The following is a 66,789-nucleotide window of genomic DNA, read 5'->3' on the forward strand; positions in this document are numbered from 1 at the left end:
TGCGGCAAGCGGGGGCCACTCTTCATCGTGGTGCGCGGGCCTCTCACTATCGCGGCCTCTCTTGTTGCGGAGCACAGGCTCCAGACACGCAGGCTTAGTAGTTGTGGCTCATGGGCCTAGTTGCTCCGCGGCATGTGGGATCTTCCCAGACCAGGGCTCGAACCCGTGTCCCCTGCATTAGCAGGCAGATTCTCAACCACTGCGCCACCAGGGAAGCCCCCCTGCACGTCTTTTTAAAACACAACTTACTAGGCTCCATCCCCAGATTTTCTGACTTAGGAGATCTTGAGCAAGGGTGATGCTGCTGCTGGTCCAGAGTTACCTCTTTCAGAACCACTAGTCTAAGTTGACCTCTAATGTTTTTCCTATTCTGAGCATTAGTGCATTCATACTTTTGTACAGAATAGCTATAACTTATTGAGCTAGACCCTATGCTAGGTACTACATTAGCTCTAATCCTCACACCAGTTTTTTAGGGTGTATATATGAGTGTGCGTGTGGATAGTAACCGTGAGTATCTGAGTGTGAGTGTATCTCACTCACATTTATTGAGCCCTAATTTGCTATATACTATATACAGATTATCCTTGATATTGATGGTATTATCTCAGTCTTACAGGTGGAGAAACTGAGGTTTGGAGAGATGAAGCGACTTCCTAGGGTCACACAGTTATTAAGTGGCAGACCCTGTCCCCCACTACTTTTCTGGGATACCCCTGCATAGAGGTCTGTGGGAGCATAGAGCATTCTTAGCATTGTGTGTACTTTTCTGAAACTCATCAGTTTCAGTCCTGAAGTTATTTTGTTTTTTTCGACTTGGTTTCCAAAGGCAACAAGAGGAAACTCAGATTTCCTCTCAAGGTGTAACACTAAGGGAGGGCTGTCAAGATAGCAGGTGCCTTCAGTTAAAATGCTTTTCTGAATTCAAATTGAAGGCTCAGCAGGCCAGGACTTACAAGTGAACCCCATTGGGAGTGTGGGCAGAATTTGCCAGGTGAGGACTGATATTTTGGTTGCAGAATTGCTCATTGCTGAGTCTCCTTTAGGGAAGATGAAAGAGCAGCAGCTAATGGATGAGTATAAAGTTGGAGGATGTGTAGGGACTTGAAGATAAAAAGGTGAATAAACGCATGTATACACACAGACACAAGCTGCCTCCATATCATGTGGGCAATGGGCAATGTCATGTGGACCCCATTTAGGAGTCTGGAATACAGTGGTATTTTCCAGTTGCCCACCTTTCCTTGTTATTAATTTGTGAAAGCAAGATGTAAGGTTTCATAAATTGACAAGATATTAGAGCTAAGGGACCTTGGAACCCAGCCAGCCTAAAGCAAGTGCAGGTTAGGGGCCCAGGAAGGGCAGTGCTTTACTCAAGGTGACAGGGCACCTCATTGGCAGAGCTGGGAGCAGGATTCAGATCTCTTGATTCCCAGTGCATCCCTTTCCATTACATCACTGAGGGATGAGTCAGGCTTCTCTCTTAAACAGGAGGCTGTTGGGTTCTGTCACCTTGGAGCTCTTGTGTCACTGACCTAGTTGATTTATCCTCTCACCAGAGCCAAAGGGCTTTTGTTGCTCATGATTAGTCTGACCTGAAACAAATGGAAATTGCTCATAATGCCTTATCCTGGTAAGAGGGACAGATATTCTGATTGCTAGAACCTCAGAGTTACAAAACAATTATAAGCTTCATTTGATTTTCCAGAGGGAAATGAACTTCCCTAGGATCACATGGCAGTGAAATCAAATGGAATGCAAATCTCTGGGCTCTAGGTTGAAAATACCGTCCCCTCCCTTCCTGAGACAGCCTACAATATTAAAAAGAAAAGAGGCAGACAAACCTGAGCTATTCCTAATTTCTACATTTATTAGTTTTGAGGCCTCAGGTGAGTTGTTTTAACCTCATTAAGCCTCAGTTTTCTGATCTGTAAAGTGAGGATAATCCCTTGTAGGAGCTTGAGATGGAGATGATGTATAAAATGGGCAAGCATGTGCTCAGTAAATGTTAGATTACTTTCCCATCTAAACTTCACTATACATTTTTTTTTTAAAGTTTGTTTGTTTATATATTTATTTATTTAGGCTGCATCGGGTCTTAGTTGCAGCACACGGGATCTTCCTTGCAGCATGTGGGATCTTTGGTCGCGGCGTGCGGGCTTCTCTCTGGTTGTGGTGCACAGGCTCCAGGGCATGCAGACTCTAGAGCACGCAGGCTTAGTTGCTCTGTGGCATGTGGGATCTTAGCTCCCCGACCAGGGATTGAACCCGCCTCCCCTGCATTGGAAGGTGGATTCTTAATCACTAGACCACCAGCGAAGTCCCTCACTATACTTTTTTAAAAGATTATTTTTTCATTGAGGTATAATTTATCTATAGTGAAACACACAGATCTTAAGTGTATATTTGATCAGTTTTGAAAATGCAGTCACCTATGAAACCTACACTTAATATCAAGTTAAAGAACATTTCCATCTCCCCAGAAAGTTCCGCTACATTCTTTCATAGTCATTCTTCCCAGAAACAACCACTAATCTTATTCCTATTGCCATAGGTTAGTTTCGCCTATCTAGAACAATATATAAATATCATAGAGCTATAACCTTTTGTGTCTGACTTAATTCACTTACCCTGATGTTTTACCCACATTGTTGCATGTAACCATAGTTCATTCCTTCAGCATACTTTTAGTTTTGAACCCAGTTAGGGTTAAATTATGCCTAGTACCGCTGCAAAAACATGAGAGCTAGACAAGAGAGAAGAAAAGGAAGGTCAGTGGATTAGGAATCAGGGTAACTAGGTTCTAGTTTTGGCTCTATCAATGCATAACCTTTGAGATAATCTGTTTTGATCTTCATTTTACAGATGACTTAACTGGCCCAGGAGGGAAAGAAACTTGTCCAAGGTCACTCACAGGGATCGCTCCAGGTCACTCGATTCCTGGTTCAGTACACATTACTGAGATTTTTAGAAATGGATTTTTATGTGGATCAGTAACTTTCAAGAAGGACCAAATGTCCAGGTTAAATGGGCAGTTTTCCTAGTGAAGGCCAGTGGATTCCTCGGCTTGTTAGTCCCTTTCTTCTGGCTGGGGATGCCTTGTTCCTCCACCATCGAGCCTAAAAATTGCCAGCTGTGGATTCTGAAAGGGTATTTTTTAGTTGCAGAGAAAGAAATGGAATCTGGATATTCTGGCCATTCAGACAATGTAGCAACACTCAGAGACCCCAGTCCCCACTGTTCTAGGATGTAAAGTATATTTAGGGAAGGAAAGCTCTCTGAGCATGCATTGGGTATGTCTGGAACTAGATCTGCTGACAAGGCACTACAGACAGAAGCAGCCAATGTGTCTTGTGCTTGTTTAATCTGTACTTTAATCTTTGTGCCATTTTTGTCTTCAAATGTCTGATCTCCCTGGAGAATTTGAAATGATTCATTTAGTTCTTATACCCCCCCTGGAATAACTTTCATTCTCAGACATTTCAGGTTTAGAGAATCAGCTCCATGTTTAGACAGAATAGCCAGGCTCTGAAAGATGTCCAGGCTCTGAGGAATGAAAACTCTTCAGAAGATAACTGCTAGAGAAGGAAAGAATCCCTCCTGCTTCCTCTGCCTGTTTTAAGTCCCTGCTGGAGCAGAGCAGGGAGCCCTACCATTCCATACAGTGGAAAAGTATATAAGGTTTCAACCTGGACTTCCTCCAGTTCTCCTCGGATTTCTAAAGTCAGCAGCCCAGGATTTGGTCTGGCAACTTTACCTGAGGGAGGAAGAGTGGGAGGAGTATCTCATTACTCATCTAGTAAAACACTTTACAGTGCACCTTTGTACTGAGCACTGGCCATATCCCCAGCCAAGGAACTTGCAGGGAAGAGCCAAATCATGAGTCTGCCCTAGGCCTAGACAATGGTGGCACCCAGCCAATAGATCTCTCCACTCATCCCTGGCACCAAGCCTCTCTGCAGAGGTAGATGTAGAGTGTATAGGGATAGGCATGGACCACCCTAAACTCCAGGTCCATGGCTGTGGGCTACAGAGCTGAGAGACTAAAAACCCATACTAATCTAAAACACTGTGGGGAACTTGCACTAGTTAGTTTCCTTTTTTATAAAGCACTAAAAAAGTAAAGTAATATGTATTTACACAGTAAGTATGGTTACTTACTGTGTGTTAAGCACCATACTAGGCACTAGATGCTTGTGAGAGAGAACAGAGCAGAGAATAGCATAGGCTTTAGAACATACACTTGGGAGTCTGATCCCCAATCTGTCCTTTATTTCCTCCTCTATAAAGGGGAGTTAGTAGTGTTATGAGGATTAAATGAGATAATGTGACTCAGGACAGTGACTAGCACACAGTAATAATAATAGCTAACATTTAGTGAATGCTTACTATGTGCCAGATGCTATTTCTAAGCTCTTTACCAATATTGACTCATTCTTTCAACAACCCTATGAGGAAGATCTACATTTATTAGCTTTGATGCCTTTGAGGAAGGTATTTTTACAGAAGAAAAAACAGATCCTGTGATGTTAAGTAGTTTGCCCAAAACCACACTGCTAATAAGTGGCATAGTGGAATTTGAAAGCAGCATATCATAGGGATTGAGAGCACAGACCCTGGAACCAGATAGCCTGAGTTAAATGCTTCATACATATTAGTTATAGTAGTTTAATAAATACTAACAACTTTTATTACCAGGTATTTATATATTACCTCTCATTTAATTATCTTAGTGTGCCTATTAAATAGGAATTATCCCCATTTATTGATACTTGAGGAAACAGGCTTGGGTGGCAATAGAGCCCTCTTTGCCCAAACATTCTGTGACCGTCCCAGTGTTAGCTCCCTGTCGACTGGAGTCCTTCCAAACCTGCTCCCTCCACTTAGCTGGTTTGAAAGCCATTCCTCCTGCTGAGGTCCTTCCACCCTTTCCCTTTGCTAGAATACCCTGCCCCCCATGACCTATCATTTCTATTAATTATACAAATTAATATATAGGTACATTTCTGTTGTAACATATTTGAATATATAAGAATACAGTCCTTACTGATGGAACTTCACACTGTGACCACTTATTCACTATTATAAACAATGCTGCAATGAACATAATAGATGTTTAAGCGGATTCCTACAAGAGGAATTGCTGTTTAAATATTTAAAACATTTGTAGATCTCACCAAATTGCCCTGAAAAGCTTTACTAATTTATGATCCCTTCAATAGTGTGAATGTGTCTGTTTCTCTCCATCCCCACCAACACTGGTCATTATAAATATTTTTAATTTTTGTCGACAGGATCATCTAATAGTACTTTTATTTTTTATTTTTTTTAATTAATTAATTAATTTATGGCTGTGTTGGGTCTTCGTTTCTGTGCGAGGGCTTTCTCTAGTTGTGGCAAGCGGGGGCCACTCTTCATCGCGGTGTGCGGGCCTCTCACTATCGCGGCCTCTCTTGTTGCGGAGCACAGGCTCCAGACGCGCAGGCTCAGTAATTGTGGCTCACGGGCCCAGTTGCTCCGTGGCATGTGGGATCTTCCCAGACCAGGGCTCGAACCCGTGTCCCCTGCATTAGCAGGCAGATTCTCAACCACTGCGCCACCAGGGAAGCCCGTACTTTTGTTTTTTAAATCTGTATTTCTCTGATTATAAGTGATGTAGAATATATTTACATTTTCCTATGTTTGGGGGGCATATTTAACTTTGTTCACTTCTCAGTTGGGCTATTTGCTTTTTCTTACTGATTTCTAGGTTGGTTTGTTTTTTTTTTTGCCGCACCATGCGGCATGCAGGATCTTAGTTCCCCAACCAGGGATCGAACCCGTGCCCCCTGCAATGGAAGCAGTGTCTTAACCACTGGACCACCAGAGAAATCCCTGTAGGGACTTTTTATTTGTTGCAGATGGTAATCCTTTCTGCTATATATGTTAAAATATGTAGTGTCTACTTCATCTTTAATGGTGTCAACTCAACTACTTCCCTTCTCTTTGAAATTCTTGCTGACAGCTGCAGTCCACACTGCTACCTCTGATGACCCACAGCACTGGGTACACGTGGCCCAACAGAGATTCATTCATCCTTTTATATATATATATACACACATACACACAATCATCCCCTTCTGCCTGAAGGCTGAAATTGGATTTTATTGTTCTTTGAACTCGTATTCCTCATATCTTCTCCCCTTCTCTCTTTCTCTCCTTCCCGAATACCAACACAAAGGCTCAAAGTAGTTTTAGGGCCTACTATATTTCAGACTTGTGCTTCTAATATATATATATGCTTAAGAAATGTTACTGATGATGATGAGAGCACATGCCCCTTTGCATTCCAGTTCTATAGCAGGGGTCACCCTCCCAACTCCCTTCCCACTCCCAAATGTTAGACAGAAAGTAATAGAATGGGTAATGCAGTTCCATGGAAGAAAATGAAAAGTGGTGTCAACTGTTGTGAACTGGAAAACACATCCACCTAAAAGAGGAATTGTTAATTCAGCTCCAGCAAGTTGTTTAGTAGGAATATAAGCTCCATGTTGACAGCTTCTCCAATTTTCAAAAGCTTAAAATCTGTATGTTAAATGTACTTTTGAAATGTCAAGCCAACATTGTGTGTTTTTTTGTTTGGGAACATGTTGAGGTCAGACTCTTTATCTGTTAATGCAACAGAGTCTGGCATATGAAAGGCACTCAGTATTTGTTTTCCTATTTGCCTTCTTCCTTCCATTAGACTGACTGAAACATCCAGAACAACTGATGAAAGAGAAAGTCATTTACATCATTGTCAGGAATTAATTAGTTGTTCTAGTGTTGTTTTGTTTCTCTCTTAAACCAGACTAAAGCAACATAAAGGCAGAGATCATATTTTCATCATATCAATTTCGTACACAGTGCCTGGCACATGAGAAGGTCTCAGAAAAACTTGATGTTTCTGAACCAATGACTGAATAAATGAAGAACTGACTAGGTAACCAATTTACCTTTAGATTGTAAATTTACTTTAAAATTAAATGTCCATGTAATCAGCACAGTACTTGGCACACTGACCCAAGATGTAGCATAGGAGAGCATCCTTTAACCCATTTCTTTGTTTTACATGGCAAATACTGGTCAATATTTAATATCGGTGACATAAGATGGGTGAGGATGTGTAGGATCTCAACATGACAATATGACTGCTCTTTATGGCAGTCATGTCCAAACCCATGGCTGCCTGGCTCTCAACCCCAGGCCCAAATACTATCCCCAAGTCTTACACTTCTTGGCCCACACTTCCACTGTGGAAGGATTTCTTTCTCCCATGATCTCTCTGGGTGCTAGTTTCTGCAGGGCCATCCTCTGGGGATAGGGGATAGGTGGTGTGGGGTCTCAGCGGTGGGCACTGCTTTGCTCTTTCCTCCTCTGCAGCTCCTCCCGTCGCCTTGCCTGCTGTTCACTCATGCAGTCCCTAAAGGCCTGCACCTGTGGCTGGCACTGTCGCCAGTCCTGGTGCTGGGCCATGCACTCCTGCACTGCATAGTGGGAAGCAGCACAGCCAGAGCGGGAGATCATCTGGTCCAGTGGGTCCTCTTCTTCATCTTCTTTCTTCACCTGTCGGGACCAGGTATGGCCTTGAGCTGACATCTTTAGGAGTCTCTAGAACATCAACGGAGGCAAGGTTAGAGTAGGGACATGATTATATATGACACTGTTCCTCTGTTATAAATAACATTGACCACTGCATTGTTATAGCCTATTTAAGCATATGTCTCCCCTTGAAGGTTGTAAGCTATTTGAGGACAGATACTGGGCCTGATTCACCTTGGTACCCCTAGCACTAGGCCTGGCAGAGAGCAGGCCTGCAAAATGGTCTGAACTGAACATAATGAGATAAAGTATATGAGAATGCTTAGCACAGCACTAATAAGCTCAAATGGATTCTACTAATGGAATCTGAATTAAGTGAAATGTTTCCTTTCTGGAAAAGCTATGTTCTTTTCTCCAATTAGCCTTAATCTATGGCTGGAGAAGAACAAAGTTTAGCACTTGGGAGAGTATCCAGATATGTGTAGAGTTTGATGTATGAGAGAATGGAGAGAGTTGTGTGGCTGTAACACAGAGCATACAGGGTCCAGGGCAAGAAATGAGTCTGTGAGGTGTGAGAGTATTTAACGTGAGGTGTATCTGCACAGACTGTCTTCCTACAATCATCTGCTTCAGAACACCCAGCACAAGGTAGCATACAGAAGGAACTTAAGAAAGGTTTGTACAAATTTTACCATGACAGACTGTAAATGAGCTAAGACTACTTAATGTTTTTCCTGGGTCTCTGATTCATTCAACAATTGATCACTGAGTACCTATCATGTACCAAGCACTATGCTAGATTTGAAGATACAGGAGTGACCTAGACAAGACAGTTTCTGCCTTCACAGAGTTTACAATCTAGATAAGTAAATAGGCTGTTTACTTGTGTACAGTGTGTACAGACAGCTAAGATTGGGAACACAGTGGAGGAATACTTAATCCAGACAAGGGCAGGAACAGGCAGGGAAGGCTTCTTGGAGAAAGTGATTTCTAAACTGAGGCTTAAAGGATGAAAAGGAGTAAGCCAGAGATGTAAAGAATATTCCTGGTCAATGGAACAGCAAGGTGGGGGTTTGAGACAGAATTTGACATGAGAGGAACTGAAAGTTCTACATGACTGGAGAACAGAGTAGGAGTACAGGAAAATTAATGAAATTGGTGAGTTGAGAAAGTGTCTGATCATAGGAAGGCCTCATATTAAGGCGCCCAGAGGGCAATGGGGAAGTCACAAGAAGGATTTAAGAACTCTATAGCCCTACACGAAACTCATTTGCTTTAGATGCAGTATAACCTAAGGGAGGAGGGGGAAACTGGGCTTTGAAACAGACTTGGATTGGAAACTTAGCTTTGTCACTGACTCACTGGGTGACTTTAAGCAAATCACTTCATAATCTTTCTTGAAAAATAGAGATCAAATCTACCTCACAGGATTGTTGAAGACTAAATGAGATAATGCGTGTAAGGAGCCTGGCACGTCCAAAGAGTTGGATAAGTAATAGCTCCTATGTTTTCCTCTTCCTAAATACACTGTGAGCTCTTTAAAGACAAGGGCAGGGACTTCCGTGGCGTTCCAGTGGTTAAGACTTTGCCTACCAATGCAGGGGGTGTGGGTTCCATCCCTGGTCCGGGAGCTAAGATCCCACATGCCTAGTGGCCAAAAAACCAAAACAGAAAACAGAAACAATACTGTAACAAATTCAATAAAGACTTAAAAATGGTCCACATCAAAAAAAAAAATCTAATAAATAAAGACAAGGGCAAACCTCTTGGAACAGTGCGGTGGAAAGAACAGTGCCTTGGATCCTAAGCCAAGAAATCTGGGTTCAAATACTTTACTCACTTTACTATGCACACGCCTTAGCGTGCAATCTTTTTTAGTTTCCTTCTTAAGGTAATATTTAACTCTAGAATTGCTGTAAGGATTAATATCCTAATAAGTCACAAGTGAGTGCATGGGCTACAACAGGACTCAAGTAAATGCTGCCTGAAGTCTTCCCTAGAGTAAAAAAAGTAAAGTAAAGTAAAAAAAGGAAGACCCTCGCTCAAAGATCAAGACAGGCTAAATGGTCGGTAGCTGGTTCGCGGAAACCGGCTTGGCAGAGGAAGGCACGGAAAGGATGGGAAAGCAGAGAAACCCAGGTGGCTAAGTCACCTATGGTTCCTCTCCCACCTTCAGAAGAGGACGCATGCGCGTGCGCGGCCGCTGGGCACACCCCCAGTTGTGCCAGCTAGGCTTCACGGCGCAAGATCGCGGCACACAGTGCTCACCGAACACGCGGACAAGAGGACCCGAACCGCGCTCCTGCACAGCTGCGTCGGTTTTGCAGGCACTTGGAACTCTTCCGACACTCCTGTCAGGAACCAGCCTCCTGTAGGAAGCGCGGGCGCACAAAGGGGCGGGGAGGGGAAGAGGATCCACCGCGCATTTTCATTGGTGGCCTCTCGGTGTAGATCCCGCCCTTCGTTCTCGACGCAGCGCCTAAGCGGGGACCCACTTCCGTGAAAGAGCGGAAGACGCGGGCTGGTGGAGGCGGGATCAAGATGGCGGCGCCTTTGAGGATTCAGAGCGACTGGGCCCAGGCTCTCAGGTGAATCTAGGTGCAGAACCGGGACGGAGGAGGCGGGTAGCGGATGTTGCCTTTACGTTAAGGAGAGCCATGCCCGATCCAGGATATCCGTAGGGGTTACCTCATCAATTGTTGAGGGAACCCTGGGACTAGAAAAAGAAGTCTCAAACCCACATGGTCATTGTTTTTAGTTCTCGCAAGAGCTGGGCTGAGGCCAAGGAAACACATATGCACCGTGTGATTTCAGAGACAGAATAGGATCAATGAGTTGGAGAAAGACAGGAAAACTGGGAGGCAGGAAGACTCTTGGCCAAGTAGTCATGGTCATTTAGCAAATATTTATTGGTCCTCAGTTATTTGCAAAAGTCCCAGTACTCTCCACCACCACATTGTCTTTGAGTGTGTGATGGAGTCTTTGTATGCTCCTCGACCCCTAGTGGTATATTAGTCATATTGTACAGTTCTTTTCAGGAAACAGTGTAACGCCTACCATGTCCAGACTCTGACCTAGATAGATGCTCGGCGGAGTTCAGATGTGGACTCTAAAGTTAAGGGGTGGTTCCTGCCCTCCAAAAGGAAACAGCTTAATTGGAATGCACAGCAAACCATTCATTTATTTAACATATATTAATCATATACTGTGCAAGTTATTATGCTAGGCACTAGAATGAGTACAGCAGTGCCATGAATGGCAACTATTATACTAATAAGTTTTTCAAATTGAAACAATGGTGACGATGAATAAAACATAGTCTCCTGCATTTAAGAAACTTCCACTTTTCTAAGTGGGCTGAAATAAAATACACATTGCTTACTACAACACAGAATGTGTAAAAGGAAGAACAGTGACATTTATTGAGGGCCACCAAGTGCCTTTGAGAGAATGCAAGACCAGAATCAAGAAGTAACTTTGACCAAGATTGTGCAACTAATAAGTATTTCATGAAATGTTTGATGAAATACTTGAGCTTCATTTAACCAGCAGATCTAGGCGTTAAACACTTAGTCCACAAATATTTCTTCAACAAATAAACAAAATTTGTCTGTGCCTGGATGAGATGTTAGACTAGATCATGTCTAAGTGCTGTGGCCAAACTAGAAATTATATGATCTTTCTCCCTTGCATCAGTGCCATCCTTTTTTGACATTGAGTGAGCCTAATTAGGTTTTTGTCTCTCTTCATAGGAAGGACGAAGGAGAGGCCTGGCTGAGCTGTCACCCCCCAGGTAATGTCCTTAAATCTATATGCCTTCCCTTTAGAGAAAGAGGATTTACTACCCCTAGGAGAGAGCTTCCTTTCTCCTAGCCCAAAGTTCTTGCATAGTGCTAAGAGTCTTCAAATGTTCTTGACCACTCTGCTGTAATGATTCTGCAACTCCATTCTAGGGGAAGGCCTTCAGATTGGTTTTCCATTTGGAAGCCACAGACTTATTCATGGAGACATTACTGATGCTTCTTAATCAGTCTCTTAGCCATATATTATTGTATTCTAAGCAGTTCTATAGCTTCAGTTGTGACCTTCCTGATTATGATTCCTAGATCTATAGCTCTAGTTCTGACCTCTCTTCAATTTCAAGCAGACATTGAGTAGTTGTCTGCTATGCGTTTCTGCTTAAAGCTCTCACTGTCGTCTTGAGTTTATCAAATCCAAAACCTGAAGCTGAGCACTTCTGTTGTCAAACAGGTTCTCCTTGATTGTCTCAGTTCTTAAGTTACCACCATTCTAGGCATCAGAGTAAAACACCTGGTCACCTCACCCTGCCATTTATCGTTCCCAAGGTTTATAAATTTTCCTTTGTTTTACTGATAATTTGTCATTTCAGAGACCTTTGATATCTTTTTGTAATAAGATATTTTATTTCTATGAGAACTAGAGTTTTAAACAGAATTTTCTTTTGAGGAAATTGATGCTGCATCGAAGAAGACAGGGTAGCTAGAAGGTCTCCAAATCAAGGTTTTTTTTTTTTTATTTTTAAAGATGGGAACTAATTGGAGAGCAATTAAAATATAGGTTGTAGGTAGAGAAGAGAAGGACTAATGGAAAAACCATTGTCTTAGAGGAGAGAGAAGGAGATTGAATTAAGTCTAAAAGCCTAAGATGAAAGAAGGTGAGGGTAAGTGTAGATGTAGATAAATGGAAAGACATGAGTATGGAAATGTGAGAGTATCTTATAGCCTCAGTTTTCTTTGTGATGTTGGAGGTAGGGTCAGCTTTTTCTTTGAAATAAAATGTGCGCTATGTTCTAGATGCTTTACATACATTATTTCTATTCCTCACAACCGTATCAGGTAGGTACTATTAGCATTCTAATTTTTTTTAGATAATAGCTGTATTGAGATATAATTCACATATGATAAGGTTTATCTTTTTAAAGTGTACGATGCCGTGGATTTTAGTATATTCATAGAGTTGTATGTCTGTCACCACTAATTCCATACATTTTCATCACCCCTGAAAGAAACCCTGTGCTTTTTAGCAGTCACTCCACATTTTGCCCTCCTAGCTCCTAGCAACCACTAATTGACTTTCTGTCTCTATGGATTTGCCTGTTCTGGACATTTCATATAAATAGAATCATAATATGTGGCCTTTTGTGTCTTTCATTTAACATAACATTTTCAAGGTTCATCCATTTTGTAGCATTCATTTGTTTTTGCGGCCAAATAATGTTCTGTTGTAAGGATATATCACATTTTTTGTCCATTCATCAGTTGATGGACATTTGAATTGTTTCCAATTTTTGGCTGTTATGAAGGAAGAAGGTTTTGATGGCAGGCTAGGTGTCATGAGAATTGGCTGCTCTGGGGAACAAAAGGGGCAAAAGGACTGCAAAACTGTGCAGAGTTTGGAAACTGGTAAATTGTAGTGGTGCCAGTCTGCACAGTTGTATCCTTTTCTGTATCTGCACTCAGCAGCCTACATGTAGAAGGTGAGTAGTTGGATCATTCCCACTTTTGTTATATAGACAAAATACTGAGACTGAGATCATTTCAGAGACTTTACAAGTGTAGAGAGGTCATTGAGGGTGATGACAGGGGATTGGTTGAAATATTGTACCAAAAGGGCCAGACTTCATAGGATGGTTGGTGAAGTCAGGAGGGAATCATGAAATGTGGCAAAAAGCAGAGTTCACTCAATCCTATTTTTGTGGCATCTTTCTGAACTAGAATTTCATGCCATTTCTCTGCAAAACCTACTTCACTAGATCTTCTCTAGTCCATACTTCTACCCTAGATTGTGAGTTACTCCATTAGTATCTTTCAGCTACCAAACTGGTATATTAATTGATGCCTCCTTCCCCCTTGTTCTTTGTGGCTTTTTTTTATTCTTGACATGCCCCTCCCTGACTTGGGGTTTCCTTTCCCTTATCTTTGGCCTAGTCCTATCTTTCTTTCAAGATCCTACTTAAGTCCCACCCCCTCTAAGAAGCTCTCCCACTCTGCATGAATCCATGATGGTTTTTACTTCCCTCTTACTCCTAGAATTGCAGTTTGGTGCAAGTTACTTACTGAATAATTTGTAGCACCTTGCTAGTTTCTGAACTCAAGGACTTCACAGTCTGGTGGGGAGGCCAGAAATGTAAACAGCGTGTTATGGGCTGTTGCAGAAGTGTATATATAAAGTGCAGAAGAAGAATAGAATGTTTTTAACTCCATTCTACCATCTACATATGTTTATGTGTAGGATAATATCTTATTTAGCCCATATCACTGCAAAAGCAGTGTCCTACTTAAGCAAATTTTCCAGTTATTGAAGCTTAACTCTTTACTCTGAATTATGTGTATATACTGTGGATAAATGCATATGTTCATGTTCATCTTCACCTTTCATCCTGGTAGAATTCCATTTCACAGCCAGTAAAACTGAGGTTGAGATTACTCTAGTAGTTTTCTCTACAAATACTATATTGTATCTCAAAATCTTTGTTCCTGGCTTTTAGTCCTTGAATTTATTTCTTCCAAATTAGGTTTGCCTAGACTAGTGCTCTTTCTACTTCACCTCACTTTTAACACAAGTGCCTGCTTTTCTTTCATGAGCCAATTTCCTCGCATTTATACAAATGCCTGAATTGGGTCTTCAAGGAGAAAAATGTTTAATTCTTGTATTTTTTTGAGACATGCTTTTTTGTGCTATATAGGGAAACCAACTTTGTATGGCAGCCTGACTTGTCAAGGAATTGGCCTTGATGGCATCCCAGAGGTTACAGCTTCAGAAGGATTTATTGTGAACGAAATAAACAAGGTAGGTTTTCATGTCTTCTAGATAGCACTGTGTCCAAAACTATGGTAGTACCTATATACGTACTTTAAATATTTATACTGTTATCTGCATATCAGTGTCGTCTCCATTTCATTTGTATAATAATCATAGTTTTTACTGCCTTTGAATGTCAGGAGTTTTCTTTTTCTTTTATACATACATATGCTTTTAGATGCAAACTTCCTCTTACTTCCCTTATACCAGTGCTGTCCAGTAGATGAATAATGTGAGCCACATATGTAATTTTTTTTATTGAAGTATAGTTGATTTACAGTGTTTCAGGTGTAGAGCAAAGTGATTCAGTTATGTATATACATATATATTTTCTTTTTCAGATTCCTTTCCATTATAAGTTATTATAAGATATTGAATATAGTTCCGTGTGCTATACAGTAGGTCCTTGTTTATCTATTTTATATATAGTAATGTGTATCCACATGTGTAATTTAAAATTTTCTAGTAGCCACCTAAAAAAGGTAAAAAGAAACTGGTGAAGTTAATTTTAATAATGTATTTTATTTAACCCAGTATATCTAAAATATTATTTTAACCTGTAGTTAATATAAAAAATTATTAGAGATAGTTTACATTTCTTTTTTTTATTAAGTCTTTGAGATCCTCTGTATATTTTACACTTAGAGCACATCTCAATTCAGACTCTAATTTTTTAAAAAAATAAATTTATTTATTTATTTTTGGCTGTGTTGGGTCTTCGTTGCCGTTCACGGGCTTTCTCTGGTTGCGGCGAGCAGGGGCTACTCTTCATTGCGGTGCACGGGCTTCTCATTGAGGTGGCTTCTCTTGTTGCGGAGCACAGGCTCTAGGAGCGTGGGCTTCAGTATTTGTGGCACGCAGGCTCAGTAGTTGTGGCGCACAGGCTGAGTTGCTCCACAGCATGTGGGATCTTCCCAGACCAGGGCTTGAACCTGTGTCCCTTGCATTGGCAGGCGGATTCTTAACCACTGTGCCATGACCCTTATTTTTTATTGGAAATACTTGATATATATTTAGGTTTTAAAAAATTTACAGTTGACAACAGATTCACATACCTAAGTAGTTCCAAACGTACTTAAAAAGTTTTCCAGTAACTGAATCAAGTATGTTTTTAAACTGAACTTTAAATAAAATTAAAAATTCATTTACTCATTTGCATTAGCCACATTTTAAGTGCTCAGTAGCTTTATGTGGCTAGTACCCACCATATTGTACACTGTAGTTTTATGATGTGTCTGGCCACACCTTGGTGAAAACCTGTATTAGTAGTACTTAATTGTTTTTCTCATTGGTCTTTGAGGTGAGTAGGTGGCCATGTAAGTGTTACAGAACTCATGATCTGACTTTCCTTCCTCTTTCTGATGGCAGCAGTCAGTGTGCTCTGGTGAGATGATTCCCAAAGGGTGAAATAGCCTTTTTTGGTGTGTGTATAATTAAGCTTTTTTAGTTGTAAAATATTTCAGGTGTACTGACAAGAGTAAAGAATACTTTGTTTTTTACATAAGATCTTTAGCAGATGTTCATTCATTATCCTCTGTGCAAAATAATAAGCTACATGTTATTATATATTTTATATTTGTTTTTCATAAACAGTATTGTAGAAAGTGCCAGAAGATCTGAGTCCAAGTCTTAGTTACTGTGACACTTACTAGCAGTATGGTTTTGGACAAGTAACTTAGTTACCTGAGCCTCAGTTTCCTCATCTATAAAACAGAGACAGCCTCATAGGCTGATTAGTGGGGAGTGAAATTGCCTATGAAAGAAACTAAGATATTTCAAAAGTGAGTTATTGTTTATGATAACAATCCTGTGGGATTGGCATTTTAAATTTCCATTTTGCAGGTAAGCAAACAGATTCAGAGAGGTTAATTAACCGCTAATAATCAAAGCTAGTTAGACTATGTCAGAATTGAAACCCAGTTCTATTAACTTCAAGTATAACACCACCTTGCAAGCCTACATTTTTTCCAGGTGTTTGCCAGTATCCATCCACAGCCTGGGCGCTGACTTCCTTTCTTCCCTTTGTACTCAGGCTGTGATACAATCCTTATCTTTTCCAATATCATTACTAATTTCTGCAGTGTACTTGCTAAGTCAGACAGTAAATGCTTATGGTTGAACATCCATTTGTTTCCTAACTGCCATGAGTCACTTTGCTGTTTGATGTTGCTACATTGTTCTATTATACAGATCTGTCATTATGCTTAAAAACCTAACCTGGAAAGATAAAAAGTTTGACTTTTAATTTTATCTTAATGTGGAATATTCACACCTCCCCCTCACACTGAATTTTGTCTGTTTTGATATCTCCTGCAGCTTTTCTTTAATATCTTTTCATTAACAGCATAATTCTCTACTGCTGGAAGGTAATTCAACATTTATCTTCCTTCATAGTCTGTTTATGGATTAAAGGGTGATTTGCAGGATCGATAAGCAGGAGAAAACCACTGATTCTTGAAATCTTTTACATAATTAGCCCAAAAGAAATAGTCTTCTGAGAGCAAACCCAGTTCTTACAGAGCCTCGAACACTAAGCTTTCAGAGCTCCTCATGTCCTTGCTTGGTATGAATATTTAGCCAGGAAAGTTTAGCTGACACTTTAGTTTCGGGTACAGGAGACAATTCCAAATCCGGGTCAGCTCTCTTGCAGCTGTATGGGCTTTGTCATGTGGTTAGAAGCAAAAACTCATTTAATGAAAGGCCTGCAGGCAACCAGGCATAGATACGCTGGCTAAGAAAGTACTGTTTGTATAGATAATCTAATTCTCTTTTTAAAGGAGAAGACCTGTAATAAGAGCATATTGATTTTCAGTGATGAGAATATTATAACTTTGAAACTGTTCTTTCTAATGAACTATGAGGACTGTGCTTGTTGTACATAGATTAGCCTTATAAAGAGGTTCAGAAAATCTTGATTATTGAAGGCATTTTCATTGTCCAGCAGAATTTTCAGAAACTTTCAAGTACTGCTGCAGAAGAGATAACAGGTTAGGGGCCATTTGGTGAGAGCAGCGCCTCGCTCTGTGTAGGAGATATACACGTAGGGGATGGTGTTAGTATTCTGCAAATTAGAGTAAGGGATTGTCGTATTGCAAGAATCCTTGAGGTGATGTTTACCAAGCCTTTTATACCTCTGCATTGAAACACCAACATGCTTACCCTAAATGGTTGCAGTCTGCCTTCAGCAGGTCATGTCACTTGAATCTAACATCTGGTTCTAGGTATAATTTACTACTGTGTCACTAGTGTTATCTTGCTATAGTAGCTGAAATATATGTGATAATGACTAGTCAAAACATGTGGGAAATCATAAGACAGCTATTTGGTGATGACCAGTCTATGAACACGTATAGTCAGTTTAAGTCCTAGTTGGGAATGGGCACCACAAGCCTGACCAGGGCCTACACATTGTATGAGTGTACCGTAATTTACTTTTCCTACTTTCTTACTCTGGTAACTATACATGTCAGTAGTCTAACATTTTTTCTGAAAGTTCTTTTATAGGCAGCAAGTTTACTTTTAGACTAGTCTTTTCAGCCCTAGGCCCGGGAGCTGGTGCTGTTTTTTCACAACTGTTGGTACTATTCCTTGCCACACTGCTGACTAAGAATACTGGTATTAGATTTTCTTATGAAAATTAATGTTCTCGTGTTTGTCATTTGTATCTTATTGTTGGTTTGTCTTCTATGGAACAGTTTTCTTCAACATAAAAGCATAATGGCTCAGCAGTACCAAATTACATTGCAGCCCTCTGCAGTAAAAGGACTGCTGATCTGTAGGGGAGTGACAGTTTCTTGGGTTGGGGAAGGAGGATTAGGGTACACTTAAAAGGTAAGAGTGTTCTTTCCTCCTAATGTTTTCTTTTTTTTTTTTTTTTTTTTTTTTTTTTTTTTAATAAAGCATTTCTAAACCTGGATGTGTCTGGATCTGAGAGCATCTAGATTTTTACTCAGCACTAAGCAATGCTGTAAAGTATGTAAATTGCACGTGTTATCTGTTTTCATGGTTTACTCACATTGAATTTTTTTTTTTTTTTAATTTTATTTATTTATTTATTTATTTATGGCTGTGGTGAGTCTTCGTTTCTGTGCGAGGGCTTTCTCTAGTTGTGGCGAGCGGGGGCCACTCTTCATCGCAGTGCGCGGGCCTCTCACTGTCGCGGCCTCTCTTGTTGCGGAGCACAGGCTCCAGACGCGCAGGCTCAGTAACTGTGGCTCACGGGCCCAGTTGCTCCGCGGCATGTGGGATCTTCCCAGAACAGGGCTCGAACCCGTGTCCCCTGCATTGGCAGGCAGACTCTCAACCACTGCGCCACCAGGGAAGCCCCTAATGTTTTCTTTAAGAAGCTTTAATTCCATTGGAGTAGCTTTACTGATGGATTTCATTTTTCCTTCTCTGTTTAGAAAAGCATTCATATTTCATGTCCAAAGGAAAATGCGTCTTCGAAGTTTTTGGCACCATATACTACTTTTTCCAGAATTCATGCAAAGAGTGTAAGTATTCTGATAAAATGAGGAGAAAATATAATAACATGTTAGTTTTTCATTTTATCTGCTTGTCTAGTGCTATAAACATGTTCATAATTAATGTGTTTTTCATTTACTTTGCATTATAAGATGACACAGCTGATAAAGTGTGATATGTTTGGCAAAACTGGTACTTGGGTCCACTTAGAATAAATATACAAATCCACTCACTGGTAATCTCAAAGAAAGGAATTGTATGAAATTTCCTTATATATGTTTTACCAGAGCCACTTACCAGCTTTTGGATAATGATGATAGTAGTTGATGTTTGAGTAATTTGCCACTGCTCATATTTCTGTCCCTTTGCCTAACGGAAGGGGCATTTTCTCAAAATTCCAAGTACAGCATATTGAGGGATAATTTTCAAAGGTCTTTGTGATAAAGCCCTTTCTACTACCATAAGCTTTTTAGAAGCAGAAATGAGAAATAGGTGAATAAACTGATTATATTAAAGCCTACTGCTTCTTAGTGTGTGGTACATTTTCAAAAATAGCTGTTTTTATCCTTATTGCAAAACAAATATATATTTAGTGATGAAAATTTAGGAAATGTAAAAGTGAAAATCACTCATTTCTATAATCTGAAGATAACTATTGTGAGCTTTTGTTTTGTAACACTTATTAATAATAATCACAGTAATCTTGCCATTTGCAGCAACATAGGTGGACTTGGAAGGCATTATGCTAAGTGAAATAGGTCGGAGAAAGACAGATACTGTATGATGTCACTTATATGTGGAATCTGAAAAATAAAACAAACTAGTGAATATAACAAAAACAGACTCACAGATATAGAGAATAAACGAATGGTTACCAGTGTGGGGAGGGAAATAAGGAGGGGCAAAATAGGGGTAGGGGATTAAGAGGTACAAACTATTATGTATAAAATAAATAACCTACAAAGATATATTGTACAACACAGGTAATATAGCCAATATTTTATAATAACTATAAATGGAATATAACCTTTAAAAAATTGTGAATCACTATTTTGTACACCTGTAACTTATATAATATTGTATATTAATGTATCTCGATTTTAAAAAGTTAAAAAATAATAATCATAGTAGTAATAGCTGACATTTATTGATCACCTGCTATGTGCCAGTACATGCTAAGCTTTACATATCATTATTTTACTTGATCCAGTCTTTTTTCTTTAAATATTTTACCACAATAGGTTTTTACAGTACATGCTGTTTTATAAGTTATTTTTTAATTCTTAATAATATATTATGTACGTCATTCTGTGTTTACTTTATGTGTATTATTTTAAGAGTTACATAGTATTCCACTGTTATGACTTTACTATAATTTATTTTTCTAATCTTACATTACCGGACATTCAGTCATTTCCGATTTCGTGACTTCATATTTTGATGATATAGCTAACCCTTTTCTCACAAAGATAAGAAAAAATTAGAGTACATTTATAAAAGTATAATGTTGAGTCACAGGAAATGTACTTTATAAGGCTGTTGGTATGTTCTAACTGACTTCCACTTAACTGATTTATTGAGTCAACTGTTGCTCTACATTTCCTCTGTAAACCATTCTGACTCACGCCCACAACACATTTGCAGCTTGTAGTCTCTGAGGTCTGCATACTGACACTCCCAGTTAAGCTGAATGCTTACCAAGGGTCAGTTACAATGCCAGTTGTGTTGTTTTTGAAATTATGTTAATTAAATATATTAAACCAATGAAATATGAGTGTGAAAGGCAGAGTGACTATGTCTTTGAAAACTAAGTTGATTGCTTCATAGAGACTTGATAAAGAAGAGTTGTTTTTTTTTTGTCTGCACCACACAGCATGCAGGATCTTTGCTCCCTGACCAGGGATTGAATCTGTGGAGTCCTAACCACTGGACTGCCAGGGAATTCCTAAGAAGAGTTTTTTTAAAACCTTCTATTTTAGTATGTGTGGACAAGATAAATGTAGTAGAATATTAGGGGAAAGATTTTTTTTAAAAACCCTGTATAAATTTTTGCTCTTAGATTGCTTTGTAAGTGTGACTAAAGATTTGCCTTGCTTTAAGGAAATTGGAAGTTGTGTACCTTTTGCTTAGAGTATATTACAAGCAAGTCAAGATAAAGCTTCCTTATAGTAATTAGTGGACTGATGAAAAAATTAGTGAATATTAATGTACATTTATATATTTGAGTTAAAATAAAATGTAGGTATTTATGTATCATTTTTTATTATTTCCTACTCTAACTGAATTTTTTGATTAATTGACCTGCTACTGGGCCCTATCCATTGACTAAAAAGACTTTTACCATATTGCTTTTCTACCAGTCTGGCTTGACATTCTCTGCTGATACTGGGTATTTGAATTTTTTAAAGTTTTACCATTTTTAGGGATGGTGTTTCATTGCTATTTTAACTTACATTCCTTTGATTAATTATGAATTGACCACTTTTTCATATATTTATTGGCCTCTCTTCATGTGATTTGCGCATTTTTCTAAGTGTGAATTTTTTTCTTTATTGATAAGAGCTCTTCTTATAATAAGGGTATTGATCCTTTGCTATATATTTTGCAGGTTTTTTCTAGCTTATTGTTTATTGTTATTTGTTTATTGTGTCTTGACATACAAAATATTTAATTTTCTAGATAATAAAACCTATCAATTTATGGTGACTACCTTTGGGACCCTGCTTAGGGTAGTCCATGATTTTATATAAATAAATATATATTATAAATATATATTTACTTGTAATTACACAGCATAATGGGTAAGAGCAGGGACTCTAGAGACGGATTCATTGGATTTGACCCCCTGGATTCGAATTTTGGTTCTGCCACTTACTAACTGTGTGACCTTAGGCCAGGTACTTAACCTTCCTGTGCTATAGGTTCCTAATCTGTAAAATGGGAGTAAAAATGTTTATCTCTTAGGGTTGTTATGAGGACTGAAGCAGTTAGAATTGGGTCTGGAACATGGCAAGCACAATATAAATAGTGTTTGGTAAATAAAATTATAAATATAGTAATCTTTGTATTTTTATGTTTTATTTTTTACATTTCAAACTTTATTTTTGTTATTTGATTTGAAGTAGGGGTCTAACTTAATTTTTTAAAATTTATTCTATGGAAGTTTAGTTGATTTACAATGTTGTGTAACTTAATTCTTTTTGAAATGATTAGCTTGTTACAGCAGTACAAAGTAATCCATCCTTTATCTCAAGGACTTGAATTGTCATCTTTTTTTTTTTTAACCTCTTTATTGGAGTATAATTGCTTTACAATGGTGTGTTAGTTTCTGGTTTATAACAAAGTGAATCAGCTATACATATACATATATCCCCATATCTCTTCCCTCTTGTGTCTCCCTCTCATCCTCCCTAACCCACCGCTCTACATGGTCATGAAGCACTGAGGTGATCTCCCTGTGCTATGCGGCTGCTTCCCATTAGCTATCTGTTTTACATTTGGTAGTGTATATATGTCCATGCCACTGTCTCACTTCGTCCCAGCTTACCCTTCCCCCTCCCCGTGTCCTCAAGTCCATTCTCTACGTCTGCATCTTTATTCCTGTCCTGCGCCTAGGTTCTTCAGAACCACTTTTTTTTTTTTAGTTTCCATATATATATGTTAGAATATGGTATTTGTTTTTCTCTTTCTGACTTAACTTCACTCTGTATGACAGACTCTAGGTCCATCCACCTCACTACAAATAACTCAATTCCATTTCTTTTTATGGCTGAGTAATATTCCATTGTGTATATATGCCACATCTTCTTTATCCATTCATCTGTCGATAGACACTTAGGTTGCTTCCATGTCCTGGCTATTGTAAATAGAGCTGCAATGAACATTGTGGTACATGACTCATTTTGAATTATGGTTCTCTCATGGTATATGCCCAGAAGTGGGATTGCTGGGTCATATGTTAGTTTTATTTTTAGTTTTTTAAGGAACCTCCATGCTGTTCTCCATAGTGGCTGTATCAATTTACATTCCCACCAACAGTGCAAGAGGGTTCCCTTTTCTCCACACCCTCTCCAGCATTTATTGTTTGTAGATTTTTTGATGATGGCCATTCTGACTTGTATGAGGTGATACCTCATTATAGTTTTGATTTGCATTTCTCTAATGATTAGTGATGTTGAGCATCCTTTCATGTGTTTGTTGGCAATCTGTATATCTTCTTTGGAGAAATGTCTGTTTAGGTCTTCTGCCCATTTTTGGATTGTTGTTTGTTTTTTTGATACTGAGCTGCATGATGAGCTGCTTGTAATTTTGGAGATTAATCCTTTGTCAGTTGCTTCATTTGCAAATATTTTGTCCCATTTTGAGGGTTGTCTTTTCATCTTGTTTATGTTTTCCTTTGCTGTGCAAAAGGTTTTAAGTTTCATTAGGTCCCATGTGTTTATTTTTGTTTTTATTTCCATTTCTCTAGGAGGTGGGTCAAAAAGGATCTTGCTGTGATTTATGTCATACAGTGTTCTGCCTATGTTTTCCTTTAAGAGTTTGATAGTGTCTGGTCTTACATTTAGGTCTTTAATCCATTTTGAGTTTATTTTTGTGTATGGTGTTAGGGAGTGTTCTAATTTCATTCTTTTACATGTAGCTGTCCAGTTTTCCCAGCACCACTTATTGAAGAGGCTGTCTTTTCTCCACTGTGTATTCCTGCCTCCTTTGCCAAAAATAAGGTGACCATATGTGTGTGGGTTTATCTCTGGACTTTCTATCCTGTTCCATTGATCTATATTTCTGTTTTTGTGCCAGTACCATACTGTCTTGATTACTCTTGCTTTGTAGTATAGTCTGAAGTCAGGGAGCCTGATTCCTCCAACTCCATTTTTCTTTCTCAAGATTGCTTTGGCTATTCGGGGTCTTTTGTGTTTCCATACAAATTGTGAAATTTTTTGTTTTAGTTCTGTGAAAAATGCCACTAAGTTTGATAGGGATTGCAATGAATCTGTAGATTGCTTTGGGTAGTATAGTCATTTTCACACTATTGATTCTTCCAATCCAAGAACATGGTATATCTTTCCATCTGTTTGTATCATCTTTAATTTCTTTCATCAGTGTCTTGTAGTTTTCTGCATACAGGTCTTTTGTCTCCTTAGGTAGGTTTATTCCTAGGTATTTTATTCTTTTTGTTGCAGTGGTAAATGGGAGTGTTTTCTTAATTTCTCTTTTCAGATTTTTCATCATTAGTGTATAGGAATGCAAGAGATTTCTGTGCATTAATTTTGTATCCTGCTACTTTACCAAATTCGTTGATTAGCTCTAGTAGTTTTCTAGTAGCATCTTTAGGATTCTCTATGTATAGCATCATGTCATCTGCAAACAGTGACAGCTTTACTTCTTCTGTTCCAATTTGAATTCCTTTTATTTCTTTTTTGTCTCTGATTGCTTGGCTAAAACTTCCAAAACTATGTTGAATAATAGTGGTGAGAGTGGACAACCTTGTCTTGTTCCTGATCTTAGAGGAAATGGTTTCAGTTTTTACCGTTGAGAACAATGTTGGCTGTGGGTTTGTCATATATGGCCTTTATTATGTTGAGGTAAATTCCCTCTATGCCTACTTTTTGGAGGGCTTTTATCATAAATGGGTGTTGAATTTTGTCGAAAGCTTTCTCTGCATCTATTGAGATGATCATATGGTTTTTCTCCTTCAATTTGTTAATATGGTGTATCACGTTGATTGATTTGCGTATACTGAAGAATCCTTGCATTCCTGGAATAAACCCAACTTGATCATGGTATATGATCCTTTTGATGTGCTGTTGGATTCTGTTTGCTAGTATTTTGTTGAGGATTTTTGCATCTATGTTCATCAGTGGTATTGGCCTGTAGTTTTCTTTCTTTGTGACATCTTTGTCTGGTTTTGTTATCAGGGCGATGGTGGCCTCGTAGAATGAGTTTGGGAGTGTTCCTCCCTCTTTTATATTTTGGAAGAGTTTGAGAAGGATAGGTGTTAGCTCTTCTCTAAATGTTTGATGGAATTAATCTGTGAAGCCATCTGGTCCTGGGCTTTTGTTTGTAGGAAGATTTTTAATCACAGTCTCAATTTCAGTGCTTGTGATTGGTCTGTTTATATTTTCTATTTCTTCCTGGTTCAGTCTCAGAAGGTCATGCTTTTCTAAGAATTTGTCCATTTCTTCCAGGTTGTCCACTTTATTGGCATATAGTTGCTTGTAATCTCTCATGATCCTTTGTTTTTCTGCAGTGTCAGTTGTTACTTCTCCTTTTTTCATTTCTAATTGTATTGATTTGAGTCTGCCCCCTTTTTTTCTTGATGAGTCTGGCTAATGGTTTATGAATTTTGTTTATCTTCTCAAAGAACCATCTTTTAGTTTTATTGATCTTTGCTATTGTTTCCTTCATTTCTTTTTCATTTATTTCTGATCTGATCTTTATGATTTCTTTCCTTCTGCTAACTTTGTTTTTTTTTTATTCTTCTTTCTCTAATTGCTTTAGGTGTAAGGTTAGGCTGTTTATTTGAGATGTTTCTTGTTTCTTGAGGCAGGATTGTATTGCTATAAAATTCTGTCTTAAGAACTGCTTTTGCTGCATCCCATAGGTTTTGGGTCGTCGTGTTTTCATTGTCATTTGTTTCTAGGTATTTTTTGATTTCCTCTTTGATTTCTTCAGTGATCTCTTGATTATTAAGTAGTGTATTGTTTAGCCTCCACGTGTTTGTATTTTTTACAGATTTTTTCCTGTAATTGATATCTAGTCTCATAGTGTTGTGGTTGGAAAAGATATTGGATATGCTTTCAATTTTTTTTAATTTACCAAGGCTTGATTTGTGACCCAAGATGTGATCTATCCTGGAGAGTGCTCCATGAGCACTTGAGAAGAAAGTGTATTCTGTTGTTTTTGGATGAAATGTCCCATAAATATCAATTAAGTCCATCTTGTTTAATGTATCATTTAAAGCTTGTGTTTCCTTATTTATTTTCATTTTAGATGATCTGTCCATTGGTGAAAGTGGGGTGTTAAAGTCCCCTACTATGATTGTGTTACTGTCGATTTCCCCTTTTATGGCTGTTAGCATTTGCCTTATGTATTGAGGTGCTCCTATGTTGGGTGCATAAATATTTACAATTGTTATATCTTCTTCTTGGATTGATCCCTTGATCATTATGTAGTGTCCTTCTTTGTCTCTTTTAATAGTCTTTAAAGTCTATTTTGTCTGGTATGAGTACTGCTACTCCAGCTTTCTTCTGATTTCCATTTGCATGGGATATCTTTTTCCATCCCCTCACTTTCAGTCTGTATGTGTCCCTAGGTCTGAAGTGGGTCTCTTGTAGACAGCATTTGTACGGGTCTTGTTTTTGTATCTATTCAGCCAGTCTGTGTCTTTTGGTGGGAGCATTTAATCCATTTACATTTAAGGTAGTTATCGATATGTATGTTCCTATTATCATTTTCTTAATTGTTTTGGGTTTGTTATTGTAGGTCTTTTCCTTCTCTTGTGTTTCCTGCCTAGAGAAGTTCCTTTAGCATTTGTTGTAAAGCTGGTTTGGTGGTGCTGAATTCTCTTAGCCTTTGCTTGTCTGTAAAGGTTTTAATTTCTCCTTCGAATCTGAATGAGATCCATGCTGGGTAGAGTAATCTTGGTTGTAGGTTTTTCCCTTTCATCACTTTAAATATGTCCTGCCACTCCCTTCTGGCTTGCAGAGTTTCTGCTGAAAGATCAGCTGTTAACCTTATGGGGATTCCCTTGTATGTTATTTGTTGTTTTTCCCTTGCTGCTTTTAATATTTTTTCTTTGTATTTAATTTTTGATAATTTAGTTAATATGTGTCTTGGCATGTTTCTCCTTGGATTTATCCTGTATGGGACTCTCTGCACTTCCTGGACTTGATTGACTATTTCCTTTCCCATATTAGGGAAGTTTTCAACTGTAATCTCTTCAGATATTTTCTCAGTCTCTTTCTTTTTCTCTTCTTCTTCTGGGACCCCTATAATTCGAATGTTGGTGCATTTAATGTTGTCCCAGAGGTCTCTCAGACTGTCCTCAATTCTTTTCATTTTTCTTTATTTTGCTCTGCAGTAGTTTTTCCCACTATTTTATCTTCCACGTCAGTTATCCGTTCTTCTGCCTCAGTTATTCTGCTATTGATTCCTTCTAGAGAATTTTTTTTTTTTTTTTTACTTATTTTGGCTGTGTTGGCTCTTTGTTGCTGCTCGTGGGCTTTCTCTAGTTGTGTCAAGTTGGGGCTACTCTTCATTGTGGTGCACTGGCTTCTCATTGTGGTGGTTTCTCTTGTTGCGGAGCACAGGCTCTAGGTGTGCGGGCTTCAGTAGTTGTGGCTCGCAGGCTTCAGTAGTTGTGACTCGGGAGCTATAGAGCACAGACTCAGTAGTTGTGGCACACGGACTTAGTAGCTCCATGGCATGTGGGATCTTCCCCGGACCAGGGCTCGAACCGATGTCCCCTGCATTGGCAGGCAGATTCTTAACCACTGCGCCACCAGGGAAGCCCCCTTCTAGAGAATTTTTTATTTCATTTATTGTGTTGTTCATCATTGTTTGTTTGCTGTTTAGTTCTTCTAGGTCCTTGTTAAACATTTCTTGTATTTTCTCCATTCTGTTTCCAAGATTTTGGATCATCTTTACTATCATTACTCTGAATTCTTTTTCAGGTAGACTGCCTATTTCCTTTTCATTTGTTTGGTCTGGTGTATTTTTACCTTGCTCCTTCATCTGCTGTGTGTTCCTCTGTCTTCTCATTTTGCTTAACTTACTGTGTTTAGGGTCTCCTTTTTGCAGGCTGCAGGTTCGTAGTTCCCGTTGTTTTTGGTGTCTGCCCCCGGTGGCTAAGGTTGGTTCAGTGGGTTGTGTAGGCTTCCTGGTGGAGGGGACTGGTGCCTGTGTTCTGGTGGAAGAGGCTAGATCTTGTCTTTCTGGTGGGCAGGACCACATCCGGTGGTGTGTTTTGGGGTGCCTGTGACCTTATTCTGATTTTAGGCAGCCTCTCTGCTAATGGGTGGGGTTGTGTTTCTGTCTTGCTAGTTGTTTGGCATAGGGTGTCCAGCACTGTAGCTTGCTGGTCGTTGAGTGGAGCTGGGTCTTAGCATTGAGATGGAGGTCTCTGGGAGAGCTTTCACCATTTGATATTACGTGGAGCTGGGAGGTCTCTGGTTGACCAATGTCCTGAACTCTGCTCTCCCACCTCAGAGCTACAGGCCTGACACTCGGCCGGAGCACCAAGACCCTGTCAGCCACATGGCTCAGAAGAAAAGGAAGGAAAAAAAGAAAGAAAGAAAGAATAAAATAAAATAAAGTTATTAAAATAAAAAAATTATTAAAAATAAAAAAAATTTAAAAGTAATAAAAAAGGGGGGGAAAAAAAAAGAAAGAAGAGAGCAAGCAAACCAAAAAACAAATCCACCAATGATAACAAGCACTAAAAACTATATTAAAAAACAAAAAACAAACAAAAACGGACAGACAGAACCCTAGGGCAAATGGTAAAAGCAAAGCTATACAGACAAAATCACACAAAGAAGCATACACATACACACTCACAAAAAGAGAAAAAGGAAAAAAAAGTATATATCTTTTGGGAAGTCTGAGGTCTTCTGCCAGTGTTCGGTAGGTGTCCTCTAGGAATTGTTCCTCATGTAGATGTATTTCTGATATATTTGTGGGGAGGAAGGTGATCTCCACGTCTTACTCCTCCACCATCTTGAAGGTCTCTGAATTGTCATCTTTATCCAATATTTAGGAATGCTGCATTGATCTGTCTGTTCTTTTGCTGTGACTAAGGAATAGATCTTTAGCTCTAGGCTCTGACCTAGGTTTGTATCCTGGCTCTGCTCTTTCACCTTGGGGAAATTAAACTACCTCTTAAACCTCAGATTTCACACCAATACTTAAAGATTTTTGAGTGGATTATATGAGAGTAGTGTCTGTTACATGTCTGGCGCATAATAGCTAGCTATTCAATAAATGTTGGTTCTCTTTCCTCTTTCTCTTTAATAAAAATCTGGAGGAAGGAGACAACTGGTATGAAGTATAATCTACTTTTCAGTGTTCTCACTTTGGAAGAATAGATAGTTCAGACTTAATTACTTTTTAGGTCTAGGAACTAGGGCCCCAAAGATATGTAACTGAGATAAATAACACAATATCCCTGTCCTCTCCAGGAAGAGTATATTAACTGAGAGGGTACCAAATAATATATCAGAGTTTCTCAACCTTGGCAGTATTGACATTTTAAGCTAGATAATTCTTTTTTGTAGGGGGCTGTTCTATGCACTGTAGGATGTTTAGCTGTATCCCTGGCCTCTAGCCACAAGTTGTCCGTTGGACACCGCCCCCAGTTGTGACAACTAAAAATGTTTACACACATCACCAAATGTCCCCCCAGAAACAAATTGCCCCTGGTTGACAACCACTATGATATATTGGGTTGGCCAAAAAGTTCATTTGGGTTTTGCCATAAGATGTTATAGAAAAATCCAAACAAACTTTTTGGCCAACCCAGTATAAACATAGAAGCTGAAGACCACTGGGAAAGGAAGTGGTGAACTCCTTGGGGAGTTGGGAAAACCACTTACCTTTTGAGGAGTGGGTCATTTTTAAAAAAATCATTAATTGTTCCTTTATTCTATTTCTTATTCTCCCTTTCTCTTATTTGAGCTCATTATTAGGTGATTCACCTATTTATTAATCACCTACTATATTCCAGATACTCTTCTGGGCACTGGGGCTATATAGCAATGGATAGAACTGTGGTATAGAGCCTGTATTCTAGGGTGTGGGTCCAGACAGGATTTGCCAATGACTTGGATATGAGATGTGAGAAAATGAGGAGTTGGGATAATTCCAAAAATTTTGGCCTGAGAATTGGGAAAATTCTGGTGTCATTTACTTGGGGGACAAGTAGTTGCATTGGTAGGGAGCAGGGGAAATAAGAGTTCTGTTTTGGACATGTTAAGTTTCAGGTGTCCACTATAAAGCCAAAGATAGATGCCTAGCAGGCAGTTGGATAGATGGTGCCTGAGTCAGGAAAGAGGTTGGGCTGTATTGCTTTAGGGATTAAATTGATTTCAGAGTGAGTAGGAAAGTGTTTAAATATGTTTTGTTTCTGGGACCCTTGAAAGGGGACAGTAGCTGGTCCCATTGATATAGGTCAGATGGCTTTACTTTCTTATCTAGTGTTGATGAGCTGCTTCATCCCTCTTCCCAAACTGTTATTAGGTATTTGTTAAGTAGTTACTATGTACATAGCCTGTGATTTGTGTGAGAAAGTGCTGGACATGGTTCTGACACTTAGAAAGCTCATCATGTAGTTGGGGAGCCAGAATAGAGTTGAACTTGACAGTACTGGTAGTCAGATTTAAGACCCAGGATTAGGGTGGTAGCAGTGGTGTTGGAGAAGAAAGATAGATCTGAGAAATGTCTCCTACACTAGAACGTGAAAGCAGTATCCACCGATGAGAAGCTAGGAGCAGAATGGGATTATTATGAGGATCAAATGATTCAGTATATTTGAAAATGTTTTATAAATGATAAAACATGATATAAATGTTAATTGTTGTCATAATCCTTAAAATTAAAAGAACTACAATTAAGTTAATGGTCCTTTTATTGAGGAACCAAAATAAAGAAGAAAAAGCCTTAGAAAGTGTTAGAGTTGACCCATATATCCCTTTAGTTTTTGCCAGACCTATTCGTTAAGGCTTAATTGGCATAGAAATGTAGAGTGGAAGGTTGAATAATTAAAGGCAAAGTTCCTTTTTTTTTGTTTGTTTTTTGTTTTTGAAAGTTCCTACTTTTTAAAAATAATTTAGGTCATATTGGAATCATAGCTGCTGGGAATATGACTGTGATTATATATCTCAGTCTTAATTTCTGGAATATTTGCAACTGGGTGTTTTTTAATAAAAAGAGGATATTATGTATGCATGTATTGATATATGAAAGAGACTTGGCATTCTGATCATGGCTTATTCATGAAGTGATTCCTAACATTGAAATTGTATAAGTGAATTTGAGAATTTTTCTATTACTTATTCTGAAATACACACACAGACAGTTAAGATTTTACAGAGGGAATGTAAAGTAGTAAATTGGAAGCATCTTTGCTTTTCCTTGAATCCTGGTGCATCTTGGAAGTCTGTCTTTTTGTGTAAGTGGGTTCCTAAGAATTAGGAGTGGTATCTTAATTTTAAAATAAAATAGCAAAAGATAGAAACAATGGAAATGATATGGGAATAAGTAACTTTATAGCTGAAGCAGGAGATTATAGATGACTACAAGAATAGTTTTTTGTTTCGAGAAATAAAGGGTTTTGGCTCCAGCCTTGTTGGGAGATCAGTGATGATAACTCAGCCTTCATATGAAACGCATGTCCTTTGTGTTGGGAAGCATAGGCTTGAAGAAGTCTTAGAGGAGTGTGAAATGAGAGAGGTTTATAACATATTTCAAGGGAAGAAGAGCATTTTGTTATTTGTAACACTGGTTGTTTTGTCGTTTAAACAGATAACATGCCTGGACATTTCCAGTGGAGGAGGCCTTGGTGTGTCTTCTAGTACCGATGGGAGCATGAAGATCTGGCAGGCTTCCAATGGAGAGCTCAGAGTAAAGGCTTTGGGTACACTTTTAGGGTGGTCTGAGAAACCTTAGACTGGGCCATGGAAAGAAGAGTGGCCCATTCTGAAAATGTAGGAACACTGCACTTCAACTGATCTTTGTTCTTCCATTTGTTAATCTGAGAACCATGCTCAAGTTTGGTGATTTGCCAGAACAAATTGGGGCTGGAACAGTGGAAGAGCCAGGCTAGTGAATGTCTGTGAGTGGATGGTATGAACTGCCTTCAGTGACCCATTTCTAAGACAGAGTAGCTAGGCTGTTACACTGACTATATGGCTGAGCCCCCCAACCTGTACAGAGGATTTTAAGAAAAGACAAGTAAAAGAGCCCTCAAGCCTCCTCAGCTCCTTATCAATATGTAGAACTAGACTTAGGGATGGCTATGAGAGCTTTGGAATTCAAATTCACAACATCTGCAGCCAAAGCCCAGGAAAGGGAGCCAGCAGCTCTAAGAACATTACCTGGTATACAGATGAACTAAAGAGATTCTTTGGACCTCTTTTGTTTTAAAATGCAGCATGTAGATATATCATTTATGGGACTAAGGATATGGGAGGTAAGAGAACATCAAGGGATGGACAAGAGAACTAGCATGGAATTTTCTTTTGTTTTTCCAGAGAGTATTGGAAGGACATGTATTTGATGTGAATTGTTGCAGGTTTTTCCCATCAGGCCTTGTGGTTCTGAGTGGGGGAATGGATGCCCAGCTGAAGATCTGGTCAGCTGAAGATGCTAGCTGTGTGGTGACCTTCAAAGGTCACAAAGGAGGTATGAAGGGTGGTTTCTCCTGAAGGTTTCTCTAATGATCCCCAGAAATGAATCACCAAAAAGATAGAAACAGAATCTAGTTATCCACAAAAACACAAGTAATTCATCCAACTGGCCATTTAAATGAACTGGTATTTCCCCAAGGATTAGAAATTCCTTTCCTACTCAGTCTTATTATTGCTATCTAGAGTTAACTAACTTAACATAGATCATTGTTTTCCACAATTGATAAGGGAAAAAAAGCCTCCATAGGAGATCATCTACTTGTGTGCTGGGAAAAAAAGAGAGAGAGGTGTGCCCACTATTTCACATTAGTCCTTTGGCTGAGGTGATAGTAAAAGCTGGGTTGCAAACAGCTGCATCACCAGACATCAGATAGACCTTGGTATTGATGGTCGATTCCTGTGGATTTAAATCACAGTTCAGTTTTTTTAAATGGATTAACCATATAACCTGTTGATATCAGATTGTAGAGACAAGAGTGAGAACATCTTCCCTCTGTAACTGATTGGTTTGTTGGGGAAAAAGTTAATTTAGAGATGTTTTATCCTTAATTTGGAACGTTTAAAAAAAAATGATAAATATGTCATTCTTATTTTTACAAGTTTGGTTATTTTTGAAAATGTAATAACATCCCCAAATAATTTCTTACCTTGATCCCTCCTTTGGGACCATAATACACATCATCTACACCACTCATTTGGGAATTTATTATGTATTTGCCCTATACTTATGGTATTTAACCCAGTGTTTTTGCCTTGTGTACCTGACTATATTATAAATAGCTTGTGTGTAGAGGTTGATTTTTTTAAGTTTTAGTATTTCTTTATAATGGTTTGTCAGATTACATACAGATCATCTAGCAAACACACATGTTAACCTTAGCAAATAAATGGGTTTTCTTCTGAAACTTAAGTACATGGGTGCATTGAGAGGGAATAGAAGGGACATATAGAGCCTTCTTCACGTTCAGTCCAAAGAACTGACAGGTCTGAGGAGTCAAAGCAGCCTGCACTGTTGGGGAATCCAGGAGCCAAAGGAGTCTAGAAGAACACTGGGGGATTCACCTTAGATCTGGCCACCTTGAAGATGCAAGGCATGGGGGACCTTTCCAGTGGAACAAGGCATAGCTCTGCATGTTGAACTTAACAAGATGCATATTTAACATCCGTGCACACTTAACTTCAGAATACCTTTGGATTACTACAGTTATTGACTGTGCCCTCCACATGAATCCTAAGTCTCCCAATGTTCTTCAGTTCTCCTTAAGAATCCATGTGTGTCGCTTAGCTTAGGGTGAACTGTAGAGTGTTTGTTGATCTGATTTAAGCTTTTATTCATATAGTTGTTCCATTCTTTTGGCCTTGTGAGAAAGTTCTGGGGTGGGGGTAGGCGCTTCTCCAAAGTATAACAACCCTTACTTTTTTTTCCTTGAGAGGGTTTGTTATTTTTTTTTAAATTAGATTGAACAGAAATGATAAGCTTTAGGGGAAATTGCATGAAGTCAGATCCAGGTTCATGTCTGTCAGGTCTTGAATGCTTCTCTCCAGTTAGTTCTATAAAGGAGCCCCGGGTTTGGGGTTGCCCATTCTTCAAAAGTATGGAGCCAAAATCAAGATTAATCTCCAATAACAGTGGCATATATGGGTCACTGTCTTTACGTAGTTGACTTCCAAGTTGCTTTGTGTGGTTCCTTTTTTACAATCTCTTTAATTCTGAGATTTTGAAGCATTTTAATAAAAGTCATGAACCACATAAAAAACAGAATAAAGAATTATCATTTGCATTTGTGATCTTTAGTGTTTTCACAAGTGGTGACTAAATAAGAGAAGCAGAAGATAGTGTTGAAGTGAACATGGTCTTTTATTGCCTAGGTAGGTCTTGGCAAGCAAGACATAAAAGGAAGACTGGACTGAACATTACCTGATGCTTATTGCAAAGAATCATTTGGACACTAATAGAGCAGCTCTGTATAAAGATCTGTTATAAAGGATAACCTTTAGTTAGCTTAATTAAGTCCCTGGCTTGCTTACTGCTTCTAGTATATGGAAACATGATAGTAAGGGAGCCAGTACAGTAGAGTGGCAAAGCATAGGATTTGGAGACATACAAATCTTGGTTTAAACCATAATTCTTCCATTTAAAGTCTGGGAAGCCTTGGAAAGTTGCTTAACTTTTCTGAGCCTTAATTTCCTCATGTGTAAAATGGGGATAATAGTATTAAATGAAATGGTGCATATGAGAGATTTAGTATAATCCCTGGTATATAATAAGTGTACATTGAATGCTATTATTGTTCATAAAAAATATGACACTATACTTTAAACCCTGCCAGGAAAGTTGAACCTTGTGATGTTTTAACATACTTGTCAAATGTGAAAAGCAGAAATTGTTATTTCTAATACAGTAGACATTTTTTATCTTAGTTGATATGTAATTGGTCTTTTCTAATACTTTTAGATACATATTTTATATTTATTTAAAGGATTAGTGTGTTCTTAACAAGCAGAGGTAAGATTTTTGTAAATCTGTCTAATGAAAAGAGAAACTAAAAGTAGTGTTCTATTTGTAATATATGAGTTTACTAAGTAGCTCTAAAGTGTTCTTTAATCAGTTTGAAAATTTTTAATTGACCAAGCCATTTAATTAAGGTTGGTGAATTTGGAGATATATATTCATAATCTTAATTCTTTGTAATAAGCACCAGGTCTTTCATAATCTGTGAAAACATTGAGACCAAATGAAACACCATTTCAGTTGATTGGTTGAGGTTTTTTGCTCACCAAGGTAGGAATGATGCTTACATTTGAGAAACCAGGTTGCATTCTTTTCAAACTCTTATATACTTTCTCTGAAATAGGATATGCTGCCTCCAAGTAATAGGTGCTTCAAGGCTCATTATTTTCTGAGATCTGAATAGAGTAAACTTGTTAAAAAACCTGCCTAGAGGGCTTCCCTGGTGGTGCAGTGGTTGAGAGTCTGCCTGCCAATGCAGGGGACACGGGTTCGAGCCCTGGCCTGGGAAGATCCTACATGCCGTGGAGCAACTAAGCCCGTGTGCCACAACTACTGAGCCTGCGCGTCTGGAGCCTGTGTTCCGCAACAAGAGAGCCCACGATAGTGAGAGGCCCGTGCACCGCGATGAAGAGTGGCCCCCGCTTGCCGCAACTAGAGAAAGCCCTCGCACAGAAATGAAGACCCAACACAGCCAAAAATAAATAAATAAATAAAATAATTTTTTAAAAAACCCCAAAAAACCGCAAATGAGTTAAAAAAAAAAATTAAAAAAAAAAAACCTGCCTAGAAATATGAAATTTGCTCTGTTTCTTACCAATACTTATTTCAGTCATAGTTTAATCTAACATTATTCTTATTTCCCAGACTTTGGCTAGGATGTTTATATGTGAATCAGCTGAATCTTTTCTTGAATGCAGATTTTTTTTCATCTTGGTTTATATGTTGAGGACTTCTGTCTGTTTGGTTTGATATCTAAAGCCTTTGCAGCTCTGCTAGGTCTTAGCTATGGCTACTTCTCTTACAAAGGCATTCCTGCTACTTTCATAGCTTCTTCTTAAGGTAATTCCTCACAGATTCCTGCTCCTGTAAGGCTCCTCTTTCTTTTATTCTTGTCACCTAAGAGTCAAGAGACCCACACTAGATGCCACTATGTTGTAAGTGACATTTTATTAGAGAGGGAGCGATAGTTTTCCACTCCACTTTAATAAAAAAGGAAAACTTCCTAGATGGCAGCTCTTTACTGAGTATTAGTTGAAATTTGTACACAGTTAATACCATTCACAGCTCCCTAGCCACAGCTGTAGCATCCTGCCTTGGATACATATTTTTCAGAACTTTTTTTTTTTTTTTAAGTTTGCATCACTTCCATGGAACTCAGCATTTATAAATAGTGGTTGGAACTTCCCAATAAAGACATAAACAGATCTTTGATGGCTTAATAAGAGTTGAAGCCCCTTCCTAATGTTCCTGTTGATGATTCCTTAAGATTCTTGAAAGATCTAAGATCCTTTTCTAGCTAGAATGCTGAGTGTGTTATGGAGATAGAGTGGAAAGGTGGATTTTCTAAACTCAAGGTATTTTATGATTACAAAATATGTTGTAAATAAGAAACATAAAATAGCAACAAGATATGTTGCCTCCTTAGATCTGCTTCTGAGGGAAAGGCTACTTTTAAAAGCTTATCTAGGCTAACACAACATTGTAAAGCAACCACATTCCAATAAAAATGAATTAAAAAATCAACATATAACCAAAAATAAATAAATAAAAGCTTATCTATATGGCCTTTATCCATTAGATATATAAGTACAATGATTACATTTTATTTTTCCAACAACTATAACCAGCTATATAAATTGTATTTAGTTTTTATTTTAAATTGGATATATTTGGAAACTTAACCCTGTGAATTAGATCCCACATGCTGTGGAGCAACTAAGCCCGTGTGCCACAACTACTGAGCCTGCTCTCTAGAGCCTGTGAGCCACAGCTACTGAGCCCACGTGCCACAACTAGTGAAGCCCACCCTCCTAGAGCCTGTGCTCCTCAACAAGAGAAGCCACCTAATTCACAGGGGTAAGAAAATCATATTTTATCAAACCTGAGAAAATCATATTTTATCAAACCTGAGAAAATCATATTTTATCAAACAGGCCCTAAATTGGCTACTTTTAAAATTTGTGGCTTTTTTATGAATTCATCTTTTTTCTGAAAAAGGCTTTCAAAGTGAAATTTCCACTGAGAGTTGAGGCATGTGGTTAACTGCATGGCTCATCCATCACTTGTACCTTATATTGAGTTTTTGTAGAGTTTTGTCAAGGTTTGTATATCTGAAGTCATCTCATCTTGAGCGGAATGGAAGCAAGCCAGGGCACTAGTTTACTAAGTAACCTTTGATCAGGTACTCTTATTACTCAGCCTGCAAGTGTTTATTTGGCACCTATAATAAGATAATTAAATGGGTTTTAGTAAAGCAAGTACTAGCCCTGCCTGTATCACCATAGGGCCAGACTCCCTTTCTACTCTACAGTCCTATGTTGTCAAATATATGCCCCTGTAACTCTTTATGTCCTTGACTGTCTCTACGTTTTTACACTGTGTGCTGAGGCCAGGGATCATAGCAAATAGATAAGGGGTGACAAAGGGCTTCAAAAGTTGTAAAATCTGTGGACATTTTGGATATTATAACACTCTGCATCTTACTTGATCTTTTTTAGCAGGTGGTCCCCTGTCAAGGTATGGTACAGGGGCCCAGGAGGTGTGTATACTCAGCTTCCTGCTGGGCTCCTCTAACACTGCTCTGGCAAAAGTGGAGCACTGCCTCACGCTACCTGTCTGCAAACAGGTGAGGTAGAAGCTCAGCTTCCCCTTGACCTTGCTGACGCCTTCCTGGTGAAAATGGGGCACCATCTTGCATCACCTCAACTTGCACCACTTCCTTTCCTCCAAGTGGGCTTGTAAGCTCTGTTTCCTGCCGACTGACACCAGGGGATGGGTTGGGGAAAGTGGAGTGCTGCTTCCCTGTCCCTCATGTTTTACCTCTTTCCCCCATTGGTGCTGGGCGAGAATAGAGGCCCAGCTCCCCACTGACAGTACCCTGCCAGGCCTGGTCAGCGTCGCTGGGTTGGGGGAATTGGAGAGCTGTCTCCTGCTTCCATGGGGGTTGAGGTAGAAATCACTCCCTGTTCAGCCCCACTGAATCTTTGGGAGAGAGGAGGTAGCAGTTTTTCTGTTGCTGTTTGAGTAAGATGGATATTGCCAAAAAGGTTTTCTGTACTGTTAGGCCACCCTTTTCTCAGTCTTCTGCCTAGAGGCAACAGACTTTTCTTGGAGTTGTTTTTTGTTTTTAATTTGTGCCTGTTTTTGTTTTTGTTTTTTTAAATTAGTTCTATGTTAGAGGCTTCTGCATTGTCCTGTCTAGGATATATGGGAGGCAGTAAGGAAATCCAGGGAACTCATTGCCCTGTTGTTCTTCAAGTCCTGAGGTCCCTAGGTGGACTGCTTTCTTCTTTACATCTTTCAGCCTTCTTGTGCTTGTTTGTTGTCTTATGTCCATGTTTTTTTTAGTTGTAAGGGGAGGACCTGGGAGGAATGGGACTACTCCATCTTGGCCAGATGAGAAGTCACTCCTTTTTTACGATTAGTTCCCAATGGAAGCAGCAGGATCTTTTTTTTTTTTTTTTTTTTTTTTTTAGATTTTATTTATTTATTTATTGATTGATTGCTATGTTGGGTCTTCGTTTCTGTGCTAGGGCTTTCTCTAGCTGCGGCAAGTGGGGGCCACTCTTCATCGCGGTGCACGGGCCTCTCACTATCGCGGCCTCTCTTGTTGTGGAGCACAGGCTCCAGATGCGCAGGCTCAGTAATTGTGGCTCACGGGCCTAGTTGCTCCGCGGCATGTGGGATCTTCCCAGACCAGGGCTCGAACCCGTGTCCCCTGCATTAGCTGGCAGATTCTCAACCACTGCGCCACCAGGGAAGCCCAGCAGGATCTTTTAAGACAGTGATTTTCACACTGAACTGTCTAGGATGTCTACTTAATTTTTGTTTAAAAAACAGGTTTTATACGACCCAGCAATCCCACTACTGGGCATGTACCCTGAGAAAACAATAATTCAAAAAGAGTCATGTTGGGCTTCCCTGGTGGCGCAGTGGTTAAGAAACTGCTTGCCAATGCAGGGGACACGGGTTCGAGCCCTGGTCTGGGAAGATCCCACATGCTGTGGAGCAACTAAGCCTGTGCGCCGCAACTACTGAGCCACAGCTACTGAGCCCACGTGCCACAACTAGTGAAGCCCACCCTCCTAGAGCCTGTGCTCCTCAACAAGAGAAGCCACCATAATGAGAAGCCCGCGTACCACAACGAATAGTAGCCCCCACTCGCCACAACTAGAGAAAAGCCCTCGCGCAGCAATGAAGACCCAACGCAGCCATAAATTAAAAAAAAAAAAAAAAAGAGTCATGTACCACAATGTTCATTGCAGCACTATTTACAATAGCCAGGTCATGGAAACAACCTAAGTGTCCATCAACAGATGAATAGATAAAGAAGATGTGGCACATATATACAATGGAATATTACTCAGCCATAAAAAGAAGCGAAATTGAGTTATTTGTAGTGAGGTGGATGGACGTATAGTCTGTCATACAGAGTGAAGTAAATCAGAAAGAGAAGAACAGATACCGTATGGTAATATATATGGAATCTAAAAAAAAAAATGGTTCTGAAGAACCTAGGCGCAGGACAGGAATAAAGATGCAGATGTGGAGAATGGACTTGAGGACAAGGGGAGTGGGAAGGTTAAGCCGGGACGAAGTGAGAGAGTGGCATGGACATATATACACTACCGAATGTAAAATAGATCACTAGTGGAAAGCAGCCACATAGCACAGGGAGATCAGCTTGGTGCTTTGTGACCACCTAGAGGGGTGGGATAGGGAGGATGGAAGGGAGACGCAAGAGGGAGGGAATATGGGGACATATGTATGTATACGTATAGCTGACTCACTTTGTTATACAGCAGAAACTAACACACCATTGTAAAGCAATTATACTCCAATAAAAATTTTTTAAAATAAATAATTAAATGAATAAAAAAAAAAACAGGTTCTAAAGCCAAAATAATAACTTGAAAACCACTGCTCTAGAAAACCACATGCCACTAAAAGTTAAATCCAAAGCTTCTTTTCCATGTCTGTCTCTTGCAGCTAGTCAATGGGAAACAGGGACTGTGTTCTGTTTATTTCTGTTTTTCTGGCACTTGGATGTGCCCAGCCTGTAGTACATATCCAGTACTTGTTTGTGAAGGAATAGAGTCATTTATGCAGATCCATCTTCTCTGCCTTTGTAGTTCCTTTACTACCTACTCCATCTGAGGGTCTTTTTTTTTTCTCTTGCCAGGTATCCTGGATACAGCCATTGTTGATCGGGGGAGGAATGTGGTATCTGGTTCTCGAGACGGGACAGCACGACTTTGGGACTGTGGGCGCTCAGCCTGCTTGGGAGTCATTGCAGACTGTGGGTCTTCCATCAACGGAGTGGCTGTGGGTACTGCTGACAACTCTATAAACCTCGGCTCCCCTGAGCAGATGCCCAGTGAGTTGATAACAATATATGAATTTATTTTGTTTCCTTATATTCCTTCAGTGTTTGCCTTAGTTTCTCCTTTTCTTCCTCGTTTTCTCCTGCTCTGTAGCTGGTATTTCCATTTTTACCATAAGATTAATATTTGTTGCATATCTACTATGTTTCTGTTGCTTTGGAATCTACAAAGGAAGTATATGTCATAGTTACCGCATTTGAGTAAGTACAGTTTAATTTAGCGGATGAGACTAATGCCTATAAAACAGAGAACAATAAAATTTTGGCTGAAGTAACTTAGTGATTCACTTAATGCAAATATAATAGTTTTTTGGAAGAAGAGAGTGTTTTAGGTTAGTATAGATGAGAGGTGTCACAAAAGAAATTGAACCTTGAAGGATAGATTCAAGTTGAACAGACAAGAATGGGAAGGATGGGAGAATGGGAACTGGGGCATGGGTAGAGGTAGGGGCAGTTCACATTAAAATAGTGTGGAGGTAAAATTGACTATTGGGTAGAGATATGCTTCGTTGGGCCAGAAGTTGGCATAAGCATAGTAGGGGGAAATAGGTGAGTAGAGTGATAGCTCTGGTTGAGTCAGAATGATAAAGGTCCTAATAAGGCAGCTTGCATTCTTTTCTTATTTTCCTATGATTATAACATACTTGCTTCTCTGTTTCCATAGGATTATTATTCTACCATCATCTCTGCTTCTCGCATTTTTAAAAAAAAAACAGGCTTTATTTTTTAGAGCAGTTTGGTACACATGAAATTGAGCAGATAGAGAGTTCTTGTATACCCTCTGCCCACACACCCGCACACCCTCCCCTGTTATCAGCATCCCCCACCAGAGTGGTACTTTTGTTACAATTGATAGACCTAAACTGACACATCATTATCACTCAAAGTTCAAGGTTTAAATTAGGATTCACTCTTGATGTTGTATATTCTGTGGGTTTGGACAAATGTATAATGACATGTATTTATCATTCTAGTATCATGCAGAAGTTTCACTGCCTGAAAAATCCCTTTTGCTGCACCAATTTGTCCTTTCATCCCCTATAACCTTTGGCAACCACTGATACTTTTACTGTCTTCATGGTTTTGCCTTTTCCAGAATGTTGCAGTTGAAATCATAAACTATGTAGCCTTTTCAGATTGGCTTCTTTCACTTAGTAATATGCATTTAAGGTTCCTCCATGTCTTTTCATGCATTGATACCTCATTTCTTTTTTTCCATTTATTTATTTTAAAAATTTTTTCAAGGGGGCTTTCTCTAGTTGTGGCGAGTGGGGGCTACTCTTCATTGCAGTGCATGGACTTCTCATTGCAGTGGCTTCTCTTGTTGCAGAGCACGGGCTCTAGGCACGCAGGCTTCAGTAGTTGTGGCGTGCGAGCCCAGTAGTTGTGGTGCACGGGCTTAGTTGCTCCGTAGCATGTGGGATCTTCCCGGACCAGGGCTCGAACCCGTGTCCCCTGCATTGGCAGGTGGATTCTTATCCACTGCTCCACCAGGGAAGTCCTTGATACCTCATTTTTTTAAGCATTGAACAATATTCCATTGTCTGAATGTTCCTCAGTTTATCTATTCATTCATCTACTGGAGGACATCTTGGTTGTTTCCAAGTTTGGACAATTATGAATAAAGCTGCTATAAATATCCCTGTGTAGGTTTTTGTGTGGCTATATGTTTTCAGCTCATTTGGGTGAATTTTGCCCCTCACTGTGGACACACTGCAGGTACTCTCCTCACTCTCTTAAACTTCCCATGTAGATACACTGTGGTCCAAGAACTAAAATGGTTGTGACTACCACATGTTGCCTGGCCCCTCTTTGGGAATTAATTGATTAATAGGAGTCTATTTCCCAAAGTGTGATACATGTGCAGTGAGTGGTAAACAAGATCATTTCAGGCAGTACACATTTTTAATAGTTACATGTTAATGCACACATATCTCACTTCAAACCTAAGATTTCATAGATACTACTTAAAATAAGGTTGAGTTTTTTAAAATTAGTTGGTTTAAAGTAATTTAAGTGAAAATATTCTTGTTTCCTCTGTTTCCTCACTTCCCACTTACTCTTCAACCTGCCCTAGGATGGTTTGTGCCCCAGCTACTTAACCAGCAGCAGCTCTTGTCGAGGTCACCAGTGACTCCATGTTGCATAGTCCAGTGTTACTTCTCTGTGCTTATCTTTCCAAATTCTCAACAGGATACAACATAGTAAACTCTTCTCTTTAGGACACTTTTCTTTCTTGGCTTCTGTAATACCACACTACACTGCTTTTCTTTCTATCTCATTGGCTGCTGCTTCTTAGTCTCCTTTTTTAAAAAAACATTTATTTATTTATTTGGCTGCGTTGGGTCTTAGTTGCAGCATGTGGGATCTAGTTCCCTGACCAGGGTTTGAACCCGGGCCCCCTGCATTGGGAGCGTGGAGCCTTAGCCACTGGATCACAAGGGAAATCCCAGTCTCCTTTTACATGTCTCCTTTATTCTACCTTTAAATATTGGAGGGCCCTCAGCTCTACAATTTCTCTCTTAGGTGATCTCATCATTTCCATGACTTTAAATATTGTATTTAAGCTGGTGATTTCCAAAAGTATATCTAAAGCATAGATCTTTCACTTGCATTTCAGACTCTATTTAGATGTCTAATAGACATCTTGAACTTAAAACATGGAGTGTTTGATTTCCTCCCACCCCAAATCTGTTTTTCCCGATCTCAGTAAATGGCACCACCATCTTCTTGCTCAAGCCCAAAGCCTGAGATTCATTCAAGATCCACCCCCACCTTTCCTCATGTCCCGCATCAGCAAAGTCTGTCATCTCTACCTTCAGAATGTTGCTCATTTTTCCACCTCACCTTCAGCCTCCAGCTCTCCCTTCTTCCTGCCAGCATCCTCATCCATTCTGCCATCATCTGTTGCCTGCACTATTCTATAATCTAGTCTCCTCAGAGGAACCATCGTGGTCATTTAAAAAACATAAATCCAGGGACTTCCTTGGTGGTCCAGTGGGTAAGACTCCATGCTCCCAATGCAGGGGGCCCGGGTTTAATCCCTGGTCGGGGAACTAGATTCCACACTCATGCCACAACTAAGAGTCCGCATGCCACAACTAAGAGTCCATGTGCCGCCACGATGATCCAGTGCAGCCAAAATAAAAAAATTAAAATTAAAAAAAAGTAAATGAATAAAAAACATAAATCAAGTCATATCACTCTCCTTTGTCTCTACTCTCCTCTAGCAGACTCCTTTTTGTATTTTTTTGTTTGGTTGGTTTTTTTGGCCATGTGGGATCTTAATTCCCCAACCAGAGATTGAACCTGCATCCCCTGCCCTGGAAGCATGGAGTTTTAACCACTGGACCGCCAGGGAAGTCCATAGTGGCCTCCTTTTATACATACGTTTGGCCCTCCATATCCATGGGTTCCTCATTCAGAACACAATCCACAGTTGGTTGAATCTACGGATGTGGAACCTTTGGATATGGAGGGCCAACTCTGGGGACTTGAGCATCTGCGAATCTTGGTGTCTGTGGCGGGTCCTGGAAGCAACCTTCTGTAAATACTGAGGGACAACTGTGTATTAAAATCCTAACCCCTTACCATGGCTTATTACAAATGCTTACACTTTCTAACCCCTGCAGTCCTCTCCAGCCTCAAGTCATACCACCCTCTGCCAGGTCCACTGTATCCCAGCCATAGGTCTCTGTTCTTTTAGCACAACAGACTGCCAGCCTCCCAGCCTTTGTCTTGTTCTTCCCTTAGCCTGGAATGTACCTCCCAATACTTTTCACATGGCTGGCTTCTGTTTACCATTCATGTCTCAGTTGAAAAATAACCTCCATGAAACCTTTTTAAAATTGAAGTATAGGGCTTCCCTGGTGGCACAGTGGTTAAGAATCCGCCTGCCAATGCAGGGGACACAGATTCGAGCCCTGATCCAGGAAGATCCCACATGCCACGGAGCAACTAAGCCCATGTGCCGCAACTACTGAGCCTGCGCTCTAGAGCCCACGAGCCACAACTAGTGAGCCCGCGTGCCACAACTACTGAAGCCTGCCCACCTAGAGCCCGTGCTTTGCAACAAGAGAAGCCACGACAATGAGAAGCCCACGTGCTGCAACGAAGAGTAGCCCCCGCTCACCACAGCTAGAGAAAGCCCGCGTGCAGCAACGAAGACCCAACGCAGCCAAAAATAAAATAAATTAATTAATTAAAAAAATTAATTAATTAATAAAATTGAAGTTTAAAGTTACCTTCCCCCACTCATTTTCCCACTATCTACTCCCTTTTGGTTATATTTTCCTATTTTATTTCCTTTGTGGAACTCATCACTGAAGATATCCTACTTGTTTATTTGCTTATTTTACTATCTCCTATTTCTACTAGAATCTAGAATCTAGAATCTACTACTCCTTGAGAGTAAGTACCTTGTCCCTCAGTAAATATTTGTTTAGTGAATGGATAGATCTCATTTCCTCCAGACCATAAGAGCCATGAGGGCAGAGACTATCTACTTTGTTCAGCCTTGTACTCCTGCTCCAAGTATGGTATCTTTCCATATTATAGATGACTTAATAATAATATTTTAAAGTTGGGTTTATTGAGATATATTTTACATATAGTAAAAGTCATCCTTTTTAATTGCACAGTTCTGTGTGTTTTGACAAATATGTACAGTCATATAAACAATACCACAGTCAAGATATAGAACATAATAAATGTTTCTTTAAGATTAATAAGTGAATCACTAACAGAATAATTCAGTAAACAGCCATCAATAGTTGTGCTTTCTGGGTACTGCCAGCTGATCAGCCTAGCCCATTATTGACATAGCTCATTTGTCATACAGGCGAACGGGAGGTTGGAACAGAGTCGAAAATGCTGCTGTTGGCCCGAGAAGATAAGAAACTTCAGTGCTTGGGACTGCAGAGCAGACAGCCGGCAAGTGATTCCTCTAAGACCTTTGAACTCTGGGGCAACCTGGGTCACTCTGTTTCTTGGAAAGCTGTTTTGAAAACATTTCTAATTTCTCTCTATGTTCACCTTTTGAAGAAGCTGCTTGAGTGAGAGGCAGTACAGTATAGTGATTAAGAGCATGGGATATGGAATAAGGGCAACATTTAAATCCTGGTTCTTCCTAATGGCTTTGACATTGGACAGGTTACTTAACCTCTCTGAGCCTCAGTTTCCTCATCACTGAACTTGTCATAGTAGGATTTACCACATAGGGTTATGTGATGGGATTAAATGTCCTACTGCTTTGTGACCTTTATCAAGTCACTGGGCCTTAGTGTGCTGTATGTAAAATGATAAGGTTCTATAGATTCCCTTCTTCCTCTAAGATAATGTGAAGATTTTCTGAGTAAAGGACTCACACATTCAGGGCTCTAGATTAATTAATGACCAGAATATCTTTCGTAGAAGAATTGAATTTTCTTCCTTCGTTCGCTGAGGTTTTGCCAAGAAGACTATGCTCTTAATTAAACTCTGAGTTTCTTGAGATTTTCTAAATTTCTTTCCAGCTCCTGTCATCATCACCCAGACAACTTGAATGATTTGGTTTGACCACAGGCTTTGTATTTTCATTTCATCTCATGACTTCATTGTGCTGGTGATGTTTCCATTTTCAGAGTTTGTTCTGGGAACATCACTATTTTTGATCATATTGCCTTTATACTCTGAATTTCCATGCTGGCTTTTACTTCCAAAGGGAAATCAAGGGTTTTTGTTTGTTTTGTTTCTTTTTTTAGAACTTTCAGTCTTTACTGTTTGAACTAACACTAAGGAATAAATAAAAGTCTAATAGTTTGGGGTTTATTTTTTTTTCAGGTACATGGGGTGACTTGTGATTCTTTAAATTGCCACTTTGTTTCTTTCCCTTCAAAAGGTTGTCACAAGTGCCTTGAAGCAAAACTTAAATGTGTGAATTGCAAGTGTTTATCAAATGGAGGGTTGTGCTGAGAAGAGGGTAAAGGAGACTTTTTGGTTTCAAGGATCCCATGAGTCAATGTGTTAAGGGGAAATCGTATGAAACCTGCTGCCTCAGACTACGATATTATATAACCTGCTTAAGTCCTCAGCCAGCCTCAGGTTCCTGAAATCCTGGGAGTGCTTCCCCCTCAGTTGTTGATGAATGCTTAGTTTAGATCGGAAGTGCTTAAATGGGGAAGAAAGCAATTCTGTACTAAAAGTAGTAAAATTCTCCTTTTCTTGGTGCCTGTGTATTCCTGGAAACAAATTAATCTTTAAACAGCATCTTTGTCTCCTACTTGTTCCAGGTGTTCCTCTTTATTGGCTCAGATGCCTTCAACTGCTGTACTTTTCTTTCTGGCTTCTTGCTGTTGGCTGGGACACAGGATGGAAACATTTATCAGCTGGATGTGAGGAGTCCAAGGTGAGTCACCATTTGTTTGCATGATGCAGGTCTTCTGCAGAGTGGAAATTTTTATTGGCTTTCACAGTGATTTAGTCTGGCATACAGATGGCTATTGAATCAAGGGTATGTTTTTCCGTTTATAAAGGTTTTCCAGTGTGAATTGTCTGATTGTTCTTATTATTCCTGGAATCACATTGAAAGGTAATTTGATTCATATTGTCATGATTGCTTTGGAAATTAAGCTTAAGTAATGAACTAACATTTCACTTACAATAATTGTGTAAAACTTTTCATTTTAAGGAGCTTAGTAATTTTCTTCATAGTATTAGATCTGGGTTGGCCTAGGATTGATCATTTTTAGTTCAGGTAAGCCAGCTCTGATTCTTTATTTGGCTGTGATCATAACCTATCTAAAATAGGCTTTATCCTGGTCTTAAAGATATCCAAAGGGAATCCACAACCTATTTGTCCCAGGATTTAACAGTTTCTACAATTCTGTCCCTTCCTCCTTCTGTTTCCCTTCCTTTGTTCAACTGATATTTATTGAATGGCTTCTGTAGGCATTGGGCTTTGGGCAGGGCAGTGAAAAACAGGAGTAAAAAATAAAAACTATGCCTTTGAGGCATTTGGAGTCTAATAGTAAAGATGAACAAGTAAAAGACTGTTATGACGCAGTGTGGTCAGTGGTCTGACAGGGCTACACACAAGAATTTGAGGAAACATCGAGAAGGAGAGGGAAGAAGGTGAGACTGCTTCTCCAAGGAAATGAGGCTTTAATTGGATCTGGTCTAGTAGAAAGTTACCAAGTAAAGAAGAGAAGGACCTGGCTTAGGTAGAATAGCATATAGAGAAGCATGAAGGCATGTGAAAGTATGGCACTTTAAGGGACCTCTGTGTAGTTTAATATGACAAGTATGTACCCTGCCGATGGAGCAGTGATGAGAAGTGATGCCAGACAGGAAAACAGGAACTTGCTTAGAAAGGACTTACATACCCTCCCAAGGAGTTTGGACTTTATTCCAAGAGCAGTGAAAAAATTTCAGCTGAAGAATGACTAACTTGTACCTTTTCTTCCATAATTTAAGTTACTTTATTTTTGTACTTGTTTTTGCCTCCATGGAGATAGGGAACCTGATTACTGTTATAAAGTCACATATATGTAATTGATTCTCACCTTCCTCTTTCATTTTACAGAGCCCTGACAATTTTAATATTTCACAATTGTCTTAATTCTGTCTATAAATAAAACGATTAACATATTGTTAACATTGTTATCTTAAACCCTTGTCAGGCCTCCCCTAAAAACTGGAAATATCGGAGGTGACTTAGTTCGTTCAGCTCAATAACATGTTTAGATTCACTCCAAGGTGGTTTTGAACGGACTACCTTGACCTACTATTCAAGGATTTTGCCAGGAAAGAAACCATATGAATGTTTAATTTCTGTCCACATTTGTCCTTTGTGCTGTTACGCAGTTAGTGCTGTATGTTGAATATAGTCAAGCATTGCTTTTGAAGGAAAAAAATTGTAAAATTGCCCCATTTATTCTAAATCCTAGGGCTCCAGTACAAGTCATCCACAGATCAGGAGCACCAGTTATGTCCCTGCTGAGTTTCAGAGACGGATTCATTGCTAGTCAAGGTGGGTCCAGGGGCCAACTGAGGGAGGTGATTTTATATAGTTCAACTAAACATAGGTTTAAGTTCCTGGTCTGTGGCAGGGCTAGGCTCATAGTCTTACATGATTCTTTGGCATACTGTACTTTTTACATAGTGTTTAACACCCTACTTGTAATTGTCTCTGCCCCCTCCAATTTGAGCTCCTTGAGAGTAATGACTGTGCCTTATTCATCGTGTTATCCCCAGCATTTAGTTCAGTGCCCACTATGTAGTTGGTGCTCAATAAACATTGTCAGAGTAAACGTACTGGCCCTTATTGCAAATCATTGAGAATTCAATAACAAATCAGTTACAGTCTCTGCTCTAAAGGAGCTCACAGTTAGTAAGGCAGACAGACATGTGGACATGTGATTGAATACCATTTGATAAGTACTGCAGCAGAAGACTATATGGGAACATGGGGAACAGCTAACTCAAGTGGTAGGAGTGCTGCAGGGATGTCTTCATGGACTGGGTGATGTGTAATCCAGTAAATATTTTACCAACTGGAGATGTAAAGATGCACATTGAAAGCCAAAGCTATAGTGTGTGCAAAGTCATAAATAAGTGAAGGGGGGCAGAAAGAAGGGATCTATCATTTATTAGGTGCCTAGCATGCAGTAGGTACTGTGTTTGATGTTTTATGTGCATAGTCTGGGTAAAGTGAGTACCTTGGTGTAGCCAGTGCAAAATATTTGGAATGGAGTTTGGGAGTGGGGTTGGGGAAAATACATGGAAGAAGGTGTCCATTAAGGGACACTGGATCCTCATAGGAATGATGTAGGTGAGGAGGACTGGTCTATAGGCCTGAAGGGACCACCTTATGTGAGTATTTTGGTGTATCAGTTAGGATGTTTTTGGCTGTTAGTAACAGAACACCCAACTGAAAATAGCTTCAGTAATTAGGAAAATGTACTACTTCACTTAACAAGACATTCAGGTTTATGGTGGCTCCACATTAGATTAATTTAGTGATTTGAAAACAAAGTCAACAGAGAGACTAAGAAAAGTTAACTAAGTCAGTTTGGTATCCTGGATTGCATCCAGGACATTAAAGACTGGTGAAATCCAAAAAAATATAAACTAAAACCGGCCGAGGGGCATATGAGAACTTTTTGAACTATCTTTGTAACTTTTCTGTAAATCTAAAATTATTCTAAAAATATTGTTTAAATTTTTTAAATTTAAAAAATGAATAAAAGCTTTAACAAGGAAAAAAGAAATAAAATCAAGAACCCAGCTTTGCTTCATCTTTTGGCACTCTCCTCCCTAGCATGCTGACTTTTGTCCTCAGGTTACAGCGCAGGATAGCTGCAGCAAGTCTCATCTTCATGTAATATAAAAATTGTTACCCTTTTTAAGAATGAGGAACATTTCCTCAGGAGCAGCCCAGCAGACTTACTCTCCTATGTCATTGGCCAGAATCATATAATATATGACGTGCCCAGAAGACCTAAATAGACATTTCTCCAAAGAAGATATACAGATGGCCAACAGGCACATGAAAAGATGCTCAGCATCACTAATTATCAGAGAGATGCAGATCAAACCCACAATGAGGTATCACCTCACACCAGTCAGAATGGCCATCATCAGAGAGTCTACAAATAATAAATGCTGGAGAGGATGTGGAGAAAAGGGAACCCTCCTACACTGTTGGTGGGAATGTAAATTGGTACAGCCACTATGGAAAACAGTATGGAGGTTCCTTAAAAAACTGAAAATAGAGTTGCTGTATTATCCAGCAATCCCACTCCTGGGCATATATCTAGAAAAGACAGAAACTCTAATTCAAAAAGATACATGCACCCCAGTGTTCATAGTAGCACTATTTACAATAGCAAAGACGTAGAAACAACCCAAGTGCCCATCAACAGACGATTGGCTTTAGAAGATGTGGTGTGTATATATGTACAATGGAATATTGCTCAGTCATTAAGAAGAATGAAATATTGCCATTTGCAGCAACATGGAGGGACCTAGAGCATATTATACTAAGTGAAGTTAAGTCAGAGAAAGACAAATATATGACATCACTCATATGTGAAATCTAAAAAATAATACAAATGAATCTATATACAAAACAGAAACAGACTCACAGACATAGAAAACAACAATAGGCGACCAACAGTATCCAGATTTCCATGGTCATCTCTCTGATATAGGTACCCTTCGTCCCTGTCAAAACTGGTGCCTTATTTCCCTAGCCCTTTGATTTCCAGACCATAGCAAAGAGTAATCAGGAATCTGTAGACCTAATTTTTCTAGCTGTCTGCACTCCCTCTCTCTCAATCTCTTTCTCCCACATGGCTGGGCATCAGATAGTGATGCAGTTGTACTCTATATAAAACCTTAAAAAGAGTACAGCTGGCATCACCTTGTGACAGCTTCCCTTGATGCTGCTGCCAGCACTCACGATCCTATTTTTTTTTATTCCTTTTGCTGCCATACCACACTCTTCCCTTGAAATCTCTGCAGTGTGCCCTCCATCCCTATCCCTCTGTTCAAACTGCCCTCTTGAAGGCCACCAATCATGAGCCTCTTGCTAGATCCAGTGGCCTTTTATGTGTACAGTCCTCTCTTGTCCAGTAGTCCCTAAGCTTCCTTGAGGACAGGTGGCATGTCTTCTTCATCTCTGTAACCCCAGCTCTTGCACAGGACTGAAGAATCTCAGCAAATGTTTGTTGAATGAGTGAGTACATGTGTTTCATCTTTCATGATTCTTAGTGATAATGGATTCTGTTATTTCTTTCTTTAAACTATGAGGTCTTTTGACTTTGGTGATACTAATTAATCTCCTGATCATTCTCTTTCTCCAGTTACTGCTCCTTTCCCTGATTTCCCTGGTATTTTGCCTAGCATGATTCATGGTTTACTGTAGGTTCTCTAATTTTTTGTTGACGTTGAATCCTTTTGCTCTTCCTAGTATTGTTGCCATCCCTAAACCAGAGATATTTCCTGAGTTCAGCCTTTGTCCTTCTACCTTTTCTTCTCCATGCTTCCTCAAGGACCGACTGTACTCATGGTGTTAGCTGTTAATGATTGGAATCCATAGCTCTAGCCCTGATCTCCTACTTAGCCTTTATTTTATTGGGCAGTTGCATGATATACAAAAAGCATAGATTTTGGATGCAAACTGACAACCTAATCAATGAATTTATATCCTCACTCCATCACTTACTATTAGATTCAGCTCTATGAAATTCCTAATATATGGCCATTTTTGATTTATAAAAATGGCAGTTGTATATCGTTTAATCTAATAGTCCTATGACCTTTGTAAACCACTTCACTTTTCTAAGTCTCAGTTTACTTAGAGATAAAATAGGTACTCGACATAAAGTAGACATTCTGTAAGTAATAGTTTCTTCTTACTCCTATAACTACCCCTTGCCCTATAAGCCCTCCTAAAAAGTGTTTCTTCTCATCATGATCCAGTGAAAAAGCACACACTCACAAAAAGTAGAATTATGCTATAGGGAAAGATATGTGGAAGTATCAAAGGAATAGTAAGTGTTACAAGAGGTTGATGGGAGGAAGGGTTTACTATATCGGGTGGTTAGAAATGGCTTCCTAGAGGGAATGGGAATAGAGCTGGGGCTTATCAAGTAGATTTGTGTATAGAAACTTGAGTGCAGAAGAAGAGCTATGGTAATCAGACTTTCTTATCTCCCCTGTCAATATTTCTATAAATATCTCTAAAATATATAAGAATTCTTTTTTGGAAAAGATTATTTTTAATAATAATAATGCAAGAAAGGATAAATTCCTCCTGTATGCTGCTGGTTGCAGTATAGATTAACAGATAAATTAAAATTGATTAACATGTAATTTGGAAAGCAGTTTTTCAGATTTCCAAAAAGTTTCAAATGGTTAATTAATATCTTTTGATTCTTTTCCAGGGTTCTATACAAAGTCATAATCTTAATATAGAAAAAACCTTATGCATAAAGATATTCTTTTATGCAGTATGCTCTCAACCATGTAAAATAAAAATTTACACAGAAAAGGTTGGAAAAATACATTAAAATGTGAACAGTAATTATATTTAGTGGTAGATATGGGTGATTTTTTGCTTCTGTTTCTTTACTTTTATTTTTAATTTTTTTTCTTTTTGGCTGCACCGTTCAGCATATGGGATCTTAGTTCCCCAAACAGGGATTGAACCTGTGCCCCCTGCATTGAGAGTGCGGAGTCTTAACCACTGGACCACCAGGGATGTCCCTGTTTCTTTATTTTTAAAGTTTTCTTCATTGAGCACGTGCTACGTTTATATTAAATAAAACAGGAACAAAAAAGTCACCCATTCAGCAGTTTATAGATCATTCCAAGTTTCATTTGACCATGCTCTTCTGAGAAAATTAAGTTTAAAAATTAGATATACTTTTATTTTCTTGGTATAACTTTTCTCCTTTGCCTGATTTATGTGGTCAAGTTTATAGATTGAAGAATAATTTGGGAGCATAGTTGTTTTTTTTATGTATATATAAATTTATTTATTTTTGGCTGTGTTGGGTCTTTGTTGCTACGTGCGGGCTTTCTCTAGTTGTGGCGAGCGGGGGCTACTCTTTGTTGCGGTGCATGGGCCTCTCATTGCAGTGGCTTCTCTTGTTGTGGAGCACGGGGTCTAGGCACACAGGCTTCAGTAGTTATGGCACGTGGGCTCAGTAACTGTGGCTTGTGGGCTCTAGAGCGCAGGCTCCGTAGTTGTGGCGCACGGGCTTAGTTGCTCCACAGCGTGTGGATCTTTGCGCACCAGGGCTCAAACCTGTGTCCCTTGCGTTGGCAGGCGGTTTCTTAACCACTGAGCCACCAGGGAAGTCCCGGGAGCATAGTTTTCTTAAAGAAAACATTTATTCAGGCAAATTCCCTGTTAAAAATCATTGTCTAGGATAAGTTTGCAAATATATGTGTAAGCCTACAGTTGCTTGCTCTGTGCCCTTGGCAGTTATTGCTAATCAAAGACAACTCTTCTTCCCACTGAGTTTGCACTTGGCCTTCAGATCCTCTCAAGCCCAGCATTTTAGGCAGTCACTGTAGGTCCTCATATTTGGCCCGCATAATGAGTCCTGTCTACCATTCTGTGTCTTAGGACAATCTTCTTTAGGCTAGTGATGTACAGAAATAAACTAAAATGTTGAGGGGTTTGTTTTTTCTTAACTTTGCATGCAGCTATCTCTTCAGTTATCTTAAGTTTTCTTTCTGCCTTTTAGGTGATGGAAGCTGTTTCATTGTCCAGCAAGACTTAGACTATGTCATTGAGCTCACTGGGGCTGACTGTGACCCTGTGTACAAGGTACAGACCTGAGAGGAGACCAGGCCTGGGTGATTCTCACCTGGGACCTAGGGCTTTTGAGGGGACTGAATCCAGCTACTTTGTGGTTATTAGGGGTAATACAATACTACGGGGTGGGATAGGAAGAAATAATTTTGAGTCAGAAGTGACTTCATCACTTACTGGATCTGGAAACTTAAAAAATCACTTTACCTCCTCAGTCTGTCAATTTATCTGTAAAATGAGGATAACAGTGAGATAATGCATATGAAATTTCTTTGTATATTTTAAATATTCTGTAAATATTAGCTATTATTACTATTGTTGTTGTTATTATTATTATTTAAGTTCAAGACTGATTTGGTTAGAGTGAAAAGAGGAAAATGAAAGGGGAAAGAGTATTTGTTGACCAGACATTGTTCTAGATGTTTTTACATATATTATCTTATTTAATAGTTGTTATCATCCCTTGAGGTATAATATTATTATTCCTGTTTTTTCTTATAATTTAAAAAAAAATGTATAATTAATGCATACATGTAAAAATTCAAACAATACAGACTTGTACAGACTTAAAAGTCTGCTTTAAGACTTTTTTGTTTCCACTCTTCTTTCCTGAAGTAACTAGCATTAATAGTTTGGCATGTATCTTTTAAGACTGTTTTTGGAGAATTTGCACTTACATCTTTGTGTATTTATGTAAATAATATAGTTTTGTCTTTACTTTGTACATAATTGGGATCATTCTATATGTATTCCTCTATGACTTGGGTTATTTTACATGGCATTTTGGAGCTCTTTCCAGACAAATGAATATATAATAGATACATTTCATTTTTTAAAATTCCTGCATATTCTGTATTGTGAATTAACGTATCATTTTCGTTTTACAAATGAAGAAATGGGCCCAGAGGGGTTGAGAAAGTTGCTCTAGGTCATGCAGCTACATATTAGCAAACCTGTGATTAAGCTGACTCCAGAAATCGTGCCATTTCCATTAAATTAGTGGTGCTTAGCCTTCTTTGAGTCTCAGACTACTTTGAGAATTTGATGAAATCCTCCTCAGAAAAAAAAAGGCACATTTTGAGAACTTCTTTGCATATAATTTTATGAGGTTCAAGGATACGCAGGCCTTTCTATGGACCATCTGCTCCCCCAGTACACACTGTCTGCGCTACACCATGCACAATGCTAGTGGGTTTGTTCTCCACTTGGTCACTTAGTTTCTCTGTTCTACAGAAGTAGTCATGAGCCCCCTTGATTCTGGCCAGCTATTTTTTTTAATATATATCATGGATGTAAGTCTTGTCTTTGGAGTCAGTAAAGCTTCTCAGACCCCTTTGTACTAGTTGGGGTCAATGACAAGCCTCTATCTTTTTGAAATGGAAGAATCCTGGGCTTCCTTTGAGCTGTGAACTCTTGTGTTCCAGGTAGCCACATGGGAGAAGCAGATCTACACGTGTTGTCGAGATGGTCTTGTGCGACGCTATCAGCTCTCTGACCTCTGACCCCTTGGGAAGAGGAGTCACAGTTAATGAAAAAGATTGACTCTGATCAGCAGTGAGCAGAAACATCATCAAGGACCATGGAAGGACCATGGGTGCCCTTTATTGTATTGGGTACCCTTTGGAAGCAACAAAAAGTCAGCTGCATTGGCCCATGTGGAGCTATCATTCCATGACAGGACCCACTTTGAAGTGAGTAAGAAGCTCACATGTGCTTGCTGCATTTGTCCCAACTTCTCCCTTAAACTCACCCCAGCAACATAGGACAAGGATATGGATGCTTATAGTTTGATCTCACACCGATTATGTTAAATGTTTACAAGGACCAGAGGACTGAAGCCTGTTCTCTGGAGGAAATAAAGAAAATATGTTTGGAGGAGTCTGAATTTGAGAATCTTTGTTAAATACTCCTGGCTCTAGCAAAAAGTCAGTCACGGTGATGGGATTCCCTTCTCAGGCACTTCCTGTTAGCCTGCCTATAGGGTAGGACTACTTGACAGTAGCAGTAAATATCCCATACGCAACCTGGGAAACATTGTTAGAGAGGTAGGGTAACCAACCTTCCCAGTCTTCCTTGGACTGAGGGGTTTTCTGCTACATGCCTTCTGTCCCAGGCAAACTGATATGATTGGTCACCCTTTATACAGGTGACGAAGTTGAATCATATAATTGTAAAGGCAGCGTCTGTCAAAGTGTGGTCCCTTGAACACCTGTATCAGATCACCCGGGAACTTGTTAGAAATAGAAATTCTTGGAAACCACCGCCCCACCGACCCTTTCAGACTTAAATCAGAAATTCTATGGATGGGGCCCACAATCAGTATTTTAACAAGACTCCCAGGTGATTCTGATTCTTGAGACCTAGAGAAAAAAATGGTGAAGGGCAATTTAGTCATAGATGGAACTCAGGGCTCAAGGGATGGCCAGGCTGGTCTATAGGAGATGAGGCTGGAGAGGTTGACAGGGTCCAAATAGTGAACAGCCTTGAATGCCAGGTAAGGAGCTTGAACTTCACTTGATTGGCTATGGGGAACCACAGAAGGGTTTTAAGCAAGGGTACAACATGGTCACATCTTTTTTTTCCTTAAACATAAAAACGGAATCATAATGTATGTATTCCATGGTTTATTTTCACTTAGTATCTCTGAGTTCTTTCCGTCTTCGTACATTTAGACGTTCCTCATTCTTATTTTTTTTTTTAATAAATTTATTTATTTTTTATTTATTTTTGGCTGCGCTGAGTCCTTGCCACTGTGCACGGGCTCTCTCTAGTTGTGGCGAGCGGGGGCTACTCTTTGTTGCGGTGTGCGTGCTTCTCATTGCAGTGGCTTCTTTTGTTGCGGAGCACGGGCTAGAAGCACATGGGCTTCGGTAGTTGTGGCACACGGTCTCTAGAGCATAGGCTCCGTAGTTGTGGCACATGGGCTTAGTTGCTCTGTGGCATGTGGGATCTTCCCAGACCAGGGCTCGAACCCGTGTCCCCATCATTGGCAGGCGGATTCTTGACCACTGCACCACGAGGGAAGTCCAGACCTTCCTCATTCTTTTTTTTTTGAATTTTTGAATTTTATTTGTTTTTGTATACAGCAGGTTCTTATTAGTCATCAATTTTATACACATCAGTGTATACATGTCAATCCCAATCTCCCAATTCATCACACCACCACCGCCACCCACCCCCGCCGCTTTCCTCCCTTGTTGTCTATACGTTTGTTCTCTACATCTCAATTTCTGCCCTGCAAACTGGTTCATCTGTACCATTTTTCTAGGTTCCACATATATGCATTAATATATGATATTTGTTTTTTCTCTTTCTGACTTACTTCACTCTGTATGACAGTCTCTAGATCCATCCACATCTCAACAAATGACCCAATTTCGTTCCTTTTTATGACTGAGTAATATTTCATTGTATATATGTACCACATCTTCTTTATCCATTTGTCTGTCATTGGGCATGTAGGTTGCTTCCATGACCTGGCTATTGTAAATAGTGCTGCAATGAACACTGGGGTGCATGTGTCTTTTTGAATTATGGTTTTCTCTGGGTATATGCCCAGTAGTGGGATTGCTGGATCATATGGTAATTCTATTTTTAGTTTTTTAAGGAACCTCCATACTGTTCTCCATAGTGGCTGTATCAATTTACATTCCCACCAACAGTGCAAGAGGGTTCCCTTTTCTCCACACCCTCTCCAGCATTTGTTCTTTGTAGATTCTCTGATGATGCCCATTCTAACTGGTGTGAGATGATACCTCATTGTAGTTTTGATTTGCATTTCTCTAATAATTAGTGATGTTGAGCAGCTTTTCATGTGCTTCTTGGCCATCTGTATTTCTTCTTTGGAGAAATGTCTATTTAGGGCTTCTGCCCATTTTTGGATTAGGTTGTTTGTTTTTTTAATATTGAGCTGCATGAGCTGTTTATATAGTTTGGAGATTAATCCTTTGTCCATTGATTCATTTGCAAATATTTTCTCCCATTCTGAGGATTGTCTTTTCATCTTGTTTATGGTTTCCTTTGCTGTACAAAAGCTTTGAAATTTCATTAAGTGCCATTTGTTTATTTTTGTTTTTATTTCCATTACTCTAGGAGGTGGATCAAAAAAGATCTTGCTGTGATTTATGTCAAAGAGTGTTCTTCCTATGTTTTCCTCTAAGAGTTTTATAGTGTCCGGTCTTATAATTAGGTCTCTAATCCATTTTGAGTTTATTTTTGTGTATGGTGTTAGGGAGTGTTCTAATTTCATTCTTTTACATGTAGCTGTCCAGTTTTCCCAGCACCACTTATTGAAAACTGTCTTTTCTCCGTTGTATATCCTTGCCTCCTTTGTCATAGATTAGTTGACCATAGGTGCATGGGTTTATCTCTGGGCTTTCTGTCTTGTTCCATTGATCTATGTTTCTGTTTTTGTTCCAGTACCATATTGTCTTGATGACTGTAGCTTTGTAGTATAGTCTGAAGTCAGGGAGTCTGATTCCTCCAGCTCTGCTTTTTTCCCTCAAGACTGCTTTGGCTATTCGGGGTCTTTTGTGTCTCCATACAAATTTTAAGATTTTTTGTTCTAGTTCTGTAAAAAATGCCATTGGTAATTTGATAGGGATTGCATTGAATCTGTAGATTGCTTTGGGTAGTATAGTCATTTTCACACTATTGATTCTTCCAATCCAAGAACATGGTATATCTCTCCATCTGTTGGTATCATCTTTAATTTCTTTCATCAGTGTCTTATAGTTTTCTGCATACAGGACTTTTGTCTCCCTAGGTTGGTTTATTCCTAGGTATTTTATTCTTTTTGTTGCAGTGGTAAATGGGAGTGTTTCCTTAATTTCTCTTTCAGATTTTTCATCATTAGTATATAGGAATGCAAGAGATTTTTGTGCATTAATTTTGTATCCTGCAACTTTACCAAATTTGTTGATTAGCTCTAGTAGTTTTCTAGTAGCATCTTTAGGATTCTCTATGTATAGCATCATGTCATCTGAAAACAGTGACAGTTTTACTTCTTCTTTTCTAATTTGTATTCCTTTTATTTCTTTTTCTTCTCTGATTGCTGTAGCTAGGACTTCCAAAAGTATGTTGAATAATAGTGGTGAGAGTGGACATCCTTGTCTTGTTCCTGATCTTAGAGGAAATGCTTTCAGTTTTTCACCACTGAGAATGATGTTTGCTGTGGGTTTGTCGTATATGGCCTTTATTATGTTGAGGTAGGTTCCCTCTATGCCCACTTTCTGGAGAGTTTTTACCATAAATGGGTGTTGAATTTTGTCAAAAGCTTTTTCTGCATCTATTGAGATGATCATATGGTTTTTATTCTTCAATTTGTTAATATGGTGTATCACATTGATTGATTTGCGTATATTGAAGAATCCTTGCATCCCTGGGATAAATCCCACTTGATCATGGTATATGATCCTTTTAATGTGTTGTTGGATTCTGTTTGCTAGTATTTTGTTGAGGATTTTTGCATCTATATTCATCAGTGATATTGGTCTGTAATTTTCTTTTTTTCTAATATCTTTGTCTGGTTTTGGTATCAGGGTGATGGTGGCCTTATAGAATGAGTTTGGGAGTGTTCCTTCCTCTGCAATTTTTTGGAAGAGTTTGAGAAGGATGGGTGTTAGCTCTTCTCTAAATGTTTGATAGAATTCACCTGTGAAGCCTTCTGGTCCTGGACTTTTGTTTGTTGGAAGATTTTTTTTTTTTTCAATTTTTAAATTTATTTATTTATTTACTTTTGGCTGTGTTGGGTCTTCGTTTCTGTGCGAGGGCTTTCTCTAGTTGCGGCAGGCAGGGGCCGCTCTTCATCACGGTGCGCGGGCCTCTCACTCTCGCAGCCTCTCGTTGCGGAGCACAGGCTCCATACGCGCAGGCTCAGTAGTTGTGGCTCATGGGCCTAGCTGCTCCGCTGCATGTGGGATCCTCCCAGACCAGGGCTCGAACCCATGTCCCCTGCATCGGCAGGCAGACTCTCAACCACTGCGCCACCAGGGAAGCCCTGTTGGAAGATTTTTAATCACAGTTTCAGTTTCATTACTTGTGATTGGTCTGTTCATATTTTCTATTTCTTCCTGGTTCGGTCTTGGAAGGTTATACCTTTCTAAGAATTTGTCCATTTCTTCCAGGTTGTCCATTTTATTGGCATAGAGTTCCTTGTAGTAGTCTCTTAGGATGCTTTGTATTTCTCAGGTGTATGTTGTAACTTCTCCTTTTTCATTTCTGATTTTATTGATTTGAGTCCTCTTGCTCTTTTTCTTCATGAGTCTGGCTAATGGTTTATCAATTTTGTTTATCTTCTCAAAGAACCAGCTTTTAGTTTTATTGATCTTTGCAATTGTTTTCTTTGTTTCTGTTGCATTTATTTCTGCTCTGATCTTTATGATTTCTTTCCTTCTGCTAACTTTGGGTTTTGTTTGTTCTTCTTTCTCTAGTTCCTTTAGGTGTAAGGTTAGATTGTTTATTTGAGATTTTTCTTGTTTCTTGAGGTAGGCTTGTATAGCTGTAAACTTCCCTCTTAGAATTACTTTTGCTGCATCCCCACAGGTTTTGGATCGTCGTGTTTTCATTGTCATTTGTCTCTAGGTATTTTTTGATTTCCTCTTTGATTTCTTCAGTGATCTCTTGGTTATTTAGTAACATATTGTTTAGCCTCCATGTGTTTGTGTTTTTTACATTTTTTTCCCTGTAATTGATTTCTAATCTCATAGCGTTGTGGTCAGAAAAGATGCTTGATATGATTTCAATGTTCTTAAATTTACTGAGGCTTGATTTGTGACCCAGGATGTGATCTATCCTGGAGAATGTTCCATGCGCACTTGAGAAGAAAGTGTAATCTGCTGTTTTTGGATGGAATGTCCTATAAATATCAATTAAATCTATCTGGTCTATTGTGTCATTTAAAGCTTCTGTTTCCTTATTTATTTTCTTTTTGGATGATCTGTCCATTGGTGTAAGTGAGGTGTTAAAGTCCCCCACTATTGTGTTACTGTCGATTTCCTCTTTTATAGCTGTTAGCAGTTGCCTTATGTATTGAGGTGCTCCTATGTTGGATGCATATATATTTATAATTGTTATATCTTCTTCTTGGATTGATCCCTTGATCATTATGTAATGTCCTTCTTTGTCTCTTGTAACATTCTTTATTTTAAAGTCTATTTTATCTGATGTGAGTATTGCTACTCCAGCTTTCTTTTGATTTCCATTTGCATGGAATATCTTTTTCCATCCCCTCACTTTCAGTCTGTATGTGTCCCTATGTCTGAAATGGGTCTCTTGTAGACAGCATATATATGGGTCTTGTTTTTGTATCCATTCAGCAAGCCTGTGTCTTTTGGTTGGAGCATTTAATCCATTCACGTTTAAGGTAATTATCGATATGTATGTTCCTATGACCATTTTCTTAATTGTTTTGGGTTTGTTTTTGTAGGTGCTTTTCTTCTCTTGTGTTTCCCACTTAGAGAAGTTCCTGTAGCATTTGCTGTAGAGCTGGTTTGGTGGTGCTGAATTCTCTTAGCTTTTGCTTGTCTGTAAAGCTTTTGATTTCTCCATCGAATCTGAATGAGATCCTTGCTGGGTACAGTCATCTTGGTTGTAGGTTCTTCCCTTTCATCACTTTAAATGTGTCATGCCACTCCCTTCTGGCTTGTAGAGTTTCTGCTGAGAAATCAGCTGTTAACCTTATGGGAGTTGCCTTGTATGTTATTTGTCGTTTTTCCCTTGCTGCTTTCAATAATTTTTCTTTGTCTTTAATTTTTGCCAGTTTGATTACTATGTGTCTCAGCATGTTTCTCCTTGGGTTTATCCTGTATGGGACTCTCTGCACTTCCTGGACTTGGGTGGCTATTTCCTCTCCCATGTTAGGGAAGTTTTCAACTATAATCTCTTCAGATATTTTCTCTGGTCCTTTCTCTCTCTTATTCTGGGACCCCTATAATGTGAATGTTGTTGCGTTTTTTAAATTATTATTATTTATTTATTTAATTTATTTATGTTTGGCTGCGTTGGGTCTTCGTTGCTGTGCGCAGGCTTTCTCTAGTTGCGGCGAGCAGGGGCTACTCTTCGTTGCGGTGCACGGGCTTCTCATTGCAGTGGCTTCTCTTGTTGCGGAGCACGGGCTGTAGGTGCGCAGGCTTCAGTAGTTGTGGCTCACGGGCTCAGTAGTTGTGGCCCGCGGGCTCTAGAGCGCAGGCTCAGTAGTTGTGGCTCACGGGCTTAGTTGCTCCGTGGTATGTGGGATCTTCCCGGACCAGGGCTTGAACCCGTGTCCCCTGCATTGGCAGGCGGATTCTTAACCACTGCACCACCAGGGAAGCCCGCTGTTGGCATTTAATGTTGTCCCAGAGGTCTCTTAGGCTGTCTTCATTTCTTTTCATTCTTTTTTGTTTATTCTGTTCTACAGCAGTGAATTCCACCATTCTGTCTTCCAGGTCACTTATCCGTTCTTCTGCCTCAGTTATTCTGCTGTTGATTCCTTCTAGTGTAGTTTTCATTTCAGTTATTGTATTGTTCATCTGTGTTTGTTTGTTCTTTAATTCTTCTAAGTCTTTGTTAAACATTTCTTGCATCTTCTCGATCTTTGCCTCCATCCTTTTTCCGAGGTCCTGGATCATCTTCACTATCATTATTCTGAATTCTTTTTCTGGAAGGTTGCCTATCTCCACTTCATTTAGTTGTTTTTCTGGGGTTTATCTTGTTCCTTCATCTGGTACATAGCCCTCTGCCTTTTCATTTTGTCTGTCTTTCTGTGAATGTGATTTTTGTTCCACAGGCTGCAGGATTGTAGTTCTTCTTGCTTCTGCTGTCTGCCCTCTGGTGGATGAGGCTATCTAAGAGGCTTGTGCCAGTTTCCTGGTGGGAGGGACTGGTGGTGGGTAGAGCTGACTGTTGCTCTGGTGGGCAGAGCTCAGTCCCTCATTCTTTTTAATAATTTCCAAAGTTTGGTCTTCCCTCGCGGTCCAGTGGTCTAGACTCCACGCTTCCACTGCAGGGGGCATGGGTTCAATCCCTGGTCGGGGAACTAAGATCCCGCATGCTGTGCGGCGTGGTCATTTATTTCCAGAGTATGAATACCATATCAATTACATTATTAGAGAAAAGCAACCCTTGCGCTGGGCCATGTAGGCTAAGATCAGGATTTATTTTTAAAAAGAAGGTAATTCCTAGCTGGCGTAATATTATGGTTTACAGAGTTCTTAAAGGCTGGTGGTAGGGAGTTCCCTGGTGGCCTAGTGTTGGGATTCCGGGCCTTTGGTGCTGTGACCCAGGTTCAGTCCCTGGTCAGGGACCTGAGATCCTCTAAGCCACACAGTGCAGCCAAAAAAAAAAAAAAAAAAAAGGCTAGTGGTGAGACTCAACGAGATCTAGTGATTTGCCAAGGGTCATAGAGAGTAGGAACTTGAACACAGTTTATCTTAACTTTAAATCCCATATTTTCCTTCTGGTTGCTTTTGCCTAAACCAAATCGAAAATAAAATACTATAATTCATTGAGTATCTACTGGGTATCTACTCTGTTCTAGGTACTGTATGTAAATATTTAATCCTCATAACGCTCTTAAAAAGAAAATAGTATTATTCCTGTCTAAAGGATAAAGAGGGACTTCCCTGGTTGCACAGTGGTTAAGAATCTACCTGCCAATGCAGGGGACACAGGTTCGAGCCCTGGTCTGGGAAGATCCCACATGCTGCGGAGCAACTAAGCCTGTGCACCACAACTACTGAGCCTGCGCTCTAGAGCCTGCGGGCCATACTGCTGAGCCCATGCGCCACAACTAATGAAGCCTGCGTGCCTAGAGCCCGTGCTCCACAACAAGAGAAGCCACCACAATGAGAAGCCTGCGCGCTGCAATGAAGAGTAGCCCCCGCTTGCCACAACTAGAGAAAGCCCGCATGCAGCAACAAAGACCCAATGCAGCCAAAAATAAATTAAAAAAAGAAACTGAGGCTCAAGGAATTAAGTACCAGAGCCTTGATTTGGACCTTGCTCAGTCTGTCTCCAAGGCCCATGCTCCTTCCACTGTACCATGTGGTCACAAGACCTCTGGGACTAGAGCAGTTTCATTCAAGGAGTGATTTGTGATAGGGTCAGGTAGACCCAAAAGGGCATATTCCAGAGCTCAGAAACATTGAATCCTAGAAGGTCCAGGGGGAACCTCTAAGAAGTCAGACTAACAAAAAAAGATGAGGAAGAATATAGCTGAGTTCACACAAGTGTGACTCTGAGTTCCATTCCAGGACTCATTCTTCTCCATTGCCATCATATTTACAAGCCCCTTTTCACAGGTCTCCAGAGTTGATATCCTGATTGTGATAGATGCAGTAACCCTTGACAGCTGTCCTGAAGTCCAGACCCATACAGAAGGAGCAGAGGCTAGCTCTCAGGTACCCCAAAGCCTTATCTACTGTGAATGTAATAATCCCCAGTTTGTATCAGACAAAGCTTTTTTTTTCCTTTTGGGTTGAGGAATGCATTCTGGGTAAGGAAGGGTTGACAACCCCCATCTGCAGCACTGCAGGCCCAGGGAAGCTCTGTGTTAGACCTTGTTTCTTGGCTTTCAGATGCCCCCTTGTGGCTTCTTGTGAGAAGTGCCTCTATTTCTCAGTCCTCAGAAAAGTTGGCAGTGGCAGCAGCTATTGAGCATATACTGTGTGCCAGGCACGGTCCTCACAATAACGTTGTAAAGCAAAGGTTTATTTTTCTTGAACAAGTCTCTTTGTGGATATATTTTATATATTTTTCTAATTTACTTTTTATTTTGAAATAATTTCAAACTTGCAGAAAAGCTGTAAGAATAGTTCAGAGGATTCCAGTATATCCCCACCCAGATCTCCCAGTTGTTAACTTCTTATGTTTGCTTTATCATCTGCTCTCTCCCTCTCTCTTTATATATATACAGATATATTTTTTTATACAGGTTATATATGCTGTATATATTTTTTCTGAATCACTTGTGAGTAATACACAAATTTTATGTCCTCTTACCTTTAAATACTTCAGTATGCATTTGCTGAAATCAAGGACACTCCTGCATAACCACAGCACATCTGTCAAAACAAGGAAACCCGCATTGATACTATACTATCATCCAGTTTGCCAGCCCCATTCAAATTTTGCTGGTTGTCCCAACAATGTCCTTTATAATCACTCTTTCCTTTGTGGTCCAAGGTCTAATCCAGGATCATACGTTGCATTTATTTGCCTTCTGTCTGGAGTACTTCCTCAGTTTTTCCTTTTATAACCCTGATATTTTTGAAATGTAGGCCACTTTGGGTTTGTCTGATGTTGCCTCATGATTAGCTTTAGGTTATGTATTTGGTCAAGAATACTCCCGATGCGATTCTCCATCCTAAGAGCATGGTATTGGGAGCCACACAATGTCGACTTGTCTCATTAGTGGTGATGTTAACCTTTTGTTTTGTTTTGTTTTTTGAGATATAATTCACAAACCATAAAATTCACCCTTTTAAAGTATACAATTTGGTGGTTTTTAGTATATTCACAAGGTAGTGCAGCCATCACCACCAATGCCAGAACATTTCATCACCCCAGAAAGAAACCCCATATATTTCAACAGTCACTCCCCGTACCCCAGCCCTCTCAACCACTAATCAGCTGACTCTCTGTCTCTGTGGATTTGCCTATTCTGGATGTTTTATATAAATGGAATCATATTATATGTGGCCTTTTGTGTCTGGCTTCTTTCACTTAGCGTAAAGTTTTCAAGGTTCATCCATGTTGTAGCATGCATCAGTACGTCATTCTTTTTTGTTGCCAAGTAATAGCCCACTTGTGACGGTTAATTTTATTTGTTAGCGTGACTGAGCCATGTTTCCCAGATTTTTGGTCAAGCATTCTGGATGTTTCTGTGTTTTTTGGATGACACTGACATTTAAATCAGTGGACTTTGAGTAAAGCAGATTACCTTCCATAATGTAAGGCCTCATCCAATCAGTTGAAGGCCTTAATAGAGAAAGACTGACCTCCCCCCAAGCAAGCAGGAATTCTACCAAAGGATTGCCTTTGGACTCAAACTGCAACTGTTCCCTGGGTCCCCTGCTGTACCACAGGCCTACCCTGAAGATTTTGGACCCTTCAAGTCTCCATAATTGCATGAGCCAATTCCTTAAAATAAATATCTCTCTCCACACACACACACACACACACACACACACACACAAACACACACACATTGTCTCTTTCCCTGGAGAACCCTAATACACCACTGTGTGGATATACTACAGTTTTTTAATCCATTCATCAGATTATAGACATTTGGATTGTTTTCACTTTTTAGCTATTATGGATAATGCTGCTGTGAACATTCGTGTACAAGTTTTTTTGTGAACATATATTTTTAGTTCTATCGGGTATATACTTAACTGTGGAACTGCTTGGTCATATGGTAACTCTATGTTTAATGTTTTAAGAGACTGCCAGCTATTTTCCAAAGTGGCTGCACCATTTTACATTCCCACCAGCAATGTGTAAGTGTTCTGATTTCTCCATGTCCTTGCCAATGCTTGTTTTTGTCCATCCTTTTTATTTTAGTCAGGCAGTGTTAACTCAGTTAAAATGGTATCTACCAGTTTTCTCCACAGCCAAGTTAATAAGTATTTTGTGGGGAGCTACTTTGAGAGTATAAATATCCTATTCCTCATCAATCTTGTATGAACTAGTTTTAGCATTCTTTAATGATTTCTGTCTGAATCAGTTATTCCATGATAATTGCCAAATGGTGATTTTCTAATTCCATTATTCTTTTACATTTATAATCAGCATTCTACTGTAAGGAAGAACTCTCCCTTCTCCCTCATTTATACATTCATTCACTCATTCATTCATCAGATATATTATTATAGATTACTCATGGATTCATCTTTTATTCTATGGATTATAATCCGTTATTACTATTATTTATTTTGCTATTTAGAGTGTCCCATTGGGGCCAATGGGGGCTCCTTCAAGCTGGATCCTGTGTCCTTTTGACATGTTTCCATCATTCTTTGAGCACTTCCATATTCTCTGATACCACAAGATATTCAAGCCTCAACTTATACTTTCCCATCCCAGCCCTGGAATCAGTTGTTTGTCTAAATAGCCCTGGTTCCTTTTAGTGGAGAAT

The 66,789-nt window shown here is 39.4% G+C and overlaps 2 protein-coding genes across 2 annotated transcripts; one reads left to right on the forward strand and one right to left on the reverse strand.

Annotated features, from left to right (window-relative positions):
* Nucleotides 1-6,969: 6,969 nt before the first annotated feature.
* COA4 (cytochrome c oxidase assembly factor 4 homolog) lies at nt 6,970-9,967 on the reverse strand. Its single transcript, XM_082343249.1, has 2 exons — nt 9,829-9,967; nt 6,970-7,629 (listed from the first exon to the last, which is right to left on the reverse strand). The coding sequence occupies exon 2, from the start codon at nt 7,615-7,617 to the stop codon at nt 7,363-7,365; it is 255 nt and encodes an 84-aa protein (XP_082199375.1). The 5' UTR covers nt 7,618-7,629; nt 9,829-9,967; the 3' UTR covers nt 6,970-7,362.
* A 15-nt stretch (nt 9,968-9,982) lies between these two features.
* Nucleotides 9,983-55,554, forward strand: PAAF1 (proteasomal ATPase associated factor 1). Its single transcript, XM_082343205.1, has 12 exons — nt 9,983-10,148; nt 11,313-11,353; nt 14,267-14,370; nt 18,786-18,875; nt 31,366-31,464; nt 32,094-32,244; nt 40,163-40,357; nt 45,204-45,295; nt 46,633-46,748; nt 48,289-48,371; nt 53,602-53,684; nt 55,094-55,554. The coding sequence occupies exons 1-12, from the start codon at nt 10,102-10,104 to the stop codon at nt 55,169-55,171; spliced, it is 1,179 nt and encodes a 392-aa protein (XP_082199331.1). The 5' UTR covers nt 9,983-10,101; the 3' UTR covers nt 55,172-55,554.
* The last annotated feature ends 11,235 nt before the right edge of the window (nt 55,555-66,789 follow it).

The sequence above is a fragment of the Balaenoptera borealis genome, assembly GCF_965194805.1.
Source record: "Balaenoptera borealis genome assembly, chromosome: 11".
In the NCBI taxonomy this organism is placed as follows: Eukaryota; Metazoa; Chordata; class Mammalia; order Artiodactyla; family Balaenopteridae; genus Balaenoptera; species Balaenoptera borealis.

Coding starts and splice junctions, on each gene's coding strand:
- PAAF1 (XM_082343205.1), top strand. CDS start 10,102: ATGGCGGCGCCTTTGAGGATTCAGAGCGACTGGGCCCAGGCTCTCAG. Junction 45,296..46,632: donor GACTGCAGAGCAGACAGCCG/GCAAGTGATTCC, acceptor TACTTGTTCCAG/GTGTTCCTCTTTATTGGCTC. Junction 46,749..48,288: donor CTGGATGTGAGGAGTCCAAG/GTGAGTCACCAT, acceptor TCTAAATCCTAG/GGCTCCAGTACAAGTCATCC.
- COA4 (XM_082343249.1), bottom strand. CDS start 7,617: ATGTCAGCTCAAGGCCATACCTGGTCCCGACAGGTGAAGAAAGAAGAT.